This window comes from Triticum aestivum, chromosome 4D (assembly GCF_018294505.1).
Source record: "Triticum aestivum cultivar Chinese Spring chromosome 4D, IWGSC CS RefSeq v2.1, whole genome shotgun sequence".
NCBI lineage: Eukaryota > Viridiplantae > Streptophyta > Magnoliopsida > Poales > Poaceae > Triticum > Triticum aestivum.
Window position 1 is genome coordinate 353,060,418 of NC_057805.1, and position 72,089 is coordinate 353,132,506.

The following is a 72,089-nucleotide window of genomic DNA, read 5'->3' on the forward strand; positions in this document are numbered from 1 at the left end:
ACAAAACAGATTATCATTTGAAGGTTTAGAGTTTGGCACATGCAAATTTACTTGGAACGGCAGGTAAATACCGCATATAGGTAGGTATGGTGGACTCATATGGAAAAACTTTGGGTTTGTGGAGATGGATGCACAAGCAGTACTCCCGCTTACTACAAGTGAAGGCTAGCAAAAGATTGAGGAGCGACCAACTAGAGAGCGACAACAGTCATAAACATGCATTGAGATTAACCAACATTGAGTGCAAGCATGAGTAGGATCTAAATCACCATGAACATAAATATCGTGGAGCTATGTTGATTTTATTTCAACTACATGCGTGAACATGTGCCAAGTCAAACCACTCAAATCATTCAAAGGAGGATACCATCCTATCATACTACACCACAACCATTTTAAAAGCATGTTGGCATGCAAGGTAAACCATTATAAACTCCTAGATAATTAAGCATGGCATGAGTAACTATAATCTCTAATTGTCATTGCAAACATGTTTCATTCATAATGTGCTGAATCAAGAACGATGAACTAACCATATTTACAAAAACAAAATAGGTCGAGTTCATACCAGCTTTTCCTCATCTCAATCATTTCATCATATATCATCATTATTGCCTTTCACTTGCACGAACGAACCGTGTGGATAATAATAATAGTGCACGTGCATTGGACTAAGCTGGAATCTGCAAACATTTATTTCAAAGGAGAAGACAAGGTAATTGTTGGGAATCGTAGCATAATTTAAAATTTTCCTACGCTCACCAAGATGCATCTATGGAGTCTACTAGCAACGAGGGGAAAGGAGTGCATCTACATACCCTTGTAGATCGCGAGCGGAAGCGTTCCAATGAACGTGGATGACGGAGTCGTACTCGCCGTGATCCAAATCACCGATGATCGAGTGCCGAACGGACGGCACCTCCGCGTTCAACACACGTACGGTGCAGCGACGTCTCCTCCTTCTTGATCCAGCAAGGGGGAAGGAGAGGTTGATGGAGATCCAACAGCACGACGGCGTGGTGGTGGATGTAGCGGCTCTCCGGCAGGGCTTCGCCGAGCTTCTGCGAGAGAGAGAGAGGTGTTGCAGGGGAGGAGGGAGGCGCCCAAGGCTGTAGCTTGCTGCCCTCCCTCCCCCCCTTTATATAGGCCCCTGGGGGGGTGCGCCAGCCCTGGGAGATGGGATCTCCAAGGGGGGGCGGCGGCCAAGGGGGGAAGGGGTTGCCTTGCCCCCCAAGGCAAGGGGGAAGCTCCCCCCCTAGGGTTCCCAACCCTAGGCGCATGGGGGGAGGCCCAAGGGGGGCGCCCCAGCCCACTAAGGGCTGGTTCCCTTCCACTTTCAGCCCACGGGGCCCTCCGGGATAGGTGGCCCCACCCGGTGGACCCCCGGGACCCTTCCGGTGGTCCCGGTACAATACCGGTAACCCCCGAAACTTTCCCGGTGGCCGAAACTTGATTTCCTATATATAATTCTTCACCTCCGGACCATTCCGGAACCTCTCGTGACGTCCGGGATCTCATCCGGGACTCCGAACAACTTTTGGGTTTCCGCATACATATATCTCTACAACCCTAGCGTCACCGGACCTTAAGTGTGTAGACCCTACGGGTTCGGGAGACATGCAGACATGACCGAGACGCCTCTCTGGTCAATAACCAACAGCGGGATCTGGATACCCATGTTGGCTCCCACGTGTTCCACGATGATCTCATCGGATGAACCACGGTGTCGAGGATTCAATCAATCCGTATGCAATTCCCTTTGTCAATCGGTATGTTACTTGCCCGAGATTCGATCGTCGGTATCCCAATACCTTGTTCAATCTCGTTACCGGCAAGTCTCTTTACTCGTACCGCAATGCATGATCCCGTGACTAACGCCTTAGTCACATTGAGCTCATTATGATGATGCATTACCGAGTGGGCCCAGAGATACCTCTCCGTCACACGGAGTGACAAATCCCAATCTCGATCCGTGCCAACCCAACAGACACTTTCGGAGATACCCGTAATGCACCTTTATAGTCACCCAGTTACGTTGTGACGTTTGGCACACCCAAAGCACTCCTACGGTATCCGGGAGTTGCACGATCTCATGGTCTAAGGAAAAGATACTTGACATTGGAAAAGCTCTAGCAAACGAAACTACACGATCTTTTATGCTATGCTTAAGTTGGGTCTTGTCCATCACATCATTCTCCTAATGATGTGATCCCGTTATCAATGACATCCTATGTCCATAGTCAGGAAACCATGACTATCTGTTGATCAACGAGCTAGTCAACTAGAGGCTTACTAGGGACAGGTTGTGGTCTATTTATTCACACATGTATTACGATTTCCGGACAATACAATTATAGCATGAATAAAAGACTATTATCATGAACACAGAAATATAATAATAACCATTTATTATTGCCTCTAGGGCATATTTCCAACAGTCTCCCACTTGCACTAGAGTCAATAATCTAGTTACATTGTGATGAATCGAACACCCATTGCGTCCTGGTGTTGATCATGTTTTGCCCTAGGGAGAGGTTTAGTCAACGGATCTGCTACGTTCAGGTCCGTGTGTACTTTACAAATATCTATGTCTCCATTTTGAACACTTTCACGAATGGAGTTGAAGCGACGCTTGATATGCCTGGTCTTCCTGTGAAACCTGGGCTCCTTCGCAAGGGCAATAGCTCCAGTGTTGTCACATAAGAGAGTCATTGGGCCCGACGCATTGGGAATCACCCCTAGGTCGGTAATGAACTCCTTCATCCAGACTGCTTCCTGTGCTGCCTCCGAGGCTGCCATGTATTCCGCTTCACATGTAGATCCCGCCACGACGCTTTGCTTGCAACTGCACCAGCTTACTGCTCCTCTATTCAAAATATACACGTATCCGGTCTGTGACTTCGAGTCATCCGGATCTGTGTCGAAGCTAGCGTCGACGTAACCCTTTACGACGAGCTCTTCGTCACCTCCATAGACGAGAAACATATCCTTAGTCCTCTTCAGGTACTTTAGGATATTCTTGACCGCTGTCCAGTGTTCCTTGCCGGGATTACTTTGGTACCTTCCTACCAAACTTACGGCAAGGTTTACATCAGGTCTGGTACACAGCATGGCATACATAATAGACCCTATGGCCGAGGCATAGGGGATGACACTCATCTCTTCTATATCTTCTGCCGTGGTCGGGCATTGAGCCGTGCTCAATTGCACACCTTGCAATACAGGCAAGAACCCCTTCTTGGACTGATCCATACTGAACTTCTTCAATATCTTGTCAAGGTATGTACTCTGTGAAAGACCAATGAGGCGTCTTGATCTATCTCTATAGATCTTGATGCCTAATATATAAGCAGCTTCTCCAAGGTCCTTCATTGAAAAACACTTATTCAAATAGGCCTTTATACTTTCCAAGAATTCTATATCATTTCCCATCAATAGTATGTCATCCACATATAATATGAGAAATGCTACAGAGCTCCCACTCACTTTCTTGTAAACACAGGCTTCTCCATAAGTCTGTGTAAACCCAAACGCTTTGATCATCTCATCAAAGCGAATGTTCCAACTCCGAGATGCTTGCACCAGCCCATAAATTGAGCGCTGGAGCTTGCACACTTTGTTAGCATTCTTAGGATCGACAAAACCTTCCGGCTGCATCATATACAACTCTTCCTTAAGGAAGCCGTTAAGGAATGCCGTTTTGACGTCCATCTGCCATATCTCATAATCATAGTATGCGGCAATTGCTAACATGATTCGGACGGACTTCAGCTTTGCTACGGGTGAGAAAGTCTCATCGTAGTCAACCCCTTGAACTTGTCGATAACCCTTAGCGACAAGTCGAGCTTTGTAGATGGTCACATTACCATCCGCGTCCGTCTTCTTCTTAAAGATCCATTTGTTTTCTATGGCTCGCCGCTCATCGGGCAAGTCAGTCAAAGTCCATACTTTGTTTTCATACATGGATTCTATCTCGGATTTCATGGCTTCTAGCCATTTGTCAGAATCCGGGCCTGCCATCGCTTCTTCATAGTTCGAAGGTTCACCGTTGTCTAACAACATGATTTCCAGGACAGGGTTGCCGTACCACTCTGGTGCGGAACGTGTCCTTGTGGACCTACGAAGTTCAGTAACTTGATCCGAAGCTTCATGATCATCATCATTAACTTCCTTCCCAGTCGGTGTAGGCACCACAGGAACATTTTCCCGCGCTGCGCTACTTTCCGGTTCGGAAGGGGTGACTATCACCTCATCAAGTTCCACTTTCCTCCCACTTACTTCTTTCGAGAGAAACTCTTTCTCCAGAAAGGACCCGTTTTTGGCAACGAAGATCTTGCCTTCGGATTTGAGGTAGAAGGTATACCCAATGGTTTCCTTAGGGTATCCTATGAAGACGCATTTTTCCGACTTGGGTTCGAGCTTTTCAGGTTGAAGTTTCTTGACATAAGCATCGCATCCCCAAACTTGAAGAAACGACAGCTTAGGTTTCTTTCCAAACCATAATTCATACGGTGTCGTCTCAACGGATTTCGACGGAGCCCTATTTAAAGTGAACGCGGCAGTCTCTAAAGCATAACCCCAGAATGATAGCGGTAGATCAGTAAGAGACATCATAGATCCCACCATATCCAATAGAGTGCGATTACGACGTTCGGACACACCATTTCTCTGAGGTGTTCCAGGCGGCGTGAGTTGTGAAACTATTCCACATTTCCTTAAGTGTGCACCAAACTCGTGACTTAAATATTCTCCACCACGATCTGATCGTAGGAATTTTATTCTCCTGTCACGTTGATTCTCAACCTCACTCTAAAATTCTTTGAACTTTTCAAAGGTTTCAGACTTGTGTTTCATCAGGTAGACATATCCATATCTACTTAAATCATCAGTGAGAGTGAGAACATAACGATATCCTCCGCGAGCCTCAACACTCATTGGACCACACACATCGGTATGTATGATTTCCAATAAGTTGGTTGCTCGCTCCATTGTTCCGGAGAACGGAGTCTTGGTCATCTTACCCATGAGGCATGGTTCGCACGTGTCAAATGATTCGTAATCAAGAGACTCCAAAAGCCCATCTGCATGGAGCTTCTTCATGCGCTTGACACCAATGTGACCAAGGCGGCAGTGCCACAAGTATGTGGGACTATCGTTATCAACTTTACATCTTTTGGTACTCACATTATGAACATGTGTAACATCACGTTCGAGATTCATCAAAAATAAACCATTGACCAGCGGGGCATGACCATAAAACATATCTCTCAAATAAATAGAACAACCATTATTCTCGGATTTAAATGAGTAGCCATCTCGAATTAAACGAGATCCAGATACAATGTTCATGCTCAAAGCTGGCACTAAATAACAATTATTGAGGTTTAAAACTAATCCCGTGGGTAGATGCAGAGGTAGCGTGCTGACGGCGATCACATCGACCTTGGAACCATTCCCGACGCGCATCGTCACCTCGTCCTTTGCCAGTCTCCGTTTATTCCGTAGTTCCTGCTTTGAGTTACAAATATGAGCAACCGCACCGGTATCAAATACCCAGGAGCTACTACGAGTACTGGTAAGGTACACATCAATTAATTGTATATCACATATACCTTGGGTGTTGCCGGCCTTCTTCTTGTCCGCTAAATATTTGGGGCAGTTCCGCTTCCAGTGACCACTTCCCTTGCAATAAAAGCACTCAGTCCCGGGTTTGGGTCCATTCTTTGACTTCTTCCCAGTAACTGGTTTACCGGGCGCGGCAACTCCCTTGCCGTCCTTCTTGAAGTTCTTCTTACCCTTGCCCTTCTTGAACTTGGTGGTTTTATTCACCATCAACACTTGATGTTCTTTTCTGATCTCCCCTTCCGCTGATTTCAGCATTGAATATACCTCGGGAATGGTCTTTTCCATCCCCTGCATATTGTAGTTCATCACAAAGCTCTTGTAGCTTGGTGGAAGCGACTGGAGGATTCTGTCAATGACCGCGTCATCTGGGAGATTAACTCCCAGCTGAGACAAGCGGTTGTGCAACCCAGACATTCTGAGTATGTGCTCACTAACAGAACTGTTCTCCTCCATTTTACAGCTGAAGAACTTGTCGGAGACACCATATCTCTCGACCCGGGCATGAGCTTGAAAAACCAGTTTCAGCTCCTCGAACATCTCATATGCTCCATGTTTCTCAAAACGCTTTTGGAGACCCGGTTCTAAGCTGTAAAGCATGCCGCACTGAACGAGGGAGTAATCATCAGCACGTGATTGCCAAGCGTTCATAAAGTCTTGGTTCTGTGGGATTGGTGCATCACCTAGCGGTGCTTCTAAGACATAATCTTTCTTGGCTACTATGAGGATGAGCCTCAGGTTCCGGACCCAGTCCGTATAGTTGCTGCCATCATCTTTCAGCTTGGTTTTCTCTAGGAACGCGTTGAAATTGAGGACAACGTTGGCCATTTGATCTACAAGACATAGTGTAAAGATTTTAGACTAAGTTCATGATAATTGAGTTCATCTAATCAAATTATTTAATGAACTCCCACTCAGATAGACATCCCTCTCGTCATCTAAGTGAAACATGATCTGAGTTTAACTAGGCCGTGTCCGATCATCACGTGAGATGGACTAGTCAAGATCGGTGAACATCTTCATGTTGATCGTATCTTCTATACGACTCATGCTCGACCTTTCGGTCCTCCGTGTTCCGAGGCCATGTCTGTACATGCTAGGCTCGTCAAGTCAACCTAAGTGTATTGCGTGTGTTCCGAGGCCATGTCTGTACATGCTAGGCTCGTCAACACCCGTTGTATTCGAATGTTAGAATCTATCACACCCGATCATCACGTGGTGCTTCGAAACAACGAACCTTCGCAACGGTGCACAGTTAGGGTGAACACTTTCTTGAAATTATTATAAGGGATCATCTTACTTACTACCGTCGTTCTAAGCAAATAAGATGCAAAAACATGATAAACATCACATGCAATCAAATAGTGACATGATATGGCCAATATCATTATGCTCCTTTGATCTCCATCTTCGGGGCACCATGATCATCTTTGTCACCGGCATGACACCATGATCTCCATCATCATGATCTCCATCATTGTGTCTTCATGAAGTCGTCACGCCAACGATTACTTCTACTTCTATGGCTAACGCGTTTAGCAACAAAGTAAAGTAATTTACATGGCGTTATTCAATGACACGCAGGTCATGCAAAATAATAAAGACAACTCCTATGGCTCCTGCCGATTGTCATACTCATCGACATGCAAGTCATGATTCCTATTACAAGAATATGATCAATCTCATACATCACATACATCATTCATCACATCTTCTGGCCATATCACATCACATAGCACTTGCTGCAAAAACAAGTTAGACGTCCTCTAATTGTTGTTGCAAGTTTTTACGTGGTTTGTAGGTTTCTAGCAAGAACGTTTCTTACCTACGTATGACCACAACGTGATTTGCCAATTTCTATTTACCCTTCATAAGGACCCTTTTCATCGAATCCGTTTCGACTAAAGTAGGAGAGACAGACACCCGCTAGCCACCTTATGCATCTAGTGCATGTCAGTCGGTGGAACCTGTCTCATGTAAGTGTACGTGTAAGGTTGGTCTGGGCCGCTTCATCCTACAATGCCGCCGAAACAAGAAAAGACTAGTAGCGGCAAGAAGAATTGGCAAACTCAACGCCCACAACTTCTTTGTGTTCTACTCGTGCATAGTAACTACGCATAGACCTGGCTCATGATGCCACTGTTGGGAATCGTAGCATAATTTAAAATTTTCCTACGCTCACCAAGATGCATCTATGGAGTCTACTAGCAACGAGGGGAAAGGAGTGCATCTACATACCCTTGTAGATCGCGAGCGGAAGCGTTCCAATGAACGTGGATGACGGAGTCGTACTCGCCGTGATCCAAATCACCGATGATCGAGTGCCGAACGGACGGCACCTCCGCGTTCAACACACGTACGGTGCAGCGACGTCTCCTCCTTCTTGATCCAGCAAGGGGGAAGGAGAGGTTGATGGAGATCCAACAGCACGACGGCGTGGTGGTGGATGTAGCGGCTCTCCGGCAGGGCTTCGCCGAGCTTCTGCGAGAGAGAGAGAGAGAGGTGTTGCAGGGGAGGAGGGAGGCGCCCAAGGCTGTAGCTTGCTGCCCTCCCTCCCCCCCCCCCTTTATATAGGCCCCTGGGGGGGTGCGCCAGCCCTGGGAGATGGGATCTCCAAGGGGGGGCGGCGGCCAAGGGGGGAAGGGGTTGCCTTGCCCCCCAAGGCAAGGGGGAAGCTCCCCCCCTAGGGTTCCCAACCCTAGGCGCATGGGGGGAGGCCCAAGGGGGGCGCCCCAGCCCACTAAGGGCTGGTTCCCTTCCACTTTCAGCCCACGGGGCCCTCCGGGATAGGTGGCCCCACCCGGTGGACCCCCGGGACCCTTCCGGTGGTCCCGGTACAATACCGGTAACCCCCGAAACTTTCCCGGTGGCCGAAACTTGACTTCCTATATATAATTCTTCACCTCCGGACCATTCCGGAACCTCTCGTGACGTCCGGGATCTCATCCAGGACTCCGAACAACTTTCGGGTTTCCGCATACATATATTTCTACAACCCTAGCATCACCGGACCTTAAGTGTGTAGACCCTACGGGTTCGGGAGACATGCAGACATGACCGAGACGCCTCTCCGGTCAATAACCAACAGCGGGATCTGGATACCCATGTTGGCTCCCACATGTTCCACGATGATCTCATCGGATGAACCACGGTGTCGAGGATTCAATCAATCTGTATGCAATTCCCTTTGTCAATCGGTATGTTACTTGCCCGAGATTCGATCGTCGGTATCCCAATACCTTGTTCGTCGTTACCGGCAAGTCTCTTTACTCGTACCGCAATGCATGATCCCGTGACTAACACCTTAGTCACATTGAGCTCATTATGATGATGCATTACCGAGTGGGCCCAGAGATACCTCTCCGTCACACGGAGTGACAAATCCCAGTCTCGATCCGTGCCAACCCAACAGACACTTTCGGAGATACCCGTAATGCACCTTTATAGTCACCCAGTTATGTTGTGACGTTTGGCACACCCAAAGCACTCCTACGGTATCCGGGAGTTGCACGATCTCATGGTCTAAGGAAAAGATACTTGACATTGGAAAAGCTCTAGCAAACGAAACTACACGATCTTTTATGCTATGCTTAAGATTGGGTCTTGTCCATCACATCATTCTCCTAATGATGTGATCCCGTTATCAATGACATCCAATGTCCATAGTCAGGGAACCATGACTATCTGTTGATCAACGAGCTAGTCAACTAGAGGCTTACTAGGGACAGGTTGTGGTCTATGTATTCACACATGTATTACGATTTCCGGACAATACAATTATAGCATGAATAATAGACAATTACCATGAACAAAGAAATATAATAATAACCATTTATTATTGCCTCTAGGGCATATTTCCAACAGTAATATGGGCTCTTTGTTAGATCAACAATAGTGCATATGAGAGCTACTCAACATTTTCATCGTGGTCTTCTCCTCTCGAAGAACAATCCCCCAAAACAGTTTTGCAAATAGATCTTTGCACAAGGAGATCGAAAATGGCGGCAAGATGAGCAAGAACACGGGTTTGAGCAACGGGATGATTTTTTCTGGAGGAAGACGAAGTGGATGGGTGCTGGAATAAGTGAGGGGGGCCTACTGTTTGGTAACGTAGGAAAAATTCAAAATTTTCACGCATCACCAAGATCAATCTATGGAGTTTACTAGCAACGAGAGGGAAGGAGTGCATCTACATACCCTTGTAGATCGCGAGCGGAAGCGTTCAAGAGAACGGGGTTGATGGAGTCGTACTCGTCGTGATCCAAATCACCGATGATCCTAGCGCCGAACGGACGGCACCTCCGCGTTCAACACATGTACGGAGCAGCGACGTCTCCTCCTTCTTGATCCAACAAGGGGGGGGGGAGAGGTTGATGGAGATCCAGCAGCACGACGGCGTGGTGGTGGAAGTAGCGGGATTCCAACAGGGCTTCGCCAAGCGCTGCGGAAGGAGGGAGATGTGTCACGGGAGGGAGAGGGAGGCGCCAGGGCTTAGGTATTGCTGCCCTCCCTCCCCCCACTATATATAGGGCCAAGGGAGAGGGGGGCGCAGCCTTGGCCCTTCCTCCAAGGAAGGGTGCGGCCAGGGAGGAGTCCATCCTCCCCAAGGCACCTCGGAGGTGCCTTCCCCCTTTAGGACTCTCCCTTTCCCTTATCTCTTGGCGCATGGGCCTCTTGGGGCTGGTGCCCTTGGCCCATATAGGCCAAGGCGCACACCCCTACAGCCCATGTGGCCCCCCGGGGCTGGTGGACCCCCGGACCCCTTTCGGCACTCCCGGTACAATACCGATAATGCGCGAAACTTTTCCGGCGACCAAAACAAGACTTCCCATATATAAATCTTTACCTCCGGACCATTCCGGAACTCCTCGTGACGTCCGGGATCTCATCCGGGACTCCGAACAACTTTCGGGTTACCGCATACTAATATCTCTACAACCCTAGCGTCACCGAACCTTAAGTGTGTAGACCCTACGGGTTCGGGAGACACGCAGACATGACCGAGACGACTCTCCGGTCAATAACCAACAGCAGGATCTGGATACCCATGTTGGCTCCCACATGCTCCTTGATGATCTCATCGGATGAACCACGATGTCGAGGATTCAATCAATCCCGTATAAAATTCCCTTTGTCTAGCGGCATAGTACTTGCCCGAGATTCGATCGTCGGTATCCCGGTACCTTGTTCAATCTCGTTACCGGCAAGTCTCTTTACTCGTTCCGTAACACATCATCCCGTGATCAGCTCCTTGGTCACATTGTGCACATTATGATGATGTCCTACCGAGTGGGCCCAGAGATACCTCTCTGTTTACACGGAGTGACAAATCCCAGTCTCGATACGTGCCAACCCAACAGACACTTTCGGAGATACCTGTAGTGCACCTTTATAGCCACCCAGTTACGTTGTGACGTTTGGTACACCCAAAGCATTCCTACGGTATCCGGGAGTTGCACAATCTCATGGTCTAAGGAAATGATACTTGACATTAGAAAAGCTCTTAGCAAACAAACTACACGATCTTGTGCTAGGCTTAGGATTGGGTCTTGTCCATCACATCATTCTCCTAATGATGTGATCCCGTTATCAACGACATCCAATGTCCATGGTCAGGAAACCGTAACCATCTATTGATCAACGAGCTAGTCAACTAGAGGCTTACTAGGGACATGGTGTTGTCTATGTATCCACACATGTATCTGAGTTTCCTACTAATACAATTCTAGCATGGATAATAAACGATTATCATGAACAAGGAAATATAATAATAACCAATTTATTATTGCCTCTAGGGCATATTTCCAACAGTCTCCCACTTGCACTAGAGTCAATAATCTAGTTCACATCACCATGTGATTAACACTCACAGGTCACATCACCATGTGACCAACATCCAAAGAGTTTACTAGAGTCAACAATCTAGTTCACATCACTATGCGATTAACACTCAATGAGTTCTGGTTTGATCATGTTATGCTTGTGAGAGAGGTTATTAGTCGACGGGTCTGAACCTTTCAGATCCGTGTGCGCTTTACGAATATCTATGTCATCTTGTGGATGCTACCACGCGCTACTTGGAGCCATTTCAAATAACTGCTCTACTATACGAATCCGGTTTACTACTCAGAGTCATCCGGATTAGTGTCAAAGTTCGCATCGACGTAACCCTTTACAACGAACTCCTTTTCACCTCCATAATCGAGAAAATTCCTTAGTCCACTAGATACTAAGGATAAGTTCGACCGCTGTCATGTGATCCATTCCCGGATTACCATTGTTCCCCTTGACCAACTCATGGCAAGGCACACTTCATGTGCGGTACACAGCATAGCATACTGTAGAGCCTACGTCTAAAGCATAGGGGACGACCTTCGTCCTTTCTCTCTCTTCTGCTGTGGTCAGGTCTTGAGTCTTACTCAATACTCACACCTTGTAACCCAGCCAAGAACTCCTTCTTTGCTGATCTATTTTGAACTCTTTCAAAATCATGTCAAGGTGTGCGTTCTTTGAAAGTATCATCAGGCGTCTTGATCTATCTCTATAGATCTTGATGCCCAATATGTAAGCAGCTTTATCCAGGTCTTCCTTTGAAAAACTCCTTTCAAACAACCCTTTATGCTTTCCAGAAATTTTACATCATTTCGGATCAACAATATGTCATTCACATATACTTATCAGAAATATTGTAGCGCTCCCACTCACTTTATTGTAAATACAAGTTTCTAACAAACTTTGTATAAACCCAAAAACTTTGATCACTCCATCAAAGCGTATATTCTGACTCCGAGATGCTTGCTCTAGTCCATGGAAGGATCGCTGGAGCTAGCATACCTTTTAGCATCCTTAGGATCGACAAAACCTTTCTGATTGTATCACATACAACCTTTCCTTACGAAAACTGGTAAGGAAACTTGTTTTTGACATCCATCTGCCAGATTTCATAAATGCAGCTAATGCTAACATGATTCCGACGGACTTAAGCATCGCTACGGATGAGAAAATCTCATCGTAGTCAACTCCTTGAACTTGTGAAAATACTCTTTGCCACAAGTCGAGCTTCATAGACGGTAACATTACCGTCCACGTCCGTCTTCTTCTTAAAGATCGATTTATCTCAATGGCTTGCCGATCATCGGGCAAGTTCACCAAAGTCCATGCTTTGTTCTGATACATGGATTCTATCTCGGATTTCATGGCCTCGAGCCATTCGTCGGAATCCGGGCCCAACATCGCTTCTCCACATCTCATAGGTTCATCGTTGTCCAACAACATGACTTCTAAGACAGGATTACGCATTACTCTGAAGTAGTACGCATCCTCGTCGTCCTACGAGGTTTGGTAGTGACTTGATCCGAAGTTTCATGATCACTATCATAAGCTTCCACTTCAATTGGTGTAGGTGCCACAGGAACAACTTCCTGTGCCCTGCTACACACTAGTTGAAGTGACGGTTCAATAACCTTATCAAGTCTCCACCCTCCTCCCACTCAATTCTTTCGAGAGAAACTTTTTCTCGAGAAAGGACTCATTTCTAGAAGCAATTACTTTTGCTTCCAGATCTGAAATAGGAGGTATACCCAACTGTTTTGGGTATTCCATGAAGATGCATTTATCCACTTTGGGTTCGAGCTTATTAGCCTGAAACTTTTTCATATAAGCATCGCAGCCCCAAACTTTTAAGAAACGACAACTTAGGTTTCTCTAAACGGTGTCGTCTCAACGGAATTGCGTGGTGCCCTATTTAAAGTGAATGCGGTTGTCTCTAATGCCTAACCCATAAACGATAGTGGTAAAGAGACATCATGGTATGCACCATATCCAATAGGGTGCAATTATGATGTTCGGACACACCATCACATTGTAGTGTTCCAGGCGGTATTAACTGTGAAACACTTTCCACAATGTCTTAATTGTGTGCCAAACTCGTAACTCAGATATCTCTATGATCATATCATAGACATTTTATCCTCTTGTCACGACCATCATCAACTTCACTCTGAAATTACTTGAACCTTTCAATAATTCAGACTTGTGTTTCATCAAGTAAATACACTCAGCATCTACTCAAATCATCTGTGAAGTAAGAACATATCGATATCCACTGCGTGCCTCAGCACTCATTGGACTGCACACATCAAATGTATTACTTCCAACAAGTTGCTCTCTTGTTCCATCTTACTGAAAACGAGGCCTTTCAGTCATCTTGCCCATGTGGTATGATTTGCATGTCTCAAGTGATTCAAAATCAAGTGAGTCCAAACGATCCATCTGTATGGAGTTTCTTCATGCATATATACTAATAGACATGGTTCGCATGTCTCAATCTTTTCAAAAACGAGTGAGTCCAAAGATCCATCTACATGGAGCTTCTTCATGTGTTCTATACCAATATGACTCAAATGGCAGTGCCACAAGTATGTGGTACTATCATCACTATTTTATATCTTTTGGCACAAACATGTGTATCACTGCGATCGAGATTCATTTTAGGTGCAAGACCATTGAAGGTATTATTCAAATAAACAGAGTAACCATTATTCTCCTTAAATGAATAACTGTATTGCGATAAACATAATCCAATCATGTTTATGCTCAACGCAAATACCAATCTCGATGGTAGAGGGAGCATGCGATGCTTGATCACATCAACCTTGGAAACACTTCCAACACACATCGTCATCTCACCTTTAGCTAGTCTCCATTTATTCCGCAGCTTTTATTTCGAGTTACTAACACTTAGCAACCGAACCGGTATCTAATACCCTGGTGCTGCTAGGAGTACTAGTAAAGTACACATTCATATAATGTATATCCAATATACTTCTGTCGACCTTGCCTGCCTTCTCATCTACCAAGTATATAGGGTAGTTCTGCTTCAGTGACCGTTCCCCTCATTACAGGAGCACTTAGTCTCGGGTTTGGGTTTAACCTTCGGATTCTTCACTAGAGCAGCAAATGATTTGCTGTTTCATGAAGTATCCCTTTTGCCCTTGCCCTTCTAGAAACTAGTGGTTTTACTAACCATCAACAATTGATGCTCCTTCTTGATTTCTACTTTCGCGGTGTCAAACATCGCGAGTTCCTCAAGGATCATCATGTCTATCCCTGATATGTTATAGTTCATCACGAAGCTCTAATAGCTCGGTGGCAGTGACTATGGAGAACCATCACTATCTCATCTGGAAGATTAACTCCCACTCGATTCAAGCGATTGTAGTACTCAGACAATCTGAGCACATGCTCAACGATTGAACTTTTCTCCCTTAGTCTGCAGGCTTAAGAAACTTGTCAGAGGTCTCATACCTCTTGACGTGGGCACTAGTCTGAAATCCCAATTTCAGTCTTCGGAACATCTCATATGTTCTGCGACGTTTCAAAAACGTCTTTGGTGCTACAATTCTAAACCGTTAGCATTACGCACTGAACTATCATGTAGTCATCAAAATGTGTATGCCAGATGTTTCGCAACATCTACAGACGACGCTGAGGTTCAGCACACCGAGCGGTGCATTAAGGACATAAGCCTTCTGTGCAGCAATGAGGACAATCCTCAGTTTACGGACCCAGTCCGCATAATTGCTACTATCAACTTTCAACTAAATTTTCTCTAGGAACATATCTTAAACAGTAGAACTAAAGCGTAAGCTATGACATAATTTGCAAAGACCTTTTGACTATGTTCATGATAATTAAGTTCATCTGATTAATGAACTCCCACTCAGATAGACATCCCTCTAGTCATCTAAGTGATACATGATCCGAGTCAAACTAGGCCGTGTCCGATCATCACGTGAGACGGACTAGTCATCATCGGTGAACATCTCCATGTTGATCGTATCTACTATACGACTCATGTTCGACCTTTCGGTCTCTTGTGTTCCAAGGCCATGTCTGTACATGCTAGGCTCGTCAAGTCAACCTAAGTGTTTCGCATGTGTTCCGAGGCCATGTCTGTACATGCTAAGCTCGTCAACACCCGTTGTATTCGAATGTTAGAATCTATCACACCCGACCATCACGTGGTGCTTCGAAACAACGAACCTTCGCAACGGTGCACAGTTAGGGGGAACACATCTCTTGAAATTTTAGTGAGGGATCATCTTATTTATACTACCGCCGTTCTAAGCAAATAAGATGTAAACATGACAAACATCACATGCAAATCATAAAGTGACATGATATGGCCAATATCATCTTGCGCCTTTTGATCTCCATCTTCGAGGCGCGGCATGATCACCTTTGTCACCGGCATGACACCATGATCTCCATCATCATGATCTCCATCATTGTGTCTTCATGAAGTTGTCTCGCCAACTATTACTTCTACTACTATGGCTAATGGTTAGCAATAAAGTAAAGTAATTACATGGCGTTTTCATTGACACGCAGGTCATACAATAAATTGAGACAACTCCTATGGCTCCTGCCGGTTGTCATACTCATCGACATGCAAGTCGTGATTCCTATTACAAGAACATGATCAATCTCATACATCACATATATCATTCATCACATCATTTTCGCCATATCACATCACATAGCATACCCTGCAAAAACAAGTTAGACGTCCTCTAATTGTTGTTGCATGTTTTACGTGGCTGTTATGGGATTCTAGCAAGAACGTTTCTTACCTACGCAAAAGCCACAACGTGATATGCCAATTTATATTTACCCTTCATAAGGACCCTTTACATCGAATCCGATCCGACTAAAGTGGGAGAGACAGACACCCGCTAGCCACCTTATGCAACTAGTGCATGTCAGTCGGTGGAACCTGTCTCACGTAAGTGTACGTGTAAGGTCGGTCCGGGCCGCTTCATCCCACGATGCCGCCGAATCAAGATAAGACTAGTAACGGCAAGTAAATTGACAAAATCGATGCCCACAACTACTTTGTGTTCTACTCGTGCATAGAAACTACGCATAGACCTAGCTCATGATGCCATTGTTTGGTAACGTAGCAAAAATTCAAAATTTTCTACGCATCACCAAGATCAATCTATGGAGTTTACTAGCAATGAGAGGGAAGGAGTGCATCTAAATACCCTTGTAGATCGCGAGCGGAAGCGTTCAAGAGAACGGGGTTGATGGAGTCGTACTCGTCGTGATCCAAATCACCGATGATCCTAGCGCCGAACGGACGGCACCTCCGCGTTCAACACACGTACGGAGCAGCGATGTATCCTCCTTCTTGATCCAGAAAGGGGGGAGGAGAGATTGATGGAGATCCAGCAGCACGACGGCATGGTGGTGGAAGTAGCGGGATTCCAACAGGGCTTCGCCAAGCGCTGCGGGAGGAGGGAGATGTGTCACGGGAGGGAGAGGGAGGCGCCAGGGCTTAGGTATTGCTGCCCTCCCTCCCCCCCCACTATATATAGGGCCAAGGGAGAGGGGGCGCAGCCTTGGCCCTTCCTCCAAGGAAGGGTGCGGCCAGGGAGGAGTCCATCCTCCCCAAGGCACCTCGGAGGTGCCTTCCCCCTTTAGGACTCTCCCTTTCCCTTATCTCTTGGCGCATGGGCCTCTTGGGGCTGGTTCCCTTGGCCCATATAGGCCAAGGCGCACACCCCTACAGCCCATGTGGCCCCCCGGGGCTGGTGGACCCCCTTGGTGGACCCCCGGACCCCTTTCGGCACTCCCCGTACAATACCGATAATGCGCGAAACTTTTCCGGCGACCAAAACAAGACTTCCCATATATAAATCTTTACCTCCGGACCATTCCGGAACTCCTCGTGACGTCCTGGATCTCATCCGGGACTCCGAACAACTTTCGGGTTACCGCATACTAATATCTCTACAACCCTAGCGTCACCGAACCTTAAGTGTGTAGACCCTACGGGTTCGGGAGACACGCAGACATGACCGAGATGACTCTCCGGTCAATAACCAACAGCGGGATCTGGATACCCATGTTGGCTCCCACATGCTCCTCGATGATCTCATCAGATGAACCACGATGTCGAGGATTCAATCAATCCCGTATACAATTCCCTTTGTCTAGCGGCATAGTACTTGCCCGAGATTCGATCGTCGGTATCCCGATACCTTGTTCAATCTCGTTACCGGCAAGTCTGTTTACTCGTTCCGTAACACATCATCCCGTGATCAACTCCTTGGTCACATTGTGCACATTATGATGATGTCCTACCGAGTGGGCCCAGAGATACCTCTCCGTTTACACGGAGTGACAAATCCCAGTCTCGATTCGTGCCAACCCAACAGACACTTTCGGAGATACCTGTAGTGCACCTTTATAGCCACCCAGTTACGTTGTGACGTTTGGTACACCCAAAGCATTCCTACGGTATCCGGGAGTTGCACAATCTCATGGTCTAAGGAAATGATACTTGACATTAGAAAAGCTCTTAGCAAACAAACTACACGATCTTGTGCTAGGCTTAGGATTGGGTCTTGTCCATCACATCATTCTCCTAATGATGTGATCCCGTTATCAACGACATCCAATGTCCATGGTCAGGAAACCGTAACCATCTATTGATCAACGAGCTAGTCAACTAGAGGCTTACTAGGGACATGGTGTTGTCTATGTATCCACACATGTATCTGAGTTTCCTATCAATACAATTCTAGCATGGATAATAAACGATTATCATGAACAAGGAAATATAATAATAACCAATTTATTATTGCCTCTAGGGCATATTTCCAACACCTACGTGGGACCCACAAGGCAGGGGGCGCACCCAGGGGGCAGGGCGCGCCCTCCACCCTTATGGTCCACTAGTGTAGCCCCCTGGTGCATGTTCAGTGCCAGAAATTCTAAAATATTCTATAAAAATCATACTAAATTTTCAGGGCATTTGGAGAACTTTTATTTTTGGGACATTTTTTTATTGCACGGGTAATTCAAAAAATAGACAGATAATACTAATTTTGCTTTATTTATTCTAAATAACAGAAAGTAAAATGTGGGTACAGAAAGTTGTGCTTTCTAAATTCATCCATATCATGCTCATCAAAAGGCATCCATTAACAAGGTTGATCAAGTCTTATTAACAAACTTCTTTCGGATAACATGAAACCGGAGAATTTTCGAATAACACTAGGTTACCTAATGGGGATATGCATGTCCCCAACAATAAGAATATCATATTTCTTTTTGACAGTAGGGAGAGGGAATTCAAAACCTCCAATAGTAATAGTTGAAATTTTTCCAATAAAATTGATACTATGAACTTGAGGTTGTTTCTTCGGAAAGTGTATTGTATGCTCATTACCATTAACATGAAAAGTGACATTCCCTTTGTTGCAATCAATAACAGCCCCTGCAGTATTCAAAAAGGGTCTACCAAGGATGATCGACATACTGTCGTCCTCGGGAATATCAAGAATAACAAAGTCCGTTAAGATAGTAACGTTTGCAACCACAACAGGCACATCCTCACAAATACCGATGGGTATAGCAGTTGACTTATCAGCCATTTGCGAAGAGATTTCAGTAGGTGTTAACTTATTCAAATCAAATCTACGATATAGAGAGAAAGGCATAACACTAACACCGGCTCCCAAATCACATAAAGCAGTTTTAACATAGTTTCTTTTAATGGAGCATGGTATAGTTGGTATTCCTGGATCCCCAAGTTTCTTTGGTATTCCACCCTTAAAAGTATAATTAGCAAGCATGGTGGAAATTTCAGCTTCCAATATCTTTCTTTTATTAGTAACAATATCTTTCATATACTTAGCATAAGGAGACATTTTTAGAATATCAGTCAAACGCATATGCAAAAGGACTGGTCTAAGCATTTCAACAAAGCGCTCAAAATGCTCATCATCCTTTTTCTTGGATGGTTTAGGAGGAAAGGGCGTGGGTTTTTGAACCCATGGTTCTCTTTCTTTACCGTGTTTCCTAGCAACGAAGTCTCTCTTATCATAATGTTGATTCTTTGATTATGGGTTATCAAGATGAACAACAGGTTCTACCTCCACATCATTATCATTACTAGGTTGAGCATCAACATGAACATCATCATTAACATTAGCACTAGGTTCATGTTCATCACCAGATTGTGTCTCAGCATCAGAAATAGAAATATCATTGGGATTCTCGGGAGTGTTTATAACAGGTTCACTAGAAGCATGCAAAGTCCTATCAGTTTTCCTCTTCTTTTTATTAGAAGGACTAGGTGCATCAGTACTAATTCTTTGAGAATCTTGCTCAACTCTCTTAGGATGACTCTCAGGATAAAAAGGTTCCTGGTTCATTTTACCACCTCTAGTCATAACCCTAACAGCATTATCATTGTTCTTACTATTCAACTCATTGAGCAAATCATCATGTGCCTTAAGTACTTGTTCTACTTGAGTTCTAACTATGGAATCATGCTTACTAATAATCTTAAGATCATTAATAGTTCTACTGATGTAATCACCCAAGCAGCCAAGCATGTAAGCATTACGTTTCAATTGTCTACCAACATAAGCATTGAAATTTTCTTGTTTAACAATAAAGTTATCAAACTCATCCAAGCATTGACTAGCAGACTTATTATGAGGAATATCACCTTCATCAAATCTATAGAGAGAGTTTACCTCTACCACCTGTGTCGGGTTATCAAGATCATGTATTTCTTCAATAGGCGGTAAATTCTTAATATCTTCGGCTTTAATACCCTTTTTCTTTCATAGATTCCTTTGCCTCTTGCATATCTTCAGGACTGAGAAATAGAATTCCTCTTTTCTTCGGAGTTGGCTTAGGAGTTGGCTCAGGAAGTGTCCAATCATTATCATTTCTCAATATATTATTCAGTAGTAATTCAGCTTGCTCAACAGTTCGTTCCCTGAAAACACAACCAGCACAACTATCTAGGTGGTCCCTGGAAGCATCGGTTAGTCCATTATAAAAGATATCAAGCATTTCATTTTTCTTGAGAGGATGATCAGGCAAAAGCATTAAGTAATTGGAGAAGCCTCCCCCAAGCTTGTGGGAGACTCTCTTCTTCAATTTGCACAAAGTTAAATATTTCCTTCAAAGCAGCTTGTTTGTTATGAACAGGGAAATATTTTCAGAGAAGTAGTAGGGACTACGCACACAACCAGGAGCAAGAGAATTAAACCATAACTTAGCATCACCCTTTAACGAGAAAGGAAACAACTTAAGAATATAGTAATAGCGAATTTTTTCCTCGAGCAAATAGGATGGCTATATCATTCAATTTAGTAAGATGTGCCACAACACTTTCAGATTCATAACCATGGAAAGGATCAGATTCAACCAAAGTAATTAACTCAAGATCGATAGAGAATTCATAATCCTTATCAGTAACAAAGATAGGTGAAGTAACAAACTTAGGATCATATTGCATTCTAGCATTCAAAGACTTTTCTTTCCACTTGCATAATAATTTCTTAAGATCATCTCTATCCTTGCAAGCAAGAAATTCCCTAGCTACCTCTCCATCCATAACATAACCCTCAGGCATAACAGGAAGTTCATATCTAGGAGAGCTAGTCTTATCAGGTGTCTCAAAGTTTTCAGTTTCAATAATTTCATCAGTTTCACAAATATCATCATCTTCAGCATAATCAATAGTTCTAACTCTAGCAAGATGTTCATCATGTAATTCACCCAGTCGCACAGTTTTATCAAGCAAAGTAGTAGCATCATAAGCATCATTCATAGCAGAAGTAGCATCATCAATAACATGCGACATATCAGAATCAATAGCATGTGTAGGTGTCGCAAGCTTACTCAAACAGAAGGTGAATCAAGTGTAGAGCTAGATGGCAGTTCCTTACCTCCCCTCATAGTAGAGGGAAAAATCTTGGTTCTAGCATCTTTCAAATTCCTCATAGTGATCAACAGATATAAATCCCAAGTGACTCAGAGAATAGAGCTATGCTCCCTGGCAATGGCGCCAGAAAAAGGTCTTGATAACCCACAAGTATAGGGGATCGCAATAGTTTTCGAGGGTAGAGTATTCAACCCAAATTTATTGATTCGACACAAGGGGAGCCAAAGAATATTCTCAAGTGTTAGCAGCTGAGTTGTCAATTCAACCACACCTGAAAGACTTATTATCTGTAGCAAAATATTTAGTAGCAAAGTAGTATGGAAGTAACAGTAACGGTGGCAAAAGTAACAATAGCAGTCTTGTAGCAATTGTAATAGTGGCAACAACAAAGTAACGTAGCAAAGATCAATAGGTGAAAAGCTCATAGGCAATGGATCAATGATGGATAATTATGTCGGATGGCATTCATCATGCAACAGTTATAACCTAGGGTGACACAGATATAGCTCCAATTCGTCAATATGATGTAGGCATGTATTCCGAATATATTCATACGTGCTTATGGAAAAGAACTTGCATGACATCTTTTGTCCTACCCTCCCGTGGCAGCGGGGTCCTAATGGAAACTAAGGGATATTAAGGCCTCCTTTTAATAGAGAACCGGACCAAAGCATTAGCACTTAGTGAATACATGAACTCCTCAAACTACGGTAATCACCGGAAAGAATCTCAATTATTGTCACCTTGGGGTATGCGGATCATAACTCGTAATAGGTGTCCATAACTTGCAAGATAGGATCAAGAACAAAAATATATTCATGAAAACATAATAGGTTCAGATCTGAAATCATGGCACTCGGGCCCTAGTGACAAGCATTAAGCATAACAAAGTCATAGCAATTAATCTCAGAACATAGTGGATACTAAGAATCAAATCCTAACAAAACTAACTCGATTACATGATAAGTCTCATCCAACCCATCACCGTCCAGCAAGGTACGATGGAATTACTCATGCACGGCGGTGAGCATCATGAAATTGGTGATGGAGGATGGTTGATGATGACGATGGCGATGATTTCCCCTCTCCGGAGCCCCGAACGGACTCCAAATCTGACCTCCCGATGAAGAACAGGAGGTGGCGGCGGCTCCGTATTGTAAAACACGATGAATCCTTCTCTCTGATTTTTTCTCCCCGAACGTGAATATATGGAGTTGGAGTTGAGGTCGGTGGAGGTCCAGGGGACCCACAAGGCAGGGGGCGCGCCCTCCACCCTTGTGGACAGTAGGTGGGTCCCCCTCTGTTGATTCTTTCGCCAATATTTTTATTTATTCCAAAAATATCCTCCATGAATTTTCAGGTCATTCCGAGAACTTTTATTTCTGCACAAAAATAACACCATGGCAATTCTGCTGAAAACAGCATCAGTCTGGGTTAGTTCCATTCAAATCATGCAAATTGGAGTCCAAAACAAGGGCAAAAGAGTTTGGAAAAGTAGATACGATGGAGACGTATCAGACACCTAACCAATCTAGGAGACACCACTCTCCAAAAGGTAATAGACGGCGTGTTGATGATGAACTCCTTGCTCTTGTGCTTCAAATGATAGTCTCCCCAACACTCAACTCTCTCTCACAGATTTGGCTATGGTGGAAAGATGATTTGAGTGGAAAGCAACTTGGGGAAGGGTAGAGATCAAGATTCTTGTGGTTGGATTGGAATGTCTTGGTCTCAACACATGAGTAGGTGGTTCTCTCTCAGAAAATGATTAGTGGAAGTGTAGGTACGTTCTGATGGCTCTCTCACAAATGGAGAAGGGGGTGGAGGGGTATATATAGCCTCCACACAACATCCAACCGTTACACACATTTGACCCAACTCGGTCAAACCGAATAGAAGAACTCGGTGAGACCGATTCAGTTCAAAATGTGAACGTTAGGAATCTCGGTGGGACCGACTGGAACAACTCGGTGGGGCCGATGTGCTAGGGCTAGGGCAAAACCTCATCTTGGTGAAACCGATTGCTTGAACTCGGTGAGACCGATTTCAGCAAAGAGCAAATAGAGAGTTGGTCAAGCAAACTCGGTGGGACCGATTGCACATTTCGGTGAGACCGAAATAATTACAATAGGCAACAGAGAATTTACAGGGACATCTCGGTGAGACCGAGATCCATATCAGTGTGACCGAATTGTCTAGGGTTTCTGGCAGTGGCTATGTCAACTGAACTCGATGGCACCGGACAGTTCTTTTTGATGGGGCCGAGTTTGACTTTGAGTTTTGGACAAATGTGGAAATGAGAAAGTGGCTGAGGGTTTTGGTGCAATATCACTAAGCACTTTGAGCAAGTAGACCATTAAGCAACACCTCATCCCCTTTTAATAGTATTGGCTTTCCTATGGACTCAATGTGATCTTGGATCACTAAAATAGAAATGAAGAGTCTTGAGCTTTTGCCAATCTTTGTCCTTAGCATTTTGAGGGGTCCACATCTCTAGTCCATGCCATGCCAATCATTGAACTTTCTGAAATATTTAACTTGAATGGATATTAGTTCAATGAGCTATATGTTGTTATGAATTACCAAATCCACCCGGGGATTAGTTGCACTTTTAGCCACCACCGTTGTAGCTAAATCCAGCAAATCCCTTGGTAGGGTATCCTAGCTAGGCGACTTAGCATGGTGGTAACAGGAGGCAATGTTTACCCAACTTGAGGTTCTCCGAAGGAGATAATACTCTACATCTTGCTTGTGTTTATTGCGTTGGAGTGTGTTGTCGCGCGTGTGCACAACACAGTGAGACACCAAGGATTGAAAACGTCCCTTGCTGATTCATAGACGGGGCGTAGGTGAGGATCTATCCCAACAAGAAATGTACAATGAGACATAGTGATTTACCCAGGTTCGGGCCGCATGGTCGCGTAATACCCTACTCCTACTTTGTGTGTGGTTTATTTGGTGGACAGAGAGCTACATATCCTTTTCCGGGAATGAAGAGAGTAGTATGGCTCCTATCGATGTTCTACCAAGTGTCCAACCATGTTCTCAGTAGCCAGGTCCTCCTTTTATAGCTCAAGGGGTACCACAATGGCTTCGTTGCTAGGGAAACTGCTTTGTCCTGACAAGGTGGGTATGCGCAATAAATGCTTGATGAAGTGTCATTGTCTTCTGGCTCTCGGGAATGAACAACTGTCTTTTCACTGCCGCTCAAGGTGGCATTGGTCTTGCTATGCTATTCGTTGGTGCAGGTGTCATCCTCGTGGTAGGTAAGCAGATGACTCGACCCTGGCACCGCTGTAACTCTGCCGCCGAGGCTGCCTGCTCGCAACGTGTCACAAAAGGCCTGCGTAGGCAGAACCCACATGCCACGTGTGGAGAGCCGCAGTCTGAGCTCTCTAGGAGTCAGCTGGAATAGTCGTTGTCGGATGGCTTCGTTCCCGGATACGCTCGTAACCTCAGGTTGTCACTTGAGGATTTTGGAGCTAACCTTGTATGTCCGGGATCTTTGTCAAAGATCTGCATGCCACCACGAGACTTTATGTTGGAACTCCTCCTTAGGCATTTTCCCCCTGACTAGGGAGGGCGTTATTTGTGGCCCATCCTCAGTTGATTCCATGAACAAACTATTCACGGTACCGACAGAGTGTGTACAAAGTATATGTAAGAATATGATCTACAACGAGTGATGGTGTTCTGGACTAGGGGGTACTCACCATGTCGTCTCCCGGCTAGGAGGGTCGGGCCGAGGACCCCCGTGGAGTTTCACTAATGGACCACTTTGGGCAGCCCATGGCGCATACAAGGAAGATTCCACAAGACTTGGTACACAAGACGAGGACTCCTCTCCACCAATGTAGCTGATTAGGACTCTTCTAAATCCTAGGCCTCTGGTACGTTATATAAACCGAGGCTAGACTAGTCAATAGATGATCTCATATTCGATAGATTCATACACATACAATCTTGAGGTAGATCATCATGTACATTGTATCCCATCACAATCAATACACTAGAAGCAGGACATAGGGTTTTACCTCTTCAAGAGGGCCTGAACCTGGGTAAAACACTATGTCCCTCTTTGTCATGTTATCATCGTACCAGGATCACCAGCTCGGGACCCCCTACTCGCCGGATTTAGCTCTGTCAACGAGCCCCACCCCAGCTTATATAACATACTGGAGGTCCTAGGATTACATAACTAGGCCGGCTACATTGGAGACAAAATCCTTCATGGCTCTGCTATCTTCAAAGTGTACTACAAGTCTTCTGGAATCTTCATGCAATTCGCTACGAGCTGCCCAAACTGGCCCAGGGCAGAACCGATATAGGCGGTCATATGGCGAGGACCCCCTCGGTCGGGACACAGATGATGCCTTTTTTAGTGCCTGATGTTTGCCCAACATAAAACAAAGGGGAATTGGTATCACCCAAGTCATAATGTATACGCTCTTGACCTTCATTTGTCAAGCTCATCTTGTATGTGTCCTAAAATATGCATCACAATGAAACAACCATTCCAAAATTAATCCGATTAATGTGTATGGGACAAACAAAGCAAGCAATCCACTGGTGTATGCAAGAAACAAAACAAGCAAAACCTACCTTTGTGTGCCTAGGTCGGCCATTTCATGGAACAGTATGCGGGCATGCCCAGCGTCGACGTTTCTCGGCATTGTCTGGGACCGTCAGAGTTGCGGTGAGTTGTATGCCATGGCCTCGGTGGTGTCCTCTTCCTCCTACATCCAGACATCCGGATGCCCAACCATTGCAAGGTTGGAACATCGTTGGGCGCGATCAAGGGCGGGCACCTTCTCGTGGGCTAGCGGACGGAGCAAACACGATCAAGTCCATGTCGTGGCCTCCTTCCTCGCAGCTCGCGGACACGCTATAGGGTGCGTCGCTCCCTCCGGGAGATTTCTCCGGGTTGCTCGCGACTACTAGGACCCCCATGGACGACGGACGAGGGTGGCGGCACAGACGCAGGTATGAGGAGGCGACGACTCAAAGCCGGGAAAGGGGGGGGCAACCGTGGGAGCAGGGGTGCGATATGGTGGCCTTGATTAAATTAGAGGGATTTGGAGTCGAACCGGCATGTCAGATTCGACGTGGCGTACGCGTCCAGGCATCCTATGTCCGCCTCGCATAGGGGCTGAATATGAAGGGCGTCGGACATCCCAAACGTTTGACTTGATTTTGAGGGTCTAGCTGGGTGACTTTTTTTTGTCTGGCAATGTTAAATCTATCCGTCCGGTTTAGGGGGTAAGTGGACGGTCAGGTTGTAGATGCTCTTACTTCCGAGCACATGTTAAAACCAACTTGTTTTTTAATGAAAAACTTCTAATAAGATATTTTTGTTTGGATAATTGCATAGGGTTTCCCTGAAATGTTTATTCGTGAAACTGTCTTGGAAAAACGGAGGTAAAAGAAGTGTCGGGTCCATACGCCAGAACAAGCAGAAAGATTATCAGGCCGGGTCAGACCCAGAACGCCGTGAGCCACCTCCCACGAACCCAGAACGCTGAACGCTGAACCTGACAGCGTGTTTGGTTCGGTGGAGTTGGAGAGAGGGAATGGGAGTTTGAGGCTTAGAGAGTCTTATTCCTTTGTTTGTTTAGGTGCAATGGGAATTCGACAGGGAAGTGAAAGGGGAATTCACGTGTAAAAGTCCCACTTATCTATTACCTGGGGAGGGCTGATAATTGAGATGGGGAAAGGGAATTAGAGTTAAACTCCTATTCCCCTTACCTTCGTTTGCCAAACAGGCCGTGAGGGTTGGACGGGAGCTAGGGTTTTAGCCGCCGGCCATGGCCCTCTCCTCGTCTTCCTCCACCCTGCTCCGCCGCCTCCTCGGCTCCACCCCCCTTTCATCCTCCCGCTCCTCTGTACTTCGCGCCGCCTTCTGCTCCTCCTCCTCCGCGGCCCCCTCCCCCACCTTGCCTCCTCCTTCGACCATCTTCGGCGACGACACCGAGGTCGCCAACGTGCCGCCGCTCACCACCCCCAAGCTCTTCGTCAGCGGTAACGATTTTCCTCCCCTCCCCTCCCCTCCCAACCCACATAGAAGCTTTTTCTCTACCACATCGCTACAAGTTAGTCTCTGGGAGAGGGCCAGCCCATTTTTTGGGGATGAATTGGGGATAGCTTTAGGTGTTTGCCATGTGTTCTAATCCTGCCCTGGCAAATTAGAGCAATCAATGTAGATGCTCTCCGTGCAAATGAATCTAACTGTGCAACTTCTGGTCAAATGATATCTATGTGCATATCAGACGTGTCTTAGCAAGAACAACTGATATGCTGAATCGGAGTAAACCATTGCGTATCAATTAGATTGGTTTCTGAATTGTTTCATTGGTATGGGCTTCTGCATCGCCGAATCATACTACGCAAAGCTCCTATGTCGCATTTGTGTTATAGACTTTAATTACTGGTCTCAGTAATTACATGTTGCAAAACTGAAACTTTGCGAGTGTACGGTGGTAAATAGTAAGCCCTGCTTTGCGCTGTTTTTCTTTTCACATGCGCATGGCCATACATTTTATATGCGATGCAATTGCAGGGCTTTCAAGGCTAACGACGGATGAGAAGCTCAAGAGCGCGTTTGCTCCCTTCGGACAGCTTCTTGAAGGTACAAGGCTTGCTCTGGTAGTAACGTTTCAGTCAATGTTCATTTTCATTGCTCATTGTGTCTTGCTTGTCGCCTTGTGCAGCGAAAGTCATAACAGATAGAGTTTCTGGGAGATCAAAGGGCTTTGGTTTTGTAAGGTACGCGAGTTTAGAAGAAGCTGAGACCGCGCGGCAGGAGATGAATGCCAAGTTTCTGGATGGATGGGTCATTTTTGTCGACCCTGCAAAACAAAGGGAGCAGAAGCCTGCTCCTCAGCCGGATACTGCTTCCTCGCACGCTGGCTTCACGATCAATAAAACTGTAGGATGGTGTGGTTAGTTGCTTAGGCTCTCGAGTCCTATAGATCACATAGCAATGGCATGGATGATGTTCTAGCCACAGAAAGTTATGGCATTACTGCCTGTATTAATACATAAAACGATAACGCTGTTCCTCTTTTGAGATAATAATGTTGCTCTTTGTGGCTTCACACTATTATCTTTGAAAATCTTTGCGTTGCTTAGATCTGTAGAAATTAGCGCACTTCCATGTGGTTAACATTTCGCCAATTTTAGCTCAGAAACGCATCACGGCTCAAGATGCTGTCCGGCCTTTTGATTATTGTTAAGAGACTCAAAGAGCTCAAAATTTTCCACCAAAAACGACCTGCTGACACAACACACTACTGCTACGGATTAACCTCTAAGATATACCAAACTGACTTCACAGGCTTGACATGAGGCACCTAAAGCACTCGGACACGAGAGCATATGCCGTTACATATACGCTACAAAGCCCTATATACAAAGGTCGAGCTTCTAATCATTCATTAGAGAGCATAAGCTACAAAGACTGCACTCGGTTCTCCCATTGTAACTTGGTTACTCAAAACATTGAGATCAGGTGCACTCCGTTCTCGCATTGTAACTTGGTTACTCGAAATCTTGAGATCAGGTGCACTCGGTTCTCCCATTGTAACTTGGTTACTCAAAACCTCGAGATCAGGCTTGATAGCTAATGATTTCTGCATCAATGTTAGGCCCTCGAACATCACCAAGGGGTGTGCCTCTAGCAGTGACGACTTCTGGCAACAGGACAGCAATAGAAGTGCAATTAAGTTAGCTCTACTGGAGTGATATCGATGATGTTAGATCAAGCTGAGCAGGGAAGCCCGGAAACAAAAAAGTATAGTACGTCATTACCTCTTGATCTGATAAAATGGTGAAGCCAAGTTTCTTGGACCAGATTGGTACCATTTCAGGATCAACGTGCGCCGTAAGAAGCTGAACATTCAGGGCTGTCAGATGTGATTCGATTTGTCTCAAGAGAAGTCTGAAGTAGCCCTGCACAGAGACAGACCAAAACCTAAGGATATTAGTTGCTACACAGATGCGCTAAATTCATTGCGTTGGTTACATGAAGTATCAAACCAGTACAGTAAAAGCCTTCATTATTTGCTGGTCAGTGGAAGAAAAAAAGAAGCAAATCTAAGGGCCTAAGTTATAACAACCCGCAGGTCCACTTCTAACAGTATATGCTCTAGAATCCGTACAATTAGTTCTTGCTAATACCAATCTTGATCTTTTGTCTAAACCATATTCCAAGTTATTATACTAATAGAATATTTTTACTCTCCTCTAGTGTTTAAGAACCTCATCATATACAGATGTACACTCTCCAGTTATAGTCCCAGCATCATTCTTAGCATACAGACATGAAAAGAAAAGGAATTACGTCTGATAACTGATAGAGTTCACTATTGTGGACTAGACAATGTAAGTTCATTCCCACCTTTTTTCTGCACTCATTATGTGTAGCGACAAGGACAAGTTCTGCAACTTCTTCCGTGCGCACTTTCAGAATTGCAGCTGACACAACAAGTTTACTGCAATACGACCATACAGAGAAAAAAGGTATGATTAACCAAAATAGTGTAAATAGAAAATACAAGCACTTGATTGCTTGTTCCTCTCCCGATTTCAAGTTCCAGAAACCAAACCATTAGCAGTTTATATTAGTTACACAAACGTAAAGACTTAAAAATAGTAGTGTCATTGCTTTGCACAGACCAATTGAGCAAAAACTGCTAAAATAATATACATGACTTGACCAGAAAAGGTACCTGCTTGTGGTTAGTACTGCACAATACATTCCTCTAAAATCATTTTTTCCTCCTACATCCGTGCTGCAAAAAATGCGGTTTAGTGTAATTACTTGAGTTTACTAGACTAGATGGACAGAAAAAATGCAGGCCAGATGCACATTGATGTAACTATTTGTACACCATTCAAGAGTTGCAAATTTAGTCAAGAACTTACGCAATAACCATATCTCGTATGATATCACTTTCCGGGTCAGCTGTTTCCGGGAATGCAACCTATAAAAACAGAGATTAACGTGAGACTTTTGCAGCCTACAAGCAATATGACAGCCATGGTTGGGAAGTTTATCATTGGCGAAACAAGGTTTTAAGAAATAAAGCCATAAATCCCTCACAGAAAGAACTTACTTTGAAGATTCCAATAACCTGATCTATGAACTGCTGCACATCACGCCTCGGATTCATTCCACTTAAAAGGTGCCAACAAACATTGGATCTTTTATGTCTGATCTTTTCCCGCTTATTTAGTTCTTGGTGCAAAGAAGCACGAAGTAACTGACATTTTTTACAGCAGAAGAAGTGACACTGCATATATTCTCTCAAAACATTCAGAGGTTCCTGAAATAGTCAATACAACGAGTCAGCAATGTCTTTCGCCATGATAAGCTCTTCTCCACCACATATGAAAGGAAAGGTTAGTCACATACGTTGTTTTCTTGGAATCCACTATTGTAGCATTTCACATGGCATGGCCTCTCACACTGTAGATATGATTATGGCATAAATTTCAAGACAAGGTTCCAACAATCAAAGGCAACGCTAACGAGAAAAGAACTTAGCAGAACTAACCTGGTTACAGAAGATAATCATGTCTTCACCGATTACCCCAATAGTCGTACAGGCATTGCTGTCAAAATAAAGATGCAGAGTTTCATATGAAGGATAATCATGCGAATTCAACAGTGTGCATAATCTAATTCTTACCCACATAAATGGCAGCTCTCAGTATCAACAACTCTTCCTTGTAATGTCCGTTTCAATGGAACAATGAGAGGTGTACTGGTGGTAGAAGGTTCTTTCCTACAACCTGTAATAACGCAAATGATTGTCACAAAGATTGAGGACCATAAATTGTTTACCCATATTACTCAAACATGGAGTCCATATGATCATTGCTTCCCAGTCTGAAGGTAAATCATTCAATATTGGTACCACAATCATCCAATTTAATTTACCTCCAGTGGGAGTCTAGTGCATGAAGGAAATGTTCAGCTACTCATTTTGCTGTCACGTCCTACAGTTTTCCTTGAAAAAAATTAGCTGCTCATTTATAACAAAATTCTGAAATCGGTTCTATCCTTGCAACAAAATATCGTAATACTCTCTAAAAGTTCAAGTACAATGTGCAATGCACATAAAATGGAGTGCACAGAAGTGATGCATGCAGGGGGGTGGGGAGGACAGTTCCACATTCAGCTAGTAAAAGCCTACACGGTTGAAGATAAAACTGCAGTAGAACGAAAGCCAAAGAAGAATTAGAGTAGAAATGATAGAAAAACTGGATGGCAGGAAAAAGTACGCTTGGATGAATAGAATCGCAAATCAACAGAAAACCCAACTGCCTTTCCAAGACAGAAAACCTAACTCCGCAAGCTCTTGCACAGTAAGAACAAAGCCTTAGAAGGCAAAAGGGTGAAGGATGAGAGGGGTGAACCGTACATGTACATGAGACCTGGCCTGAAGGCCACACTGCCTTTCCAAAAGTTGCAATATTCCACTAGCCTACTGTTCTACTCCCTCCGTCCCAAAATTCTTGTCTTAGATTTGTCTAGATACGGATGTATCAAGTCACATTTTAGTATTAGATACATCCGTATCTAGACAAATCTAAGACAAGAAATTTGGGACAGAGGGAGTACAATGCCGCGTCCAGATAACATGAGAGAAGTGCATCGGCTTGCCTAGTCACTACCCAAGTTGCCTAGAGTTAATTTTCGACAGAAGAGGTCCTAGAGGTATGAATTAGTGCCAGCTTTGCACTCCACAGTACTGACTCCAATGAAACATTATTTTCCTCATAAAACACGATGGCTGTTTACCGTACCTTGATCTCTGTAGATATTTGGATGACAGATCACAAGTCACAACAGTCCTGCCTTGGAAAATCTACACGAGGCAATAACCTAACATGCATTTAGTAGAAGCTTTATAGCCTGGTTTACTTTTTACATTTTAGCATATACTAGCACACTGCCCGTGCGTTGCTACAAAACCGTAAAAGAAGAGGAAATACCACTGGCTTAGGAGGTCATCAAAAGATGACGGTGTCTTGGAGCTGTTGCATGGTTCACGATTAAAAAGAGAGCGCAGCTATAATAAAAGATCATGTTGCAGTCGCTAAAGAGTCTTGAGCGACCTTAGTAGGCCCTTTGCAAGATTTACAGTGAGATACCATTTTGAATTTGGAACATAGGAAAATGGCGTGAGTAAGTTGAATGCACAAGATCATGGATTAGGTAGGAGGACAACATCTCTCGCCGCGTTGAAATGCAATTGTGCCATCTTTTTGCTATGACATGGAACTGAAAGAATTGATTGGGCGGAGAAACTAAAATCAAGACCATGATTTTGTATTGGAGTGGCATACTTGCATTTATAATTTGGGTGTTTACAAGAGTGTTATTCTCACATTAGGGTAGCAGTGTATTTGTTTATTTGGGAAAGGTCTCACACCTAGTAAAAGTAACATTTGTTGATTTATAGTCTCACATGTGGGTAGTGCATTTGTTTATTTGTGCGGTCCCACATGTGAACTCACCACCAACTCTAACCTTTATAAGTAGGAAAGATATGTTTAAGCAAAGGACGAGTTATTCCATTTGGGTACTAATTTATGTATATATGTCCAACTTTAGTTTTATTTATGCTCAATGAAAAGCATGGGCCGTGTTCTAGTTTGCATTACACCTCCACGAGATGGTGACTGTTGGTCCTCAAGCAAACTCTTAGAGCATCTCCAGCCCCCAGGAGGCTATTTTCGCCGTGGGGGCGGTCAGGTTCCCAACCGCCGCCCCAAGTTGGCCCCATACGCCGTTTTTTGAAATCAAAACTCGGCTAAATTTTGTACAAAATGACACAAATTTGGACAAAATTCAGGCGGTTTTCATTGATATCTGTACAAACTTAAAGGCATAATTTAAAAACTTAGAAAAACTAAAACTACGCCGCCGCCCCGAGCCTACTACATGCCGAGGAGCTTGTAGAAGGCGGTGTAGTCGCCGCCGTCATCGTCATCGTCGTCGCCGTCGTCCTGCACGCCGCCGCCGTCCTTGCTGCAACCCTGTCCTGGGTCGTCGTGGCGGACGGGGTTGGTCGGCGCCGGCGCCTCGTCGCTGTCGTCGAGGACGATGACGCCGCCCTCGTCGCGGCCGCGGCGCCGCGTGGCGATCTCCTCTAGAGCACGGCGCTGGCACTCCATCTCCCGCACGTAGCCGTCCCGCGCCCATTTCAGGCCGGTTTCGAGGTCGGCGGCCATGTCGACGTTGCTCCTGCTTGACGACGATGGGCGGCATCACCGGCTCCGTCTTCGGCCTGACCAGACGGGGATGGCCGCGGGGAGGGGAAGGTTGGCGGCGACCCTCGTTTATGACGAGGCTGCCGAGCGGCTGCGCCGGCGCTCCGGCGTCTCCTGGGGCTCGGCCTTGACGGCGGCGAGCGGCGTCGTTGTGCCGGAGGAGTAGGAGCCGGAGGAAGAGGAGGACGCCCTGGCCATGCGCCTCGGCAGCCACGAGTTGCCGCTCCTGCGCGAGAAAGAGGGCGCCGGGTACTCTAACACCGACGCGTTACCGCCCTCGATGTGCTCGAGAACGGCGTGGAGCGTGCGCCCGGGGACGCCCCACCATTGACGGCGGCCGTCGGAGTTGTGGCGCCCCCTTGGCGCCGGCGCGCCGTTCGTGCACGCGAGCTGGTCGGCGTGGCGGCGCTGGAAGTACGCCGTCCACAGAGCGTGGCTGTCGGGGGCGTACCTCGACTGCTGCCGCACTTCCTCCGACGGCGCCGCCCGGATCCGCATGATCTCGGCACGGCGTTCAACGTCGAAGGACGGCGGGGGAACGGGGACGCCGCCGGCACTGAGCCTCCACCAGCCCGACACGCGCATGTCGGGCGGCGTCGGGTAGTTCGCCTCGTAGAGGAGGCACGCCTCCCACTCTTGCAGATGGCGGCGGCCGAAGCCGTTGGCCGCCGCTCCGTCGCCGGGGAATCTCTCCGCCATCTGGCCAGGATTGAAACGGGGAAAGGGGAGAGGGTGCTCGGCGGCGAAGGAGAGAGGGGCGGCTTTTATAGCGGCGAAGGGGCGGCACGTGGGCGGCAACAGTGTGGACGCGTGGTGGGAAGGGGCGGGACGCGCGGCGGCTCGCCTTCATTGCGCCGCCCATGATCAATGGAAGGCTGACCGGCGGCAGCCTTGCCATTGATACGCACGGGAGCCGAGGCGATGGGATGAGGACGACGATGCAGTCGCTGACTCGGCGGATCCACGCGGTGGGAATCTGGCGTGGGGAGTTTTGGCGCGTTTTTCCTTTCCCCCGGCGCCCCTGGTCGGCCCCCAGCGCGCTGGGTTCGGCCTGGGTCCGCCGGCGCCAATTTCGGCCCTAACCGGCGAAATTTGGGCTCCTGGGGCCGCGACTGGGCCTTTTTTTGGAGCCGGCGATAAAAAAGCAGCCTGGGGTGGCCTAGTGGGGGGGGGGGGGGCGAGTGGAGATGCTCTTAGCTCTCAGCTCCTATAAGTCTAAAGCTAACTTAAAAAGGACACTACGCTACCAAATAGGTCAAACTGTGGGGAGTAGGCTAACCTCATTTGAACAGGGCAGCAAGGTAACATTGATTAATATGTGTAACATTCACAAAGGTCACATTCTAACATTTAGAGAAATAATGACGATAGCCCCTCAAAATACACCATATAAACAGAAGAAAAGCTTAACAGCACATTGCCACGGTTTTATTCGGTGAAAATAAACAGCATCTTACCTGAAGTAGCAATGTTATGAGGGTCATCAATGTCAGAGAAATCAATGCTGCTGACTCCATTTGAATTTAAACTGTCTTGCAGTTTTAGTGCCAGCTCATGAAGTGTCAATCCTTCTGAGGTATAAATGTTACGATACCTGAAACAAAAATATAGGTTCCATGTAAATGAATTAAAGATCCGAGATATAATTTTGAGATGGAACTTTTACAAACACTTTCATGAATGACACTTCAAGAACTTTTAACTCTTGCGAGTCAATAAATTTAAGTTAGACCCAGTTTCCATGTAAAATTGTGGTACTTACGGTTGTCGTCTTTTCCCCATTCCAGCATGGTCTTCAAACTGTGAAGGAGTAAGCTGAAGTCGAAAGAGAACAACACAACCATCCATTGGTTATTGGTTATTGAACATAATAATAAATGCATCCTAAAAACAACTTTATTGATTGCCAAGTTTAAGATAGTTACCTCTTCATTGCAGCAATCACAGACTATACCTGCTCCCCGTTTATAGCCTTGCTTTAGAACCTAAAATCAGAAGTGTGAGTGGTCTTAAGAATCCTTAAAAATTCTGCAAGTGTGGAAAAGGGCTAATATAGCCCATGCAACTATCTAAAAGACCTCTCCGTGCTTCAACTTGTAAGTCAACAAAGTAAGGTCTGGAAGGCCGCCTTCCTTGAAAACCAGCGGGTGCAAGGAGTTATCCCTGAGGCAAAAATAAGACACATGTCGATGATTATGCATCATTTCCATCTCATGGCATGTGAATACACAGCAAGATCCCCTAAATGTGACATGTCAAGAAAATGCTGCAGCTTGACCTTTTACCTCACTTTTGTTCGCCGAGGTTCTTTCGTCTTTGAGTCCATGTGGTGACTCAGGGGTGGCTCTTGAACAATTGAAATTGGGCTTGATAAAGAAAATGCTAGATCTATAGGATCGCACTCCGATGAGGTTGATATTACTGCAGCATCTGCTGCAAAATTAGGCTTTATATCCTCAGGACTAAGAGGATCTGTAATGTTCTCACTAGGAATTTCTACAGTGACACTTTTCATTGAAGTGCATGTAGACAGACCCGAAGTTCCTTTCTCAGGGCTTTTACTCAAGGTTGGAGCTGAAGTTTGAGTACTTCCTCGCTTATATTGCCACCGTGGCCTCCTGAATGCACTCCAGCTCAGGTTTGAGATGTGATTGCTAGTAGATTTTTTCAAGGAATTTGCCGAAGTAGTGGCTAAAGTTCTATGGCTTGTCACTCCTGCAGCCGACTCCTGCAAACTGGCAGTGGAGTTTGAATGAAAGCTGAAGTCAATCTGGTATTCTGATGGTTTATGACACTCAAAATGCATGTACTTACAAAAGCTTATATTAGAAAGTACACATTATAAAAATGGTAAAGTACACATTAATAAAATTAGTAAGATTCTGCTCGGAATTTAGAGTAGCTTATAAATTATAAAGGTAGCATAAATTTAGTCCCATCTCCTTGGTTTAAATTAAGGGCTTATTCAGAGGTTCAAGCCCCCATCACCCCCACCCCCAACCCCACCCCAATGTGTAAATATCAGATAATGTAACAGAGCTCTTGAAAATATTAAGGAAAACTAATGGGTTTTTATGCTGAATACAGGCCAATGAATTTTGCGCGCACAGTAACTTACCGTTGAGTTGAACAATGATGTGAAGGCGCGTCAACAAAACCATTATTTTCCACTTGAAAAGAAGCTGAAATCGTCACAATACAGAGAAAAGGTAGACCAACATAAAGATTATCAGATCCTGAAATACAACCAAAAGTAAGAAAGCTTTGGGTCCTCAATGAAAATACCTTTCCACTTTCCATATTCAATCAGATTTGGAGCGAGACCAGTCTGTTCTTCAATCAGGTCCCCAAGCAAGTCAAGTCTTTTATATTTAAGTACTTGTATCAACTTATACAGCGAAATTCCACTGTCCAAAAATATATGATCATTTTGGTTGTTTGTTAACTGGCCAGCATGTTGCTCAAACTCACATGCATTCATTATCTACAATTGATCAAGCATCACAAGGTCAGGTTTGATTTTTCGGAGAATTCACAGGTACAGATATACAAGAATAGCAATGGTGCAGTGCTGCAGTCAAGATAACAGAATGCTCACATTACTGTAATCACATTGCACACAACCACAGGAATATCTCTGTCCGTCTATACGCCCAGTCATCTCCACCTAAGGACCGTCAAATGAAATTTATATGAATTAAATTATATAGGTTTTCAATCACCATTCCATGCTGAATCTACAACTACACTGCCTGAAGAAATAGCACTCACCCCATTCTTCTTGTAGGTCACCCTGAAACCTTCAAGAAGCCCAGTGGACAGCAATCCTCTGACATCCTTAAGTAAACTCTCTGGCTTGTACTTGGTTTCTGATGTTCGCACTGACTGATACTTCGTTTCCATCACTTTCACTTTCACATGGGTGGCTGTCGACAAGCCAATATCCCTAGGTCGATCACCAGTTGTGATCCTTACCTCAACCACATCAGGCATCTCATGGTCACCACGGGCTGAATTCTCGATCTGTTCTACTGCGTCTATCAAACTCAAGCTGTGTTCCGTAGAAGGCCATTCAATGCCATCCATAGGTTCCGCTTCGGAGGCTGGATTATTTCCCCTGATAAAAAGGAAGCATTATGACTGAACAATCCTGCAATGAGTCCCGAACTTCTAGTTTTACCACTCCAAACATCATAATCCCTCAATCTGGGCACTATTCTACAATTCTATCAGACTGCTATCGATTTGATGCAAGGGAAAAGACCTATTGTACCTTTGCTATGAAATGACACGAGTAGACAGAGTTCCAAACACAAGTCAGTCAGCGGAATTGCTAACCTCAAGTCAAGAAGAGACAAGCCGGCATTCGCCTCTTCGCTCGTAATATCGAAGTTGAAAGCCTGCTGCGCCGGCGCAGCCCAAGCAGGCTGCTCCGCCATCACGTCGCTAGCCTGAAGCAATTCCGGCTCCCTGCTCGCCGGCTGACCCTGCGCAAGGGGCGGACAGGTGGCGGCGGCGGCGGGCACCGTCATTGGCACTCCGGCGGCCTCACGGAAAGCCGCTGGGAATCTCTCGGCGGGCACCTCCCTGAGCGTGTGGAAGAGGTCGTAGAGCGAGGTGCCGTTGGGGAGGAAGATGTGGCCGTTCTGGTTCTTCGATTTCGCCCCCGCGTGCTTCTCGAACTCCACCGCCGACAAGGCCTGCGCGCGCAAACGAAACGAACCCCTCAATTTTCGCCCAAATCAGGCGGATCCTCCTCTCGAGACGGGCGCGGGTCGCGCGGCACTTACCTTGCCGCCGCGGCGATAGCCGCAGGACGAGTCGCAGGCGCAGGCGTAGCCGCGTTCGGCGACGAATCCCTCCAGAGAAGCCTGCGCGCGGCGAGTTTTTTTAGTGAGAATCCACGGGGAGGGGACGGAGCTGCGGAAGCGAGACGGGGGCGGCGGCGACGGCGAGCGCGCTCGAGTCGCGGGGTGTCGAGGAGAGAGAGAAGGGGGGCTTGGGCGTGGGTGGGTTGGACTGGCGAGGGACTACTCACGTTGTGCTTGGCGAAGCGGTACGTGACGGGGACGCCGAGCAGGAACGGCAGGAGGTCCGCGACGCCGTTAATTCTAACGGCTGCGCCGACTGCGTTTGCGCCGCCGCGCTGCTCCGGCTGCATCTCGGCGGCCTTGGCCTCTGCTGCGTCGTCGCGTGGGCGGTGCTGGTATAGGCTGTGCGCTACTTTCTCGGCGTCGTTACTCTCGCCGGCTGAGATTTCATCGACTGAATCGTTTGTTTCATACAATCTCTGATTCGACTGTGCTTCAAGCAGACTCTCTTGTGCGGATTACAGAGGAAGAGCCTGACGCCAACCCTGAAGAGTCCACGGCACGAAGAAGATCACACCGGGTCGATTATATGTAGACATCCACCCGAATCGACGTCTTTGTTGCGGAAGCATCACCGGCCCAACGGAGACACATCCAACTCCCCTGCTTTGACAGGAGAAAGGCAAACATGTCCACCCGATCTCGTCGCTAGATCTACATCGCCAAATCCAACTCATTGTTTTGCTGAGATTTCATCGGCTGAATCGTTTATTTCATACAATCTCTGATTCGACTGTGCTTCAAGCAGACTCTCTCGTGCGGATTACAGAAGAAGAGCCTCACATCATAAAGAAAAACAATGAGTCATCGAGTTATTTTTGCTTCGTCTCAACTTTTTTTATGCGAACGAAACTGTGATTGTGATTGGATGGTTAGGATAACATTGATATCCTAACCCATCAGTGTTAAGTCTTAAGTGTTTATATCGGAAAAGGCTTTCGCCTTGCTTTTTATATATAATAAAGCAATGATCTACATACAAGAAGCACACCACCTGACGCCCCGCACAAACCCAAGGCAGATACAAGGGAGCTGACGAACATCAATGCTGCTCCAAACAACGCAAAGCAAAAAACAAGTAGGCACAAGAGCATAGCTAAGGATCTAAAAAGCTCTTCACCGTGCACGAGTCACCGCGAGGAGATGACGCCGCAACTCGACGAACCAGGGACTCCAACGCGGTGCTTCCAAGAAAGAAACGACGCCAAAGAGCCGCCACCGCCCGATCCAGGGAATCAAGGTTTTCACCGGAGTAGCATGAAGAATGCAGGGCCACCACGATGGAGCCTTCAAGAAGGGAGCGACACATGGACGCCGCTGACATCAGTCTGGCCAAGCCAGACGAGGTTTTCACACCCGGCCACCACCCTCCGCCTCTGCCCGGGGTACGACCCTACATGAGAACGTCAGCCACACCACCACCGAGAACGTCGAAGGCCTACCCCCATGCCGCCCACGCGGCCATGATAGCAAGCCCATCAGCGCCCGAGCCACTAGCTCCGACCACGAGCCCGCAACTTCCGCCACCAAGGCCGCCGCCCTGCATCTAGACACTCTAGAGACCATCAAAGGCACGAGCTTTGAGCCGACCAACAGAACCCTAGCCATCAGAACCGCCGGTGACCGACTTGCCCCAAACAACGGTTAGCGACAAGGAGGCACTAGGCTGGGAAAAGGGGAGGGCAAACGGAGCTTGTCCAGGCTAGCGCACCCCTGCGTAGGTGACAGGTAGTATATCTACCCGTCCCTCCAGCAGCCTCCCCTACGTCACCCCTGAAACCCTATCACGGCCTCCGGCCAGAACCACGTGAGGAGGAGGCAGCCACCCGTCCGTCGGCGAGGGCCGCCAGATCGACCGCACCCTACCGCCAAAGAAGGCTTCCAGAGGAGCTCAACCACCACCACACCAGCTGCGTCTCTACGCCCTGGTCAGGTCCAGCCGGTGCCCAGCCACCCCACCTGACGGTGACCTGGACTAGGGGGTCCTAGCCTCGCTGGACTAATACATGGGTTGGACTGCCCATCAAGGAGGAGAGACTTCGGAGGCCTTCAATCTACCTCGGCTGAAGACTTGGTGCATACCTCAAGTATATATGTAGATTCAGCATGTAATCCCTAGATGGCAACTGACCATGCGCAACCCTAGATACCTCTGGTGCCTATATAAACCAAAGGGCTTAGTCCATAGAGGATCATTCATACATTCATCATCGTCATACCCCTAGGGTTTAGACCACAGCTGACGATCTCGAGGTAGATCAGTTCTGTACTTTGATACTCTCATAATATAAGCAAGAGCATGACATAGGGTTTCACCTCCTTGGAGAGGGCCCGAACCTGGGTAAACGCAGTGTGTCCTCTATCTCTTGTTACTCATCGATTCGATCTAACAGCTCGGGCCCCCTACCCGAGGTCTGTCGGTTTTGACACCGACATTTGTGCTTTCATTGAGAGCTAGTTGTTTGGTCACCAAGGGTCGATGCTCGTCTACAGATCGATAGCATTATTGGCTGTGGTGGCATCTTTATCCCCGACCAACTTTTCGCCTTCGGCGGCATTTCGCTGCATGCTGATCCGACCGACCATCTAGGCCGGGTCGAGAGCTTTGCTCCAAAAGTCATCACATTTGGAAGCCTAGGGTATACAGCAGACGCCCGAGGTGACTTAGTCCTTCCAGGAGGGACCCGGATCAGTTTGAAGACCCCTCAGACGCCGTGGCCCCGGAGTTGTCTTTCGACTGGGTCCTCGGATCCACCCCCTCCCTAGAGCCGACCCCGGAGGTAGACCGGTGATCGTCGCATCTAGCTTAAACGCTGGGTCCTCAGGCGCAGGCTTCGAGCCAAGCTCGTCTTTGGACACGGCAACAACGATTGTGTCATCAAACAACCGATGAAGTTGTTTCTCCCGCCTGCCAGGAAGCAGCCCGAACAAGCAAGAGGACGGAGGTATGTCGAGTAGCCCAGAAAAACTATTCCAGATCAGCCCGGCTTACAGCCAAGTCCTGGACATCGATGAGCTCTCGCAAATAAACGAGGTGTTGGATCGAATCCAAAACCTGGCGATCTCACCCGCCGTTTACGATCAGATCGGATGCAGAGCCGACGATCGGGATTTTTTTATCCCACCCACCACCCACCTAGTCGCCACGTTCGAGGACTTAACCAACGCGCTTGATTATGGATCCGACGAAGCCACTGACATGGATGGAGATGTCTATGGAGATTCCAAAGCAAATCCATCTGCGGCCGCACCCCATACAAGGAATTGGGTCGCAATGTCTACATACGACGTATACATGGTCGACACTCCCAAGGATTACTCCAAGGAGAAACCCAAAGAAAACCCTAAACGTCGCCGCCCGAAAAGGTGATCCAAGGGTTACAACGAAAACAAAAGGTGATCCAAGGGTTGTAATGTAAGAAACATCTTCCAAAGAAAATAGTCCCGCTATCGGTTCCTTTCTTTGGGTTATCATGCTTATCATGATCATGAAACCTCACCTCCGATCAATGTGGGAGGAAAATATTGATGATTTAGTTCGGAGAAAGTTCCCGAACTCTATGGTATTAATGAACCAAAATTTTCACTTCCGTCGTTGCCGACCAATGTTATCCTTTAAGATTGCTAGCTTTCGGCTTCACCCAGTCTGAGGTACTTACGCGGATGACCCGGTAGTAACAATCGCAGAGGTGCTCCCTTTACCACCTAGCCGAACAATCGGGGACGTAGGGGTAAGCACAGGAGCCAGGCAACCCAGCTTGCCCAAAATCTTAAGTCAAATTGATGCATATTTGTGGATTTATAACGATGATTGCGGAAGGAGGCCCTCGTATATTAAATACAAACGCCGATGATATGTTTATTTTGACTCCGTTGCGACCGTTTATCATTTGAAAGTGGCCCATCGTCGGCTTCCACCCCCTTTTAGATGCTACACAGGGTGTTTTCGCAATAACAAAACAACCCTTAGCCGACGTCTCGGGGCCCGAAGGCGGTTGTGTCAGGGGAAACAAGGCAATCAGATATGCGGGCTTTATAACTTTCACTTAGTCATAGGAGCTTAAAACTGGGAGGCTAGTTACTAGCCCCGGTTAGTGTTCGGCGACAGTCGAGGTCATGCCGTAAACACTTCGTCCAATGTTATGAATGGCTCATCATTTAACACGGGGTGACCTCCATCGATCTTATAGTTTAACACAACCATCGGATCACTGACCAGTTTACGCTTATTGTGACAGTCAGTTTTTTCCTTTCTCCACTGAGGCACTTAACCAGTTGAACCGGAAGCACAATCGCAATGGTTCTCCCTTTACCTTTAGCCGAACAATCGGAAACGTAAGGGTAAGCACAGGAGCCGGGCAACCCAACTATTGACCGAAGACACAATTCGAAACTGATGCATATAAAGCAATACCCGAGAATGTTTTGCCGAATCTCTAAAGGTGTCCGGCGTTGCACTGCGAGACTTATACTAGAAACACACAAATAGTTTAAAAGTGACATAGGCTTAAAAACCAAAAGACTTATGCGGCAACTCCACGTCCGAACTAAATCAAGTCAATCCAAAAATTGGTCTAAAAAATGTGTTTCTGTCGTCTTTAACATGACACATCCGATCTCAAGACTGCAAGTGGGTCAAGATCGGACCCAGGCTATCCGGCTATTGACCACACACTCGAGTCGAGGAAGGAGTGATAGAAAAAGACTTTGCAACGAACAAGAAAAGACACACGTATTATAAAATGGCTCATGTAAATTTAAGAGCCCCCAGCTAACATGGGGAAAGGGAGTTTCTTTTAACGAACAACTCACATGAGCACGGTCGAACCGAACACAAATTAAAAATTAAAAACTTTGGGCATGAAAGCGACTTAGCTGGTTAATGTGCTCGGCATCGACGACGCGGTCCGAGTTTACGGCGGGACGAGGTCCCAGCCCCTAAGCCGGTCCCGAGATGGAGGAGCGAAGAGCTCGGCATTCCGAAGTGGTGACATAACATGGCCAATGTGGCGAGGTGGAACCCCCAGTCGTCCGAGGCGACGGAGCAGGCCGGCAGTATCACACCGAAGTTCCCAGCGTGGTTTAATGAAGTGATGATGAAGCCCCCGGTCCAGCCGAGGTGACGTGGTACGTCAGTACGCCGAGGTGACAGCGCCGCCCAACCCGGATAATTTACCTGTGCATAGAAAATAGTGCAAGAAGGAGATAATAGTAATAATAATAAATTAAAAAATGTATCATAATAAATAATTTATGCAAAGTGAATAATTAAAGGAATATGGCCCGTGCGCCGAACACCCAACGAGGTAGAACCCTCTCGATGATGCCGAAGTCCCCGAGGCAACCGAACATGTCGGTATAGAAATTCGACCAACAAGGTGATCATGCGAGCCAATTTATGCTGATTGGGACGATGACGTCGGCTTGCCGAAGTGACCGCGCGACGCAGTCGAAGTCGATTACCTACACACATAAAATAGTGCGGTCCAAAAAATGATAATATAAATATATATAAAATCCTTGCATAATTTCTTTACACAAAAATAATTTATTTAAAGAGATGTGGCCTGGCGCCGAAGCCAATGTTGATGCAGGGCGTCGGCGTGTTGCAGTGACGGCGTGACAAAGCCTGAATTTGCAGGGCGATCCGGGCTCTAGATGCGGCGTTCGCCGAACTGCGGACGGGAAACTGACCGAACCATCGCGCAACCATCATTTGATAGACCTGTGTACAGATGATGGAACAAACCTGAGTAATAATTCCTCGGGAACAATAAACCCAAACAAGAAAAAATTAATAGGATTAATAGCACCTGGTTTATTTGTTGTAGCAATCCGAAGGAAAGTGGCTCCCAAAATTGGGACTCGATCCGCACACCCATTGCCCGATGGGCGATGAAGCGACGGCATGGCGATGCTGGCAAAGGTTGGCTCGCCGAGGCAAAGCCCCTGGTCCAGCTAACGTGACGAAGCTGGTCGGCTAGTGATGCCGAAGTCTCCGGAGTAGGTTGATGAAGAGATGGCGAAGCCCCCGGTCCAGATGAGGTGACGGAGCAGGTTGGTAAGGAGACGTTGCCGCTACCATGTCAGCTGAGGTGTTGAAGCAGTTCGGCGTGATGGACATCGGCTTGAAGAAGCAACAGTGCGGCCATGCTGACGCAGGTCATAACTTGTGACACGGACAATGCCGGTTTGATGAAGTGACCATGCGGTGATGCCGGTGTGCCCGCTCCGTGTAATCCGCGGAGCGGCGATGTTGGTGATGATTTATCCTTGGCGATTCCGAACTCTTGTTTGGTTCGCCGAGATGGGGATCCGAAGAAGTTGAGCTCGGCTCAACAAAGCGATGAAGTGTCTAGCGCAGGTCGGCAGCCGTGGAGCAATATTGCCGGACTGGTTTGACACCAGCGTGATGGTGAAGATTACCTCAGAGGAGGCTTAAAATTTTATGGGCACGCGTTTAAAAACAAAGCACAAGACCCTAGAAAAAAATTCCTTCAAAGAGGTTGTCCAATATCCCGTTCATGAAGAAACATGAACTCGGGCCGGATTCGTATTCGCGTAGAAAACAGATCTGAAAATTGGTCCACTCATCGGAAGGTTCCCGGAATTTGAACCGTCGGATCGAGCTGAAATTTGGAGGGGTGGTAGATATGGGAATTCCGCAGCAGATGAACAGTCGGATCTTCCAAAGGACCTCCGAGTCGGGCTTTGGAAACCACGCCCTAAACTCGTCCGGATTCTCGTCCAGATTTGACAGGGCTCCGGTATATCGTAGATTGCCGGAGATTCCTCCACCGGAACTCGACGAAATTTTGCATTGTTGTTGTAGACTTAATTCCGCACAATTCCACCAAAGGAATCGTCAAAGCGATGCTCAAGGAGGTGGTGGTAGCGGATACAAGTTTGCTGTCCAAAAAAACAGCACGGTCACACGGGGGCAATGTTAACATTGAGCCCCGGGGCTCCATGGATGATTCCTCCATGATCTTGAGAGAGATCGGAGTTGATGTTGATGAAGGTCATTGTCTGAACATGATGATCCGACGTGGAGTGCTGTCCTCGGTCAAGCCAAGGTGATTAGTCGAGCCGGTGATGAAGATGCTGACGTTGCAGTTAATCTGCAGACGAGCCATTGATCCTTTGCCGATCACACAGCGGAACTCTCAATGAAAGCACCATTGTCGGTGTCAAAACCGGCAGATCTTGGGTAGGGGGTCCCAAGCTGTGTGTCATGGATCGATAGGCAACAGGAGACAAGGGACACGATGTTTACCCAGGTTCGGGCCCTCTCTATCGAGGTAATACCCTACTTCCTGCTTGATTGATCTTGATGAATATAGGGTTACAAGAGTTGATCTACCTCGAGATCATATGTTGTTCTAAGACCTAAGGGTATGATGAGTAATGTCATAATGATCTAGCGACTAGCCTGGCCTCAGCTTATATAATGTACCAGAGGCCTAGGATAACAAGAGTCCTAGTCGAATATGCCGGTGGATAGGAGTCCTTATCTTGATCACCAAGTCTTGTGGAATCTTCCTCGTGTATACATCGGCTGTCCGAACTGGCCCATGAGTAAACGGCCATGGGGGTCCTCGGCCCAATCCAATTGATCGGGAGAAGACGTGGTGAGTACCCCCTAGTCCAGGACACCATCAACGGCCAACACCCCGGGCACCGCCGATAACAGCGTTGCCCCCGACGCCATCGAGAACCTGGGCGAGGACGTTCAAGCCTCACCCGTCCAACAGAACGGGACCGCTGGAACGCCCGTGGAGGAAAACCTCGGGGATATGTGCACCTTTGATGATAGGTCGGACAAGGATTACCTCCTGATACATCTCCAACGTATCTATAATTTATGAAGTATTCATGCTGTTATATTATCATTCTTGGATGTTTTACAATCATTTTATAGCAACTTTATATCATTTTTTGGGACTAACCTATTGACATAGTGCCCAGTGTCAGTTGATGTGTTTTGCTTGTTTTTTACATTGCAGAAAATCAATATCAATCGGAGTCCAAATGCAGCGAAACTTTTTGAAGATTTTTATGGACCAGAACACCCAGGATGGGCCAGAGAAGTACCAGAGGGGTGCCCCGAGGGGGGCACAACCCACTTGGGCGCGCCTGGGGGCCCAGGCACGCCTTGGTGGGTTGTGCCCACCTCGGTGGCCTCCCACACCCCCTCTTTGCCCTATAAATTGTCAGATATTCCAAAAACCCTCGGGATAACCCTAGATCAGAAGTTCCGCCACCAAAAGCCTCTGTAGCCATGAAAAACCAATCTAGACCACGTTCCGGTACTCCGCCGGAGGGGGAGATCATCACCGGTGGCCATCTTCATCATCCCGGCGACCACCATGATGAGGAGGGAGTAGTCCACCCTCGGGGCTGAGGGTTTGTACCAGTAGCTATGTGTTTATTCTCTCTCTCTCTCTCTCTCTCTCTCTCTCTCGTGTTCTTGAGATGTCACGATCTTGATGTATCGTGGGCTTTGTTAATATAGTCGGATCATATGGTGTTTTCCCCTCTCTATCTTTGTTGTGATGAATTGAGTTTTCCCTTTGAGATTTCGTTTTATCGGATTGAATACTTTTATGGATTTGAGAGCACTTGATGTATGTCTTGCATATGAATACCCGTGGTGACAATGGGGTATTATATTGATTCACTTGAGATATGTTTTGGCACTCAACTCGCGGATTCCCAAGGTGACATTGGGGTAATCTATGCATAGGGGTTGATGCACGTTTTCGTCTTTTGTTTTCTGCGGTAGAAATCGTGGGGCACTCTTTGAGGTTCTTTGTGTTGGATTGAGTATTATGAATCTGAATTTGCTTTGGTGTAATTTTAGTACGAACTCTTGATAGATCGATCGGAAATAATAACTTGAGTTCTTTTAGTATGAACTCTTGATAGATCGATCGGAAAGAATAACTTGGTGTTATTTTAGTACGAACTCTTGGATAGATCGATCGGAAAGAATAGCTACAAAGAATGTCTTCTTTATGTTCTCCGCTAGATAGGAACTTTGGAGTGATTCTTATCGCACTTTGAGGGATGGTTATATGATCCAATTAGATTAGCATTGTTGAGAGATTGCACCAGCGAAAAGTACGGACCCTAGGCCGCATTTTCAAGCATTGCAATACCGTTTGTGCTCACTTTTGTTACTTGCTACCTTGCTGATTTTTATTGTTCATATTGCAAAAAATCAATATTTACTATCATTACTACACTTATATCACCATCTCTTCGCCGAACTAGTGCGCCTATACAAATTACCATTGTATTTGGTGTGTTGGGGACACAACAGACTTTTTATTATTTGGTTGCAGGGTTGTTTGAGAGAGACCATGTTCATCCTACGCCTCCCACGGATTGATAAACCTTAGGTCATCCACTTGAGGGAAAATTGCTACTGTCCTACAAAACTCTATGCTTGGAGGCCCAACACAAGTCTACAAGAACAAGTTGTGTAGTAGACATCAAGCTCTTTTCTGGCGCCGTTGCCGGGGAGGTGAGTGCTTGAAGGTATATCTTTAGATCTTGCAATTGAATCTTTTAGTTTCTTGTTTTATCAGTAGTTTGGTTTATAAAAGAAAACTGCAAAAAAATGGAATTAAGGTTGCATCATATTATTCATCTTTATAATGTATTTCATGAAAATGATGGAAAGGAAAATTGTGCTCAATTGATAGAAGAAGAATTCAATAGAATGTTTGGTATAAATAATGAGCATGAATGCAATGTTGTTAGTATGAATTCTTTGAATATCCATGATGCTAATGATATGCAAAGCCATAAGCTTGGGGATGATATGTTTGATGAAGATGATATTTTTAGTCCCCCAAGATTTGATGTGCAAATTTGTTATAATGATTGCGTGCCTCCTATTTATGATTATTATAATGATGAAAGTGGATTTGGAGAGGTCATGGCTTTATTTAGTGATGAATCCCCCATCTTGGATGAGGCTTCAATTGACTATGAAAACAAAGTCGCTATCTATGATGATTATGGTGATGACATGTATGCTATAAAGAATAATGATAACCATGAAACTTGTCATAATGATTTTAATTTTAACTCTCATGATAGTTATTTTGTTGACTTTGCTCCCACTACTATTCATGAGAATAAATTTGCTTATGTGGAGAGTAATAAAAATTTTATGCATGTGGATCATGAAAAAGAATGCTTTATGTGAAAGTTATATTGTTGAATTCATTCATGATGCTACTGAAAATTATTATGAGGGAGGAACTTATGCTTGTATGAATTGCAATAATATCAAGTTTCCTCTCTATGTGTTGAAAATCTTGAAGTTATGTTTGTTTTGCCTTCCTCTGGTAGTTGATTCTTGCTCTCATGAACTGTTTGATCACAAAATCCCTATGCATAGGAAGTGGGTTAGACTTAAATGTGCTATTCATATGCTTCATGATGCTCTTGTTACGTTTCAATTCTTATCTTTTATGCGAGCATCATTGAACTCATCATGCCTAGCTAAAAGGCATTAAAGAAAAGCGCTTGTTGGGAGACAACCCAACATTTACCCCTATTGTTTTTGTGTGTTCACATGATTAAGCTACTGTATTAATCATTTTTATTGCTTTTGTTTCAATAAAGTGCCAAGTAAAGCCTTTGGGATAGTGTGGATGATAGTTGACTTGATTCTGTCCAAAAACAGAACCTTTTGCGCTCAGTCCAGGAATTTTGAAAATTGACTGGAACGTGATTTTGATCTGAATTTTTTATAGGTGATAGATATACAAATCCCTATGTTTCCTAATTTTCCAGAATTTTTGGAGTAGCAGAAGTATGGTTGGAGTACATATTACTATAGACTGTTCTGTTTTTGACAGATTCTGTTTTCAATGCGTAGTTTGCTTGTTTTCTAGTTTCTATGGCTTATATTGCTCAATATAAATTGTGGAAGTGATATTCTACAGTAGGCATTGTGTGAGAACAATTATGAATCTTGTCTTTGACAGTACCAAAGTGAATGGTTTGCTCTTTATCATACTAACCTATCTCATGAAGTTCCATTAAGTTTTGTGTGATTGAAGTTTTCAAGTTTTGGGTGAGACATCGATATGAGGAGAATAAGTAGTGACAAGACCCTAAGCTTGGGGATGCCCAAGGCACCCCAAGTTAATATCCAAGGAAGGTCCAAGCAACTAAGCTTGGGGATGCCTCGGAAGGCATCCCCTCTTTCGTCTCCAACATTACCGGTAACCTCACTTGGAGCTATATTTTCATTCGTCACATGATATGTGTTTTGCTTGGAGCGTCATTTTATTTTGCTAGTATTTTCTTGCTGTTATTTAGAATAATGTTTTGTATCTTTTATTTCAATAAAAGTGGCAAGGATAGCCTATACCATGCTTATTTTGCGAGTATATGAGTTGCTGTTTCAAAACAGAAAGTTTGTCGCTGTTGCAAAAATTCCCAAGAAAAGTCGGAATGTGATAAAATGTTGAAACTTTTTGAAAAATAAGCTCTGATAAATTTTCTACAGTGTGTAAAATTTTCAGAATTTTTTGAGTTGAATAAGTATTGATGTTCTTGTATTCTTTACAGATTGTACTGTTTTGACAGATTACTGTTATGTTTGCATTGTTTGCATATGTTTGCGTGTTTAATGATTCTATTTGAGGATAGGAGTATTAAATATGCAGAGGCATTTCGTATGCAATGTTGAATAATAATTTTAGTGATTTGCTACAGTAGAGAATGATAAGGTTATTGCATTCATTTATACTAACTTATCTCATGAGTTCTTGTTGAGTTTTGTGTGGATGAAGTTTTTAAGATTTAGGGAAACCGTAATATGAAAGGAATTAAGGAGACACAAAATCTCAAGCTTGGGGATGCCAAAAGCATCCCAAGGTAATATTTCAAGAAGTCTCAAGCATCTAAGCTTGGGGATGCCCCTGTAGGCATCCCACCTTTCTTCATCAACAATTATCGGTTAGCCTCGGTTGAGCCTAAGTTTTTGCTTCTTCACATGATGTGTGCTATTCTTAGAATGCCATTTTTTTTTGCTATTTTAATAAAATACTTAGATATGAAAGTTTTTAAATAAGAAAGAGTCCTCACATAGCTACCTATTTAGTTAACTACTCGCTTGATCTTCATTTATATCTTTTTGGAGTAGTTTGTCATTTACTCTTGTGCTTCACTTATATCCTATGAGTAAATTGTTGAATGAATCCAATATCATGAAGTTGAAATTATATGTTCATATCATGCCTAGTAGTAGCTTCACATTGGGTTTAGAAAGTGAAATCTTTTGAAGCTTGACAATCACAATATTGGTCATACAAGCAATTCATAAATGATTAATATAAGGAAGAGAACTTTCACATGCAAATACATTATCTTGGACATCTTCTATGATTGTGAATACCCATTAATTATTTTCAAACTTGAGCAAATTAGTTGAAGTTGGACAAGGAAGACAACGTAATGAGTTACGTTTGGGTATATTTGCATAGAAGTTATATTGTTATGGATCCTCCAACATGTGGTGTTTGCCTAGGATCTTTTGCTAGCCAAAAATTCGTACTAAGTAGAGATACTACTTGTGCAACCAAAAAAACCTTAAACCAGTTTCTTGCCATGAGTGTCCACCATACCTACCTATGGATTGAATAAGATCCTTCAAGTAAGTTGTCATCAGTGCATAAAGCAATAAAAATTGCTCCTAAATATGTTTGATCTTTTATTGTAAGGGAAAATTGAGCGTTGTACGAACTTGTGATGGCAAAGTAATAAAAGCGACGGACTGCATAATAAAGGTTGCTATCATAAGGGGTAATATAACGTGGCGTTCCTTTGCATTAAGAGCTTGGGCATCCAAATAAAAAGTGCATGGGAACCTTTGCTTCCCTCTGCGAAGGGCCTATATCTTTTACTTTTCAGTATTTACTTTTATGCAAAGAGTCAATAGTATACATTTGAGGAAATATGCCTTAGAGTCAATAATAAAGTTATTATATATTTCCTTATATCATGATAAATGTTTATTATTCATGCTAGAATTGTATTAACCGGAAACATAATACTTGTGTGAATACTTAGACAAACAGAGTGTCACTAGTATGCCTCTACTTGACTAGCTCGTTGATCAAAGATGGTTATGTTTCCTAGCCATAGACATGGGTTGTCATTTGATTAACGGGATCACATCATTAGGAGAATGATGTGATTGACTTGACCCATTCCGTTAGCTTAGCACTCGATCGTTTAGTATGTTGCTATTGCTTTCTTCATGACTTATACATGTTCCTATGACTATGAGATTATGCAACTCCCGTTTACCGGAGGAACACTTTATGTGCTACCAAACGTCACAACGTAACTGGGTGATTATAAAGGTGCTCTACAGGTGTCTCCGAAGGTACTTGTTGGGTTGGCGTATTTCGAGATTAGGATTTGTCACTCCGGTTGTCGGAGAGGTATCTCTGGGCCCACTCGGTAATGCACATCACTTAAGCCTTGCAAGCATTGCAACTAATGAGTTAGTTGCGGGATGATGCATTATGGAACGAGTAAACAGACTTGCCGGTAACGAGATTGAACTAGGTATTGAGATACCGACGATCGAATCTCGGGCAAGTAACATACCGATGACAAAGGGAACAACGTATGTTGTTATGCGGTCTGACCGATAAAGATCTTTGTAGAATATGTGGGAACCAATATGAGCATCCAGGTTCCGCTATTGGTTATTGACCAGAGACGTGTCTCGGTCATGTCTACATAGTTCTCGAACCCGTAGGGTCCGCACGCTTAAAGTTTCGATGACAGTTATATTATGAGTTTATGAGTTTTGATGTACCGAAGGTTGTTCGGAGTCCCGGATGTGATCACGGACATGACAAGGTGTCTCGAAATGGTCGAGACATGAAGATTGATATATTGGAAGCCTATATTTGGATATCGGAAGTGTTCCGGGTGAAATCGGGATTTTCCCGGAGTACCGAGGGGTTACCGGAACCCCCCGGGGGCTTAATGGGCCATAGTGGGCCTTAGTGGAGAAGAGGAGAGGCGGCTAGGGCAGGGCCGCGTGCCCCTCCCCCTCTAGTCCGAATAGGACAAGGAGAGGGGGGCGGTGCCCCCCCTTTCCTTCCTCTCTCCCTCCTCTTTCCCCCCTTCTCCTAATCCAACAAGGAAGGGAGGGAGTCCTACTCCCGGTGGAGTAGGACTCCTCCTGGCGCGCCTCCTCCTGGCCGGCGGCACCTCCCCCCCATGCTCCTTTATATACGGGGGCAGGGGGCACCCTAGAGAGACAGCAATTGATTTGATCTTTTAGCCGTGTGCGGTGCCCCCCTCCACCATAGTCCACCTTGATAATACTGTAGCGGTGCTTAGGCGAAGCCCTGCGTCGTAGAACATCATCATCGTCACCACGCCGTCGTGCTGACGAAACTCTCCCTCAACACTCGTCTGGATCGGAGTTCGAGGGACGTCATCGGGCTGAACGTGTGCTCAACTCGGAGGTGCCGTGCGTTCGGTACTTGATCGGTCGGATCATGAAGACGTACGACTACATCAACCGCATTGTGCTAACGCTTCCGCTTTCGGTCTACGAGGGTACGCGGACAACACTCTCCCCTCTCGTTGCTATGCATCACCATGATCTTGCGTGTGCGTAGGAATTTTTTTGAAATTACTACGTTACCCAACAACATTCTCATTTCAACCTCAACTATTCTGTAGTTGGCATGCATCATGTGGTGGGGAAAGATCTAGGCACATATGACCAGTCAAATATACTTGATCATGATTTATTATTGTTGACAATTATCTTTATGATAAATGAGTTGGGAGGCGAAATATTAAGCCCCTATCTTTCTCTGTGTTCGATGGATGCCATTTGTTCTGAGAATATGCTTTGAGTAGTAGCAATCATGGAAGACTATATGATGATTGAGTATGTGGAGCTCTTACTTAGACTTTGTTGAATAAGTTGAATTGCAATTGCTTGGTGACTGAGAACATAGGTTGTTGAGTTTCAAGATAATTCATTGTTTGAACCTTAACATGTGAATTGGTTGCTACTTTAACATGAGAAGTTTTATAAGAAAGATTTGCTATTATGATGCTAGGAAAAGTGATTGAAATTGTCACTGATCGAACTTGTGCACTTTGCTGGCATTCACACTTCATAAAATATTTCTTTTATCATTTACCTACTCGAGGACGAGTACGAATTAAGCTTGGGGATGCTGATACGTCTCCAACGTATCTATAATTTACGAAGTATTCATGTTGTTATATTATCATTCTTGGATGTTTTACAATCATTTTATGGCAACTTTATATCATTTTTTGGGACTAACCTATTTACATAGTGCCCAGTGCCAGTTGCTGTTTTTTGCTTGTTTTTTACATCGCAGAAAATCAATACCAAACAGAGTCCAAACGCAGCGAAATTTTTTGGATATTTTTTATAGACTATAACACCCAGGATGGGCCAGAGAAGTACCAGAGGGGTGCCCCTAGGGGGCACAATCCACCTGGGTGCGCCTGGGGCCCAGGCGCACCCTGGTGGGTTGTGCCCACCTCGGTGGCCTCCTGCACCCCCTCTTCGCCATATAAATTGTCAAATATTCCAAAAACCCTCGGGATAACCCTAGATCAGAAGTTCCTCCGCCATAAGCCTCTGTAGCCACGAAAAACCAATCTAGACCCTGTTCGGGCACTCCTCCGGAGGGGGAGATCATCACCGGTGGCCATCTTCATCATCCCGGCGGCCACCATGATGAGGAGGGAGTAGTCCACCCTCGGGGCTGAGGGTTTGTACCAGTAGCTATGTGTTTAATCTCTCACACTCTCATGTTATTGAGATGTCACGATCTTGATGTATCGCGGGCTTTGTTAATATAGTCGGATCATATGGTGTTTTCCCCTCTCTATCTTGTTGTGATGAATTGAGTTTTCCATTTGAGATTCATTTTATCAGATTGAATACTTGTATGGATTTGAGAGCACTTGATGTATGTCTTGCATATGAATACCCGTGGTGACAATTTAGAGACATTACAACCAAGCACTCTTCCAGCCCTCGAAGGCCATCAGCGTTTTTGGACGTCGGATCTATGGTCATATCAGTTTTTGGCCGTTGGATTAACCTCTGAGCGCCACAGTTTACGCGAATGGGAATGGGCCGCCGCTCCTGTAACAAAATTGGTGTTATCTGGTTAACTGGGCCAACCTCGGCCTTTTAGGGAAGGCAAAACAAGCGACGCTGCACAGATTCCTCCTCTTGCGAGTCGCTACCTCTCCGGCGGCGTCTACCCAAGGTCCGGTCGCCGCCGCGGTGATATCCCCATACCCGGGGTGTCACGATGTCTCCCTTCCGTCAGCTTTCTCTTGATCTGGCACCTTGTACCAGGCAAGCCCTACCCACCTGAGATTGTCCTTCGCCTCATTTGCTTCCCATCCTTGATGGTCTGTCAGCCCTTGCTACCTCTTGAGCATGCGTTGGTTTTCCCTTGAAGAGGAAAGGGTGATGCAGCAAATTAGCCTAAGTATTTCCCTCAGTTTTTGAGAACCAAGGTATCAATCCAGTAGGAGACTACACGCAAATCGCTAAGTACCTGCACAAACAATCAAGAACCTTGCAACCAACGCGATAAAGGGGTTGTCAATCCCTTCACAGCCACTTGCAAAAGTGAGATCTGATAAAACATAATAAGATAAATATTTTTGGTATTTTTGTTGTATAGATTGAAAAGTAAAGATTGCAAAATAAATAGTAAACTAGAATTATAGATCGGAAACTTATATGATGTAAAGTACACCCGGGGCCATAGGTTTCACTAGTGGCTTCTCTCAAGATAGCATATATTACGGTGGCTGAACAAATTACTGCCGAGCAATTGATAGAAAAGCGCATAGTTATGAGAATATCTAGGCAAGATCATGAACATAGGCATCACGTCCGTGTCAAGTAGACCGAAATGATTCTGCATCTACTACTATTACTCCACACATCGACCGCTATCCAGCATGCATCTAGAGTATTAAGTTCATAAGAACAGAGTAACGCATTAGGCAAGATGACATGATGTAGAGGGATAAACTCAAGCAATATGATATAAATGTTGGAAATATGCCCTAGAGGCAATAATAAATTGGTTATTATTATATTTCCTTGTTCATGATAATCGTTTATTATCCATGCTAGAATTGTATTGATAGGAAACTCAGATACATGTGTGGATACATAGACAACACCATGTCCCTAGTAAGCCTCTAGTTGACTAGCTCGTTGATCAATAGATGGTTATGGTTTCCTGACCATGGACATTGGATGTCGTTGATAACGGGATCACATCATTAGGAGAATGATGTGATGGACAAGACCCAATCCTAAGCATAGCATAAAAGATCGTGTAGTTCGTTTGCTAGAGCTTTTCCAATGTCAAGTATCATTTCCTTAGACCATGAGATCGTGCAACTCCCGGATACCGTAGGAGTGCTTTGGGTGTACCAAACGTCACAACGTAACTGGGTGACTATAAAGGTACACTACGGGTATCTCCGAAAGTGTCTGTTGGGTTGGCACGGATCGAGACTGGGATTTGTCACTCCGTATGACGGAGAGGTATCTCTGGGCCCACTCGGTAATGCATCATCATAATGAGCTCAATGTGACTAAGGAGTTAGCCACGGGATCATGCATTACGGTACGAGTAAAGTGACTTGCCGGTAACGAGATTGAACAAGGTATTGGGATACCGACGATCGAATCTCGGGCAAGTAACGTACCGATTGACAAAGGGAATTGTATACGGGATTGATTGAATCCTCGACATCGTGGTTCATCCGATGAGATCATCGTGGAACATGTGGGAGCCAACATGGGTATCCAGATCCCGCTGTTGGTTATTGACCGGAGAGGCGTCTCGGTCATGTCTGCATGTCTCCCGAACCCGTAGGGTCTACACACTTAAGGTTCGGTGACGCTAGGGTTGTAGAGATATTAGTATGCGGAAACCCGAAAGTTGTTCGGAGTCCCGGATGAGATCCCGGACGTCACGAGGAGTTCCGGAATGGTCCGGAGGTGAAGAATTATATATAGGAAGTCAAGTTTCGGCCACCGGGAAAGTTTCGGGGGTCACCGGTATTGTACCGGGACCACCGGAAGGGTCCCGGGGGTCCACCGGGTGGGGCCACCTATCCCGGAGGGCCCCATGGGCTGAAGTGGGAAGGGAACCAGCCCCTAGTGGGCTGGGGCGCCCCCCATGGGCCTCCCCCTGCGCCTAGGGTTGGAAACCCTAGGGGTGGGGGCGCCCCACCTGACTTGGGGGGCAAGTTTCCCCCCTGGCCGCCGCCCCCCCTTGTAGATGGGATCCAGGGCGGCGCCCCCCTCCCAGGGGGCCTATATATAGTGGGGGGAGGGAGGGCAGCAGCATGACAGCCCCTGGCGCCTCCCTCTCCCCCTGCAACACCTCTCCCTCTCGCAGAAGCTTGGCGAAGCCCTGCCGAGACCCCGCTACTTCCACCACCACGCCGTCGTGCTGCTGGATCTCCATCAACCTCTCCTTCCCCCTTGCTGGATCAAGAAGGAGGAGACGTCGCTGCTCCGTACGTGTGTTGAACGCGGAGGTGCCGTCCGTTCGGCACTCGGTCATCGGTGATTTGGATCACGACGAGTACGACTCCATCAACCCCGTTCATTGGAACGCTTCCGCTCGCGATCTACAAGGGTATGTAGATGCACTCCTTTCCCCTCGTTGCTAGTATACTCCATAGATGGATCTTGGTGATGCGTAGAAAATTTTTAAATTCTGCTACGATCCCCAACAGTGGCATCATGAGCCAGGCCTATGCGTAGTTACTATGCACGAGTAGAACACAAAGCAGTTGTGGGCGTAGATGTTGCCAATTCTTCTTGCCGTTACTAGTCTTATCTTGATTCGGCGGCATCGTGGGATGAAGCGGCCCGGACCGACCTTACACGTACTCTTACGTGAGACAGGTTCCACCGACTGACATGCACTAGTTGCATAAGGTGGCTAGCGGGTGTCTGTCTCTCCCACTTTAGTCGGATCGGATTCGATGAAAAGGGTCCTTATGAAGGGTAAATAGAAATTGGCATATCACGTTGTGGCTTTTGCGTAGGTAAGAAACGTTCTTGCTAGAAACCCATAGCAGCCACGTAAAACATGCAACAACAATTAGAGGACGTCTAACTTGTTTTTGCAGGGTATGCTATGTGATGTGATATGGCCAAAAGGATGTGATGAATGATATATGTGATGTATGAGATTGATCATGTTCTTGTAATAGGAATCACGACTTGCATGTCGATGAGAATGACAACCGGCAGGAGCCATAGGAGTTGTCTTAATTTATTGTATGACCTGCGTGTCAATGAAAACGCCATGTAATTACTTTACTTTATTGCTAACCGTTAGCCATAGTAGTAGAAGTAATAGTTGGCGAGACAACTTCATGAAGACACAATGATGGAGATCATGATGATGGAGATCATGGTGTCATGCCGGTGACGAAGGTGATCATGCCGCGCCTCAAAGATGGAGATCAAAGGCGCAAGATGATATTGGCCATATCACGTCACTTTATGATTTGCATGTGATGTTTATCATGTTTACATCTTATTTGCTTAGAACGACGGTAGCATAAATAAGATGATCCCTCACTAAAATTTCAAGAGACGTGTTCCCCCTAACTGTGCACCGTTGCGAAGGTTCGTTGTTTCGAAGCACCACGTGATGATCGGGTGTGATAGATTCTAACGTTCGAATACAACGGGTGTTGACGAGCCTAGCATGTACAGACATGGCCTCGGAACACATGCGAAACACTTAGGTTGACTTAACGAGCCTAGCATGTACAGACATGGCCTCGGAACACAAGAGATCGAAAGGTCGAACATGAGTCGTATAGTAGATACGATCAACATGGAGATGTTCACCGATGATGACTAGTCCGTCTCACGTGATGATCGGACACGGCCTAGTTTGACTCGGATCATGTATCACTTAGATGACTAGAGGGATGTCTATCTGAGTGGGAGTTCATTAATCAGATGAACTTAATTATCATGAACATAGTCAAAAGGTCTTTGCAAATTATGTCATAGCTTGCGCTTTAGTTCTACTGGTTAAGATATGTTCCTAGAGAAAATTTAGTTGAAAGTTGGTAGTAGCAATTATGCGGACTGGGTCCGTAAACTGAGGATTGTCCTCATTGCTGCACAGAAGGCTTATGTCCTTAATGCACCGCTCGGTGTGCTGAACCTCAGCGTCGTCTGTAGATGTTGCGAAACATCTGACATACACGTTTTGATGACTACGTGATAGTTCAGTGCGTAATGCTAACGGTTTAGAATTGTGGCACCAAAGACGGTTTTTGAAACGTCGCAGAACATATGAGATGTTCCGAAGACTGAAATTGGGATTTCGGACTAGTGCCCACGTCAAGAGGTATGAGACCTCTGACAAGTTTCTTAAGCCTGCAAACTGAGGGAGAAAAGCTCAATCGTTGAGCATGTGCTCAGATTGTCTGAGTACCACAATCGCTTGAATCGAGTGGGAGTTAATCTTCCAGATGAGATAGTGATGGTTCTCCATAGTCACTGCCACCAAGCTATTAGAGCTTCGTGATGAACTATAACATATCAGGGATAGATATGATGATCCTTGAGCAACTCGCGATGTTTGACACCGCGAAAGTAGAAATCAAGAAGGAGCATCAATTGTTGATGGTTAGTAAAACCACTAGTTTCTAGAAGGGCAAGGGCAAGAAGGGATACTTCATGAAACAGCAAATCATTTGCTGCTCTAGCGAAGAATCCCAAAGTTAAACCCAAACCCGAGACTAAGTGCTCCTGTAATGAGGGGAACGGTCACTGAAGCAGAACTACCCTAGATACTTGGTAGATGAGAAGGCAGGCAAGGTCGACAGAAGTATATTGGATATACATTAAATGAATGTGTACTTTACTAGTACTCCTAGCAGCACCAGGGTATTAGATACCGGTTCGGTTGCTAAGTGTTAGTAACTCGAAATAAAAGCTGCGGAATAAACGGAGACTAGCTAAAGGTGAGATGACGATATGTGTTGGAAGTGTTTCCAAGGTTGATGTGATCAAGCATCGCATGCTCCCTCTACCATCGAGATTTGGTGTTTGCGTTGAGCATGATTGGATTATGTTTATCGCAATACGGTTATTCATTTAAGGAGAATAATGGTTACTCTGTTTATTTGAATAATACCTTCAATGGTCTTGCACCTAAAATGAATCTCGATCGTAGTGATACACATGTTCGTGCCAAAAGATATAAAATAGTAATGATAGTTCCACATACTTGTGGCACTGCCATTTGAGTCATATTGGTATAGAACGCATGAAGAAGCTCCATGTAGATGGATCTTTGGACTCACTCGTTTTTGAAAAGATTGAGACATGCGAACCATGTCTATTGGTATATATGCATGAAGAAACTCCATGCAAATGGATCGTTTGTACTCACTTGATTTTGAATCACTTGAGACATGCAAATCATACCACATGGGCAAGATGACTGAAAGGCCTCGTTTTCAGTAAGATGGAACAAGAGAGCAACTTATTGGAAGTAATACATTTTGATGTATGCAGTCCAATGAGTGCTGAGGCATGCAGTGGATATCGTTATGTTCTTACTTCACAGATGATTTGAGTAGATGCTGAGAATATTTACTTGATGAAACACAAGTCTGAATTATTGAAAGGTTCAAGTAATTTCAGAGTGAAGTTGAAGATCGTCGTGACAAGAGGATAAAATGTCTATGATATGATCATAGAGATATCTGAGTTACGAGTTTGGCACACAATTAAGACATTGTGGAAAGTGTTTCACAATTAATACCGCCTGGAACACCACAGTGTGATGGTGTGTCCGAACATCATAACTGCACCCTATTGGATATGGTGCATACCATGATGTCTCTTATCAAATTACAACTATCGTTTATGGGTTAGGCATTAGAGATAACCGCATTCACTTTAAAAGGGGCACCACGCAATTCCGTTGAGACGACACCGTTTAGAGAAACCTAAGTTGTCGTTTCTTAAAAGATTGGGGCTGCGATGCTTATGTGAAAGAGTTTCAAGCTGATAAGCTCGAACCCAAAGCGGATAAATGCATCTTCATAGAAAACCCAAAACAGTTGGGTATACCTCCTATTTCAGATCTGGAAGCAAAAGTAATTGCTTCTAGAAACGAGTCCTTTCTCGAGGAAAAGTTTCTCTCGAAAGAATTGAGTGGGAGGATGGTGGAGACTTGATGAGGTTATTGAACCATAACTTCAACTAGTGTGTAGCAGGGCACAGGAAGTTGTTCCTGTGGCACCTACACCAATTGAAGTGGAAGCTTATGATAGTGATCATGAAACTTCGGATCAAGTCACTACCAAACCTCGTAGGTCGACAAGGATATGTACTACTCCTGAGTGGTACGGTAATCCTGTCTTAGATATCATGTTGTTAGACAACAATGAACCTACGAGCTATGGAGAAGCGATGGTGGGCCCATATTCCGACAAATGGTTAGAAACCATGAAATCCGAGATAGAATCCATGTATCAGAACAAAGCATGGACTTTGGTGAACTTGCCCGATGATCGGCAAGCCATTGAGATAAATGGATCTTTAAGAAGAAGACGGACATGGACGGTAATGTTACCGTCTATGAAGCTCGACTTGTGGCAAAGAGTATTTTCACAAGTTCAAGGAGTTGACTACGATGAGATTTTCTCATCCGTAGCGATGCTTAAGTCCGTCGGAATCATGTTAGCATTAGCTGCATTTATGAAATCTGGCAGATGGATGTCAAAACAAGTTTCCTTACCAGTTTTCGTAAGGAAAGGTTGTATGTGATACAATCAGAAAGGTTTTGTCGATCCTAAGGATGCTAAAAGGTATGCTAGCTCCAGCGATCCTTCCATGGACTAGAGCAAGCATCTCGGAGTCAGAATATACGCTTTGATGGAGTGATCAAAGTTTTTGGGTTTATACAAAGTTTGTTAGAAACTTGTATTTACAATAAAGTGAGTGGGAGCGCTACAACATTTCTGATAAGTATATGTGAATGACATATTGTTGATCCGAAATGATGTAAAATTTCTGGAAAGCATAAAGGGTTGTTTGAAAGGAGTTTTTCAAAGGAAGACCTGGATAAAGCTGCTTACATATTGGGCATCAAGATCTATAGAGATAGATCAAGACGCCTGATGATACTTTCAAAGAACGCACACCTTGACATGATTTTGAAAGAGTTCAAAATAGATCAGCAAAGAAGGAGTTCTTGGCTGTGTTACAAGGTGTGAGTATTGAGTAAGACTCAAGACCTGACCACAGCAGAAGAGAGAGAAAGGACGAAGGTCGTCCCCTATGCTTTAGACGTAGGCTCTACAGTATGCTATGCTGTGTACCGCACATGAAGTGTGCCTTGCCATGAGTTGGTCAAGGGGTACAATAGTGATCCGGGAATGGATCACATGACAGCGGTCGAACTTATCCTTAGTATCTAGTGGACTAAGGAATTTTCTCGATTATGGAGGTGAAAAGGAGTTCGTCGTAAAGGGTTACGTCGATGCGAACTTTGACACTAATCCGGATGACTCTGAGTAGTAAACCGGATTCGTATAGTAGAGCAGTTATTTGAAATGGCTCCAAGTAGCGCGTGGTAGCATCCACAAGATGACATAGATATTCGTAAAGCACACACGGATCTGAAAGGTTCAGACCCGTTGACTAATAACCTCTCTCACAAGCATAACATGATCAAACCAGAACTCATTGAGTGTTAATCACATAGTGATGTGAACTAGATTGTTGACTCTAGTAAACTCTTTGGATGTTGGTCACATGGTGATGTGACCTGTGAGTGTTAATCACATGGTGATGTGAACTAGATTATTGACTCTAGTGCAAGTGGGAGACTGTTGGAAATATGCCCTAGAGGCAATAATAAATTGGTTATTATTATATTTCCTTGTTCATGATAATCGTTTATTATCCATGCTAGAATTGTATTGATAGGAAACTCAGATACATGTGTGGATACATAGACAACACCATGTCCCTAGTAAGCCTCTAGTTGACTAGCTCGTTGATCAATAGATGGTTACGGTTTCCTGACCATGGACATTGGATGTCGTTGATAACGGGATCACATCATTAGGAGAATGATGTGATGGACAAGACCCAATCCTAAGCATAGCATAAAAGATCGTGTAGTTCGTTTGCTAGAGCTTTTCCAATGTCAAGTATCATTTCCTTAGACCATGAGATCGTGCAACTCCCGGATACCGTAGGAGTGCTTTGGGTGTACCAAACGTCACAACGTAACTGGGTGACTATAAAGGTGCATTACGGGTATCTCCGAAAGTGTCTGTTGGGTTGGCACGGATCGAGACTGGGATTTGTCACTCCGTATGACGGAGAGGTATCTCTGGGCCCACTCGGTAATGCATCATCATAATGAGCTCAATGTGACTAAGGAGTTAGCCACGGGATCATGCATTACGGTACGAGTAAAGTGACTTGCCGGTAACGAGATTGAACAAGGTATTGGGATACCGACGATCGAATCTCGGGCAAGTAACGTACCGATTGACAAAGGGAATTGTATACGGGATTGATTGAATCCTCGACATCGTGGTTCATCCGAGGAGATCATCGTGGAACATGTGGGAGCCAACATGGGTATCCAGATCCCGCTGTTGGTTATTGACCGGAGAGGTGTCTCGGTCATGTCTGCATGTCTCCCGAACCCGTAGGGTCTACACACTTAAGGTTCGGTGACGCTAGGGTTGTAGAGATATTAGTATGCGGAAACCTGAAAGTTGTTCGGAGTCCCGGATGAGATCCCGGACGTCACGAGGAGTTCCGGAATGGTCCGGAGGTGAAGAATTATATATAGGAAGTCAAGTTTCGGCCACCGGGAAAGTTTCGGGTGTCACCGGTATTGTACCGGGACCACCGGAAGGGTCCCGGGGGTCCACCGGGTGGGGCCACCTATCCCGGAGGGACCCATGGGCTGAAGTGGGAGGGAAACCAGCCCCTAGTGGGCTGGGGCGCCCCCCATGGGCCTCCCCCTGCGCCTAGGGTTGGAGACCCTAGGGGTGGGGGGCGCCCCACCTGACTTGGGGGGCAAGTTTCCCCCCTGGCCGCCCCCCTTGTAGATGGGATCCAGGGCTGGCGCCCCCCCTTGGGGGCCTATATATAGTGGGGGGAGGGAGGGCAGCAGTATGACAGCCCCTGGCGCCTCCCTCTCTCCCCTGCAACACCTCTCCCTCTCGCAGAAGCTTGGCGAAGCCCTGCCGAGACCCCACCACGCCGTCGTGCTGCTGGATCTCCATCAACCTCTCCTCCCCCCTTGCTGGATCAAGAAGGAGGAGACGTCGCTGCTCCGTACATGTGTTGAACGCGGAGGTGCCGTCCGTTCGGCACTCGGTCATCGGTGATTTGGATCACGACGAGTACGACTCCATCAACCCCGTTCATTGGAACGCTTCCGCTCGCGATCTACAAGGGTATGTAGATGCACTCCTTTCCCCTTGTTGCTAGTATACTCCATAGATGGATCTTGGTGATGCGTAGAAAAAATTTAAATTCTGCTACGATCCCCAACAATAAACCCCATCTTTTTATCCTCGATGGCAACAATACAATACGTGTCGGTTCCCTTTCTGTCACTAGGATCGAGCACCGCAAGATTGAACCCAAAGCTAAGCACTTCTCCCATTGCAAGAAAGATCAATCTAGTAGGCCAAACTAAACCGATAATTCGAAGAGACTTGCAAAGATATCAAATCATGCATATAAGAATTCAGAGAAGAATCAAATATTGTTCATAGATAATCTTGATCATAAACCCACAATTCATCGGATCTCGGCAAACACACCGCAAAAAGAATTACATCGAATAGATCTCCAAGAACATCAAGGAGAACTTTGTATTGAGAACCAAAGAGAGAGAAGAAGCCATCTAGATAATAACTATGGACCCGAAGGTCTGTGGTAAACTACTCACACATCATCGGAGAGGCTATGGTGTTGATGTAGAAGCCCTTCATGATGGAATCCCCCTCCGACGGAGAGCCGAAAAAGGCCCCAAGATGGGATCTCACGGGTACAGAAGGTTGCGGCGGTGGAAAAGTGGTTTCGTGGCTCTCCTGGATGTTTTCAGGGTATAAGAGTATATATAGGCGGAAGAAGTAGGTCGGTGGAGCTACGAGGGGCCCACGAGGGTGGGGGGTGCGCCTACCCCCTGGGCGCGCCCTCCTGCCTCGTGGCCACCCTGTTGCTTCCTTGACTTCCATCCAAGTCTCCTGGATTGCGTTTGTCCCAAGAAAGATCCTCGCGAAGGTTTCGTTTTGTTTGGATTCCGTTTGATATTCCTTTTCTGCGAAACACTGAAATAGGCAAAAAAACAACAACTTGCACTGGGCCTTCGGTTAATAGGTTAGTCCCAAAAATAATATAAAATAGCACATTAAAGCCCATTAAACATCCAAAACAGATAATATAATAGCATGGAACAATAAAAAATTATAGATACGTTGGAGACGTATCAAGCATCTCCAAGCTTAATTCCTGCTTGTCCTCGAGTAGGTAAATGATAAAAACAGAATTTTTGATGTGGAATGCTACCTAACATAATTTTCAATGTAATTCTCTTTATTGTGGCATGAATGTTCAGATCCGAAAGATTCAAGACAAAAGTTTAATATTGACATAAAAATAATAATACTTCAAGCATACTAACTAAGCAATTATGTCTTCTCAAAATGACATGGCCAAAGAAAGCTCATCCCTACAAAATCATATAGTTTGGCTATGCTTCATTTTCATCACACAAAATGCTCTCATCATGCACAACCCCGATGAGAAGCCAAGCAATTTTTTCATACTTTAGTATTCTCAAACTTTTCCAACTTTCACGCAATACATGAGCGTGAGCCATGCACATAGCACTATGGGTGGAATAGAATATGATGATGGAGGTTGTGTGGAGAAGACAAAAAAGGAGAAGGTCTCACATCGACGCGGCTAGTCAACGGGCTATGGAGATGCCCATCAATTGATGTCAATACGAGGAGTAGGGATTGCCATGCAACGGATGCACTGGAGCTACAAATGTATGAAAGCTCAACAAAAGAAACTAAGTGGGTGTGCATCCAACTTGCTTGCTCACGAAGACCTAGGGCATTTGAGGAAGCCCATCGTTGGAATATACAAGCCAAGTTCTATAATGAAAAATTCCCACTAGTATATGAAAGTGACAATATAAGAACTCTCTATCATGAAGATCATGGTGCTACTTTGAAGCACAAGTGTGGAAAAAAGGATAGTAGCATTGTCCCTTCTCTCTTTTTCTCTCATTTTTTTGGGCCATCTCTTTTTTTGGCCTTTCTCCTTTTTTTTATTTGGCCTTTCTCTTTTTTTATTTGGCCTTTCCTTTTTTTCCTCACACGGGACAATGCTCTAATAATGATGATCATCACACTTCTATTTATTTACAACTCAAGGATTACAACTCGACACTAGAACAAAATATGACTCTATATGAGTGCCTCCGGCGGTGTACCGGGATAGGCAATGAATCAAGAGTGACATGTATGAAAAATTATGCATGGTGGCCTTGCCATAAATACGATGTCAACTACATGATCATGCAAGGCAATATGACAATGATGAAGCGTGTCATAATAAACGGAACGGTGGAAAGTTGCATGGCAATAGATCTCGGAATGGCTATGGAAATGCCATAATAGGTAGGTATGGTGGCTGTTTTGAGGAAGATATAAGGAGGTTTATGTGTAATAGAGCGTATCATATCACGGGGTTTGGATGCACCGGCGAAGTTTGCACCAACTCTCAAGGTGAGAAAGGACAATGCACGGTACCGAAGAGGCTAGCAATGATGGAAGGGTGAGAGTGCGTATAATCCATGGACTCAACATTAGTCATAAAGAACTCATATACTTATTGAAAAAATCTACAAGTCATAAAAACCAAGCACTACACGCATTCTCCTAGGGGGATATATTGGCAGGAAAAGACCATCGCTCGTCCCCGACCGCCACTCATAAGGAGGACAATAAAAGAACACCTCATGCTTAAAATTTATCACACAACATTTACCATACGTGCATGCTACGGGACTTGCAAACTCCAGCACAAGTATTTCTCAAATTCACAATTACTCAACTAGCATGACTCTAATATTACCATCTTCATATCTCAAAACAATCATCAAGTAACAAACTTCTCATAGTATTCAATGCACTCTATATGGAAGTTTTTATTATACCCATCTTGGATGCCTATCATATTAGGACTAATTTTATAGCCAAAGCAAATTACCATGCTGTTCTAAAAGACTCTCAAAATAATATATGTGAAGCATGAGAGATCAATAATTTCTATAAAATAAAACCACCACCGTGCTCTAAAAAGGTATAAGTGAAGCACTAGAGCAAAAATTATCTAGCTCAAAAGATATAAGTGAAGCACATATAGTATTCTAATAAATTCCGATCCATGTGTGTCTATACAAAAGGTGTGTACAGCAAGGATGATTTTGGTAAACTAAAAAGCAAAGACTTAAATCATACAAGACGCTCCAAGCAAAACACATATCATGTGGTGAATAAAAATATAGCCTCAAGTAAAGTTACCGATAGACGAAGACGAAAGAGGGGATGCCTTCCGGGGCATCCCCAAGCTTAGGCTTTTGGTTGTCCTTGAATTTTACCTTGGGGTGCCTTGGGCATCCCCAAGCTTAGGCTCTTGCCACTCCTTATTCCGAAATCCATCAAATCTTTACCCAAAAACTTGAAAACTTCACAGCACAAAACTTAAACAGAAAATCTCATGAGCTTCGTTAGTGTAAGAAAACAAACCACCACTTTAAGGTACTGTAATGAACTCATTATTTATTTATATTGGTGTTAAACCTACTTTATTCCAACTTCTCTATGGTTCATACCCCCCGATACTAGCCATAGATTCATCAAAATAAGCAAACAACACACGAAAAACAGAATCTGTCAAAAACAGAACAGTCTGTAGTAATCTGTATCAAACGTATACTTCTGGAACTCCAAAATTCTGAAATAAATTTGTGGACGTGAGGAATTTATCTATTGATCATCTGCAAAAAGAATCAACCTAAAATCACTCTCCAGTAAAAAATGGCAGCTAATCTCGTGAGCGCTACTTTTACAGCAAGATCACAAAGACTTCACCCAAGTCTTCCCAAAGGCTCTACTTGGCACAAACACTAATTAAAACATCAAACCACATCTAAACAGAGGCTAGATGAATTATTTATTACTAAACAGGAAAAAAAGCAAGGAACAAAAATAAAATTGGGTTGCCTACCAACAAGCGCTATCGTTTAACGCCCCTAACTAGGCATAAAAACAAGAATAGATCTAGGTATTATCATCCTTGGCATGCAATTATTCAATTGAAAACTTATAACCCTTAGGGGTTTCTTTCTTTTTATTGATGATCAAAATCCTAGGAAATAAATCAAGAAATTCATTTGTAGCAAAAGGTTCCTTAATGATCGCAAAAAAGTTGGGGTGAACACTTATTGATTTGAGATCTTCATTCTTCTTACTAGAAGATTCACCCTTATTTTTAGGAACATACATAAACTTGGCAACTTTGGTAGGAGGAGGGTTTGAAGTGTTTCTCACGGCAGAAAAGGCAGACCCTAAGTTGGTAATAATATCCTCAAGTTTATCAATTCTAGTAGAATCTTGATCTATCTTTTCATGAACTATGGGTTCTTTTTCTCTAAAAAAATTCAGAGTAACTCCTACCTTAGATCCATATTGGGTGATTTGGTTGTGGATATTTTTATCCAAATTCTCGATCAACTCTATAGTGGCAACATTATTTTCAATAATTTCAAGCCTTTGCATCACATGTTCCAAAGTTAAAATAGTTCCATTAACCAAAAGAGGTGGTGGCCCAAACGAATCTATCATAGCATTATAAGAATCAAAAGTATGGCTACCCAAGAAATTCCCTCCGGTAATGGTATCAAGAATATATATGTTCCAAGGAGTGATGCCTACATAAAAATTGCGAAGAAGAACGGAAGTAGATTGCTTCTTAGTGGATCTATTCTGAGCATTGCAAATTCTATACCAAGCATCTTTTAGATTTTCTCCCTCCCTTTGTTTAAAATTAAGAACTTCATTATCGGGAGTACTAACAATGATAGAAGGACTGGCCATGACGGTGAAACAAATGATCTAACACACGGACACACAAGAAGCAAGCAAAAAGAGACGAACGGAAAAGGGCGAATAAAACGGCAAGGGTGAAGTGGGGGAGAGGAAAACGAGAGGCAAATGGCAAATAATGTAATGCGAGGGAGAAGAGTTTGTGATGGGTACTTGGTATGTCTTGACTTGAGCGTAGATCTCCCCGGCAATGGCGCCAGAAATCCTTCTTGCTACCTCTTGAGCATGCGTTGGTTTTCCCTTGAAGAGGAAAGGGTGATGCAGCAAAGTAGCGTAAGTATTTCCCTCAGCTTTTGAGAACCAAGGTATCAATCCAGTAGGAGACTACATGCAAATCGCCTAGTACCTGCACAAACAATCAAGAACCTTGCAACCAACGTGATAAAGGGGTTGTCAATCCCTTCACGGCCACTTGCAAAAGTGAGATATGATAAAACATAATAAGATAAATATTTTTGGTATTTTTGTATTATAGATTGAAAAGTAAAGATTGCAAAATAAATAGTAAACTAGAATTATAGATCGGAAACTTATACGATGTAAAGTAGACTCGGGGGCCATAGGTTTCACTAGTGGCTTCTCTCAAGATAGCATATATTATGGTGGGTGAACAAATTACTGCCGAGCAATTGATAGAACAACGCATAGTTATGAGAATATCTAGGCATGATCATGAACATAGGCATCACGTCCGTGTCAAGTAGACCGAAACGATTCTGCATCTACTACTATTACTCCACACATCGACCGCTATCCAGCATGCATCTAGAATATTAAATTCATAAGAACAGAGTAGCGCATTAGGCAAGATGACATGATGTAGAGGGATAAACTCAAGCAATATGATATAAACCCCATCTTTTTATCCTCGATGGCAACAATACAATACGTGTCGGTTCCCTTTCTATCACTGGGATCGAGCACCGCAAGATTGAACCCAAAGCTAAGCACTTCTCCCATTGCAAGAAAGATCAATCTAGTAGGCCAAACTAAATGGATAATTCGAAGAGACTTGCAAAGATATCAAATCATGCATATAAGAATTCAGAGAAGAATCAAATATTGTTCATAGATAATCTTGATCATAAACCCAAAATTCATCGGATCTCGGCAAACACACCGCAAAAAGTATTACATCGAATAGATCTCCAAGTCGAGGAGAACTTTGTATTGAGAACCAAAGAGAGAGAAGAATCCATCTAGCTAATAAGTATGGACCCGAAGGTCTGTGGTAAACTACTCACACATCATCGGAGAGGCTATGGTGTTGATGTAGAAGCCCTCCATGATCGAATCCCCCTCCGGCGGAGCGCCGAAAAAGGCCCCAAGATGGGATCTCACGGGTACATAAGGTTGCGGCGCTGGAAAAGTGGTTTCGTGGCTCTCCTGGATGTTTTCAGGGTATAAGAGTATATATAGGCGAAAGAAGTACGTCGTTGGAGCTACGAGGGGCCCATGAGGGTGGGGGGCACGCTTACCCCCCTGGGCGCGCCCTCCTGCCTCGTGGCCACCTTGTTGCTTCCTTGACTTCCACTCAAAGTCTCCTGGTTGTGTTTGTTCCAAGAAAGATCCTCGCAAAGGTTTCGTTCCGTTTGGATTCCGTTTGATATTCCCTTTCTACGGAACACTGAAATAGGCAAAAAACAGAGATTTGCACTGGGCCTTCGGTTAATAGGTTAGTCCCAAAAATAATATAAAAGAGCATCTTAAAGCCCATTAAACATCCAAAATAGATAATATAATAGCATGGAACGATAAAAAATTATAGATACATTGGAGACGTATCAGCCCTCCCAAACCTGTCGCTATTGGCGGCTACATACCTGGGGCTCTGCCACAACATCAGAGGTGATGGCAACATCGACAACAACGGAGGAATCTGGCACCACGCCCTCCTCATCTATCAGACCGACGTTCCTCCTTCGCAGTGACTGGTCCCTAGGAAGCAGCGACGTAGTGCGACACGTGTGCCGCCTGCACCTTCACCTTGGCCAGATTCGGCACCGTACCCTGTCTGTCTTGGTTTTGTCATGGCAGATGTCCTAGAGAAAGGACTTAGTCGTGGAGCCATCGCTACGGGTTAACTTAAAGGGGTTAAAGCGGACAAGGGACGCAAGAGAGTTTTATACTAGTTCGGCCCCTTATGATGAAGGTAAAAGCCTACGTCTAGTTGTGATGGAATTGCTGGGGTTTCGATGACCAGGGAGCGAATACGCTTTTGCCTGAGTCTCGAGTCGTTGTCTGTTGTCCTTGAACCGCCGCCAGGTCGTCCCCTTATATACATGGGTTGACGCCCGTCGGTTTACAGAATCTCGAGGCCGGCTCATAATCGTGTCCGGTTCGGTCTCTGCTACTTCTATCTTACAACACAAGTTTACATATCAATGCCGGTTTATGTCTACAGGCCTTAAACCGGCTTTGGGCCCTGGGCCTCCATAAAGCATCACCGTCTGTCTTCATGGACTTTAGATACAGATGAACTACTTATGGGGTTAACCCGGCCTCTCCTGGCCGGTTTACGCCCAGTGGTAATATCCCCAACATTAGGCCCCAGATTGATTTGAACTGGTTCACGTCAATCCTCAATGCTTAAGAAATTTTCTTCTTCAACATCTTCACATGATCTTGTAAATCGCCGTGACATCATCTTCTAGGATCATGGTAAACCGCCGTGACATCACCTGTTATTTAAAACTGTGTATAATCCACCTTCATTAACGAGCCTCCGACAATCGAGGCAACAGAGCTGTCACATATCCCATTTTTTGGGCTCCTCGATTCTCGCACCTGCCACTTATCCATTTAGCTTATAAATAAGGCCGAGGAGTTCTTTTCACTTTTCCCCCCTCGTGCCTCTTCGCATTGTCTTCTTCCTCGCGCCGACCAACCCTTCGAGCTCCACCGCCGCCGTCGGTCTTCGCATCTGCCTCAACAACGGCCGCTGCATCAGCCTGATCGCACCAGAGAAACGCGGCGATCCTCCGCTGCTTCCTCATCACCAGTAAGTTCCTCTTCTCCTCACTCTAGATCCGCCATTAGGGTTTAGTGTTCATCAGAGTTCTTCGAAGTTCTTGGAGCTGTTCTTGCCTGTTCCTCTTTAGTAACACCAATGGCTAGTTAGATCTGATATTTTCCAGTGCCCTTGTAGTTTAAACTCCTTTTTCCTCGTTAGGGCATCTACTTTGTATAAAACTTATCTGAACTTTGCTGAACTGTTCGAACACTTGAAATTAGGTCAGAACATATTTTGA

General features: G+C 45.1%; 2 protein-coding genes and 1 long non-coding RNA gene across 3 annotated transcripts; 2 read left to right on the top strand and 1 right to left on the bottom strand.

The window, feature by feature from the left end:
• The first annotated feature begins 27,080 nt into the window (after positions 1-27,080).
• LOC123097875 (organelle RRM domain-containing protein 2, mitochondrial) lies at positions 27,081-28,481 on the top strand. The gene is made up of 3 exons (XM_044519724.1): positions 27,081-27,397; positions 27,936-28,004; positions 28,087-28,481. The coding sequence occupies exons 1-3, from the start codon at positions 27,184-27,186 to the stop codon at positions 28,320-28,322; spliced, it is 519 nt and encodes a 172-aa protein (XP_044375659.1). The 5' UTR covers positions 27,081-27,183; the 3' UTR covers positions 28,323-28,481.
• Positions 28,482-28,552: 71 nt separating this feature from the next.
• LOC123097874 (uncharacterized) lies at positions 28,553-39,100 on the bottom strand. Its single transcript, XM_044519723.1, has 21 exons — positions 38,697-39,100; positions 38,449-38,529; positions 37,997-38,358; positions 37,430-37,775; positions 37,257-37,325; positions 36,944-37,142; positions 36,777-36,840; positions 35,944-36,393; positions 35,737-35,821; positions 35,584-35,643; positions 35,421-35,473; positions 35,116-35,252; positions 31,069-31,171; positions 30,934-30,991; positions 30,792-30,845; positions 30,493-30,702; positions 30,302-30,360; positions 30,106-30,168; positions 29,775-29,868; positions 29,186-29,326; positions 28,553-29,067 (listed from the first exon to the last, which is right to left on the bottom strand). The coding sequence occupies exons 1-21, from the start codon at positions 38,817-38,819 to the stop codon at positions 28,813-28,815; spliced, it is 3,066 nt and encodes a 1,021-aa protein (XP_044375658.1). The 5' UTR covers positions 38,820-39,100; the 3' UTR covers positions 28,553-28,812.
• On the top strand, positions 38,723-39,344 carry LOC123097876 (uncharacterized). Its single transcript, XR_006447503.1, has 2 exons — positions 38,723-38,864; positions 38,973-39,344. It is a non-coding gene; the product is annotated as an uncharacterized lncRNA (long non-coding RNA).
• The last annotated feature ends 32,745 nt before the right edge of the window (positions 39,345-72,089 follow it).

Coding starts and splice junctions, on each gene's coding strand:
- LOC123097875 (XM_044519724.1), top strand. CDS start 27,184: ATGGCCCTCTCCTCGTCTTCCTCCACCCTGCTCCGCCGCCTCCTCGGC. Junction 27,398..27,935: donor CCCCAAGCTCTTCGTCAGCG/GTAACGATTTTC, acceptor ATGCAATTGCAG/GGCTTTCAAGGCTAACGACG. Junction 28,005..28,086: donor CTTCGGACAGCTTCTTGAAG/GTACAAGGCTTG, acceptor CGCCTTGTGCAG/CGAAAGTCATAACAGATAGA.
- LOC123097874 (XM_044519723.1), bottom strand. CDS start 38,819: ATGCAGCCGGAGCAGCGCGGCGGCGCAAACGCAGTCGGCGCAGCCGTT. Junction 36,841..36,943: donor TGAATATGGAAAGTGGAAAG/GTATTTTCATTG, acceptor TGACGATTTCAG/CTTCTTTTCAAGTGGAAAAT. Junction 29,327..29,774: donor ATAATGAGTGCAGAAAAAAG/GTGGGAATGAAC, acceptor GTCTCTGTGCAG/GGCTACTTCAGACTTCTCTT.